At 41.2% G+C, this 72,089-nt stretch overlaps 2 protein-coding genes across 2 annotated transcripts; both read right to left on the reverse strand.

Annotated features, from left to right (window-relative positions):
* Positions 1–2,317: 2,317 nt before the first annotated feature.
* BAALC (BAALC binder of MAP3K1 and KLF4) lies at positions 2,318–31,638 on the reverse strand. Its single transcript, XM_037378638.1, has 3 exons — positions 31,402–31,638; positions 9,953–10,122; positions 2,318–6,407 (listed from the first exon to the last, which is right to left on the reverse strand). The coding sequence occupies exons 1-3, from the start codon at positions 31,565–31,567 to the stop codon at positions 6,303–6,305; spliced, it is 441 nt and encodes a 146-aa protein (XP_037234535.1). The 5' UTR covers positions 31,568–31,638; the 3' UTR covers positions 2,318–6,302.
* An 18,574-nt stretch (positions 31,639–50,212) lies between these two features.
* Positions 50,213–68,151, reverse strand: ATP6V1C1 (ATPase H+ transporting V1 subunit C1). The gene is given in 13 exon segments (XM_037379978.1): positions 50,213–50,827; positions 52,041–52,167; positions 53,370–53,467; positions 53,969–54,062; positions 54,151–54,243; positions 55,625–55,693; positions 57,202–57,300; positions 58,372–58,463; positions 63,149–63,243; positions 64,221–64,306; positions 65,479–65,546; positions 67,971–68,066; positions 68,068–68,151. Coding segments are annotated over 13 exon segments (1,149 nt in total). The 5' UTR covers positions 68,104–68,151; the 3' UTR covers positions 50,213–50,731.
* Positions 68,152–72,089: the final 3,938 nt, after the last annotated feature.

The following is a 72,089-nucleotide window of genomic DNA, read 5'->3' on the forward strand; positions in this document are numbered from 1 at the left end:
GTTTTATTAGCTGTGTATTTTAGTTGCCTCATACATTTACAACACCTGCACTGGGTAAACAGGGAGAATAAACCATGTCCCTTTTACTCGCCCTCCCTCACTGATTCTCCTGCTGGATGTGAACCAGGCTGCCAGCTGCTAATCCATTGCTCCTGGAGTCCAGGAGACCATGGAGCTTTTCAATAGGCACTTAACAGCTTTGCTAGCACGGGCCATGCCATTTCTCTAGCAGCAGGTCTGTGCCTTTTTCTTCAGCACGGTACTTGGCTGCCGTAAAGAAAAAAAAACCCTAATTTTTGCACAGGTACTGACTAGAATTTGTCATTATTCATAATTTTTTTTTCAGTGTCACAGGAAACTCTAAACACCATAGATAATATTGCCTCTAACAGGGACCCAAACACACAGCCTTCACTAAAGTCATGTCTATATTGAAATGCCACTGGGGTACAAATAAAAAAGAGCTTTTTGTACCTGCTGTGTATAGTGGTGAGGCCCTCAAGCAGGAGTTGCTTCTTGCTGTCTTTTGTGGTACTTTTTAATCCTCCTCTCATATTTGGCTACCTTTGTTAGCAGTGACTCATTGCCCACTCATTTTATCACATTACAGGAGGGTCTCAAACACATCAGCAATTATCAGTATCTTGTGCAAGAAGATGAGGATATGTCCATACCAAACATATCAGAAATGCCTAATATTCTCTGCAGGAAGAAGGGGATATAGCTATATCCTGAAGCACTCTAACTGACTCTATACATTGTCCCACTTGGGTTTTGGCAGTAGCATTTTTGATAATGCCTTTCTGATGAATATAGCATGTTCTGTAGCCATTCCTCTAGATGTTACGTGAGTACTGAACATTTTCTCATGATTCAGAACTAAATATTGTCTTTTTTCCATGTTTGAATATATACCTTCTTCATCTATTGCCGTGCCATACAGATTTTCTCCAAAACTTCAAATCATTCCTCACCAGCAGATTACTCCTACATGGCTAACATTGTCCTTCTCCTTAGCCAGCTTTTTTTTTTATTTTGCTGTTGTTCATACTCAGTTCCTTGGGACAAGGACCACCTCATCCTGTATTCTTACACAGTAATTTCAGTAATTAATCTTCTGGTGCAACTGGGAAAAATGACAAGAAAGGAAGGACAAATAACTGTCATTACCACCCAAGAGGGAGTGGGGCTTTCATTACATAGGCATGTTGTGCCTGCGATGAGCATGTCATTCCTTTTCCCACAGTCATATTTGGATGAGCCCTGAGCAGCCGAAGTCTAATACTGTATGTGAAATGCCTTTTTTATTCACAGGTTATCTCAGGGAAGACCTCTCTGGAGAACAAGAGGTTCTAGGAAATTGAGTAGAACTGTGGCTTCGGTGGGTTTTGATAGGACAACACATGAAGTGAAGAGTCAATTGTCCCTGCACCACATAACAGGTATCAGTCTACTGTGATCTTAATAAACTTTCCTAGACAATCTGTCAAATACTTACTGATCCTCATTTTTTTTTAATTTTCTAGCATTAATGCTTTCAACTTCCCCTTAAGTCCATTTCTTCTTGTCTTCATCCCAGTCAATGTAAAGGAAGACCAGTAGCATGCTTCCGTCAGTGCTGTCCCCCACAGAGCAGGGGGCTTCCTCAGGCTCTCCTGGGGGACACTGCCTCCGAGGCTGCCAATTGCTTTTGCTGATCTCTTCCTGACTTTCTTCAAGTGAGATGCCAGAAATAGCTGAGTGCTTCAGCTGGCACCTTCCTGAGGCTGCATAATGTGGAACGATTACCCCAGCATGAACGGAATTTGCTGTTTATAGAGACAACTCTGAAATGGCTTTGTAATTCTCAGTTCTTGGTCTCCTCTCCCCCTCCAGTAATGATATCTTACTAGAGAAAATGTCTCAGATTCCCAGTGTCTTCCACTTCAGCCATGGCAGCAACTACAAACTCTCCCATTTATAATTACAGAGCTACAATTCCTCTCATGTTGACCTCATAAGCTCTCTTTGACAAATGCAGCAATTTCTTATGGGCAAAATATGTATTTTAGCTTCTTTGATGTGACCACACAGTCCATGAGCCACAGCCTGAGGACATCAGATACAGAAATATTCTGATTCCTTGAAGAGAGGAGGTGGGAACCATGCATTATACCTTCACAGTTTTTGGTCTTAGCTTTTAGCTCTTAAAGATGAATCAAACACAAGCACAGGAATGTAAAATGCATGGAGTAACAGACACTTTAATTTTTTTTTTATTTTAATTTTAAAGTTCAAGGTCAATCTTCAATAATTTGCAGATAAAAACAGAGTACAAAAATGCTCCTGTTAATTAGTTTGAATTTAGATAGATGATTTATTATTTCCAAATAAAACTAACCCTGCTTTTTCAAACAACATTTCTGTGCACAAATTATTTAGCTCATTCTTCTCGTAAGGCATATAAAACAGATTTCAGTTCAAACATTGAAACATTTTACATTTGGGTGTCAGAATTAGAAACACAAGTAAAAGGTTTGCAGAAAAAACATGCCAGAACTGCAGAACAGAAGTACACACTAAAGCCATTACAATGTACACCATGCAGAGACATGCACATATGAATATATATGACTATGAACATACTAGGAAAATTAAAAATATCTGTTTTCTGTCTTGTATGCAAACTCAGTTATTGAGCTAACAAGAATGCATGTTTAACTCAGTAGTCATATATTGCTTACACAATAATTATACTTTCCTATTCTTTCAGTACAAGATTGTTTCTGTCACATGGTAAAATTGTGTGATTCCAGCCGATGTCCTATGGTAATGATGAAATGATGAAATACTTTAAGGAAGAGTAAGGGACAGCATGAAGAAATACTGAAAGGTAAAATTGCACTGGCTATTTAAGAAGATGAATTTGCCTAATGATGTCTACTGGTAACTGTAAATTCTCTCTCTTCTTTATCCAATGTCCACTTTCTTTTGAGTGATTCCATTTCTCACATAGTGGAAGAAAATGTATTTTACATGTATATACACATCAGAGGAAAATCCTATCTATACATTGTGTTGAAATTATGGAAACAGGACAAAGTAAGTTCGTTTCTGCTTAAAACCTGAACTCAGTTAAATCATAAAAACTCACCAGATGTTGGCAAATAATTCCAGCAGAAACGTGTTGTTTCAGTGCAGCTGCAGAAATCCTCATGTGCGGCCAAGGGACATCAAACAAATTAACTGGCATAATATCTTTTTTGGGAAAATTACATTTCAAAAATCCTGTCATGTAACAAGACAGAGATGTCCACACGTCCTTTGTCTAAAAGGCTATGTCTTCTAACATGGCTATTTTGTTTCCTGTATTTGAGCTGTTTATATTTGAAAGATGCTACTCGAAGAACAGACCCTGTAAATAAGACTCTTCACTCCTAGGAAGGCCACCTGGAGTGAAGATGTCCAGATGATGCTTTGAACTTGCTTCTTCTACTAAAACGAGCACAGAAATCTATTTTCAGGACTTTATACTTACTTAAGGAGTATAGACTAGATTCTGTCACTCTTAATTGTACAGAGTGGTATATTATGATATAAAAAAATTGGTTGTTTCTACTGGTAGTTATCTCTTATAGAAGGAAAGTAAAGAAAACACAACTATAACCTTATCTGTGTATAAAGGCACAATCCGTATTTCCACAACACACGCTTAGTTTTATTAAGGTAATTTGAAGCTTACACATCAAGAACTAAGACTTCACCTAAGACATAATGTAACTTCTTTTTAGTTACCACCTAACAAGAATAAGAACAGTAATGTGTTACATGTGAAGAATATATAAAGTTGCTTGTAACTAGACATGGTTTTTACCGCAGAAGTTGGATCCAGTATTTGAATGCCCTAAAGTTAAGTTTCAGGATATAAACAAGTTTATGGGATCTTGAAGTAGCTCAGTGAAGTTCTCACGAGCAGGCAGAGGGGTCACGCAGGGCAGCCAGCTTTCCCCACTCCACAGCTGCCACCCTGCTGGGGGATGTGGTCAACATAAACAAGGTCAATGGTATTGCCCAGATAATTATGTAGCAAGGCCGCCTGCTGCTAACCATCCTGTCACATCTCATGCTCTGAATACGAGACTCAAAACTTGCCTCCCTGCTGACTGCTGACACAAAGCGAGGACCGGTTCTCATACCAATGCACTATGCAGCACTGAAGGCGTGCTTCTGTTGTGTGACCCAAGCCATTGGATGCATCTGGTCAGTGCAGCATTAGAAAATAATTTCTTAGCTAGTAAATAATCTCACTGCCAGGTCTGCTTTCTTCTGGCATCTAGTCACCCTAATGCGGTATCCACCCAAGGCAACTGTCTGTGGAACAGCTACTTAAACACAATGAACCTTCTCCTTCACCTTCCTTCAAAATCCCCTCTACCTTTTCACACATCAGCATCGTTAATCACTCTCTGTAGCTTCCCTGTATCATATGGGTTTATACTGCACTCTCTTTGCCAGTAAATCCACTGAAACAGAAGCACGTTACAAGCCTTGGCACAGATCTTAAATGGTTCATCTTCTGCTCTACAGAAATAATGCAGAATCCTGAACATGTGCTTTCAATTAGCTGGGTACACAGCCACCAGCAATGGCTAGCCGCTTCTAAATTAATATTGCTGAGCTGCTACAGCCACTGTTTATTGTTAGAGTGAGGCAAGTCCCTTCCTGTCCTATGATGTTGCCAGTAAGTTGGCAGAAAGCCACAAGTTGGAAGGACATGTGCAGACTGCCATTGTCTTACCCATACGATGCTATCTGCAATCATTTCTCATTCTTCTATGTAAATGTGCAGCACAAGATCACTTACCACGTAACACACTGACCTGCACAAAGCTTAGCACAAGTTCTTTGCCCCTTTTTGGGGCATCTAAAAATAAATAATTCTTATACATATGCTATTGTATGCAAAAATATCACACTGACTCTGGATTTCAGTTTGCCTTTCTGTCTGAATAATTAATAAACAATTCCCTATTGCATAGACTTGTACTCCAAGGAAAGTATTAAGTACTCACACACCTAGCAGCAAGTTATTAAAATGATCCTAATATGGAATAAATTAGGATTCAGTCCTACAATTCTATTTATACTTATTCACTTACCTGTAAAAAGGACTTCTTACAGTTCATACACGGATTTTCTCCCCAACGCCACCTGTTTGTTATGAACTACTCTTGAATAGTTATTTTAGTGGCCTTCTAAGGATACTCATCCATGTCTGATGGGGGAGGCAAATAAATTTACCTCTTTTATCTTCATAAATGTACAAAGTTCCAGTGAATATATATTATTACTCCTATATTAAGAAGTAATACACTGAATTAATTCCTGGACTTTACTACATTGAACATTTATATTCCTTTTAGCTGTATATGTATGAAAAATGTGGAGTACTATGATACAGGATGCTTTCATTGCAATCAAATAAGTTCTGCACAGGAAATCAACTATATCTGATCAAATAATGTTAATTTTTGGAGCTGACATTGGAATATGGTTTTAAGAATTTGAGTTATTTTCATGTAATATTAATGATCGCTTTTTTCCAAATCAGTCTGGGCCTCAACATAATTAAAGGGGCACGTATAAAATAACCAAGCAGCCAGAACCCTACCTCCCAGCTAAGACTAGGAATTTCAAGTAAGGCTGATCAATATGCATCTTACTGGTTTTAAGAGCTAAATTCTGTCCAATACACAAAATAAATTCAAACTAAGTAATTAAAAGATTAGTATATAGAAAGGTTACTATATGACTTAACTATATATAACCAATATATATAGTTTAAAAGAGATCTAGTGGAAGCCACCTGTGAGATCTCTGGGTTTGAGTTTTATGAATGCAAGTACTTTAAATGAGCTCCATGGGTTTGGGTATACACACTCGAAACCCCTTATGACTAAAAATGCAGATTCATGTGTTCATTTCCTGTTTTAAACCACGATGAACTGTACCTCTCATCATCCAGCCTCATCCCAACAGCAATGCAGAACAGGACATACACAAGGAGATAACACAGGACTTAGTGATAAACCAACTGGCGTGAATTTTGGCGTACGTCTGTGCAGTGCCTCTCCTTTAAACGAATGAACATCTTACAGTGTCTGCAGCCGGTTTCTACAAGACATGTTTCTGAAGGCACTCGGCAGCAGCTGCCTGCCGTATTCAACATGGAACATCTGGAGATCATCACGTTTCCAGCGACTGATGACAATTAAAGTGCAGCGAAGCATTGTTAGGTCCATCCTCACCCGCAATTTCCTTCGTTAATTGAGACAATTCTTTGTTTTCCTTCTGTCACTTTGTCTGATGCTTTTTGTAACATTAATGCTGACTTCTTTTGTGGACATTTTCTGTGTGTCCCATTTACTCTGTGAAAGTTTTAAACAGTACAGTGAGTTCTACACTGGCAGGATAAAGAGTCATTGACAATTACCTCCCAATTTATGAAAACAGTTCTACTTAATAAAGAGAATGCCTCTAGCATTCCTCACGCAGTACTGTGATGCGGAGCAACTTTCATATTCAGCATGGACATAAGCTTTTATAACTGCTATAAAGTCTGTGGATGTCAGTAGACTTTGGATCAACCCTCACGGCTACAATTATCGTATCTGCACTTGTGTATTCTAGAAGCGAAGCAAATAAATCTGGTTTCAGTCCAGAAGTGGAAACGAGAGGTTCCTTTTGATGTCACTGGGAGTTGAGTATGACTCACCTGAGACAGAATTTTCTCTTATGTTTCTTAAGTGGAAATACAGTTTCAAATAACACTTAGTTCTGCCTGCATATAAGACCCAAGTACAGTATATACTTTTCAGAGTTTCTTCAGATTATTTCCAAATATTATAAAAAGTCAGTCTGTGTGAGGCATGCAAGTGCAATCCTAATTTAAAATTATCCTTCTCCATCTCCTAGTCTGTCTGCTTATTGCCATAAGCAATGCACTATACTGTGCAGTAAACTGGATAGGTCTAGCAAAGGACACTCAGAACTGGGCTGACAGAGACACAGAACTGAGCGAGCTGGGTTTCATTATTGCATTTCTAGTGTTTCATGAGACAATTTGTAACTGTAAAGAATGCCAAGGAAATTAGGCATCATTCACATGGTAACAACGCCAGGTGGAATAATGTCTGGTGAACTTCCGCTGACATGAGTGGAAAGTACATATTTATTTGAGAGCAAAACCTGGTATTTATTTGCTGCTGTGTTTTACTACAGCCCGAATACACTTTCTCCTTTGCTATCTACTCCCTTAGTGGTCCTGTTCACTCGAGGACTCTCCAAAGACTACACATATCGTGAAAATCAAACAAGGTTATTGTCAGCCAGTGACATTATCTGGGTACACCTTTACTTTTGGGGTGCCTGACCATTCTATTGCCTTCACTGGTATTAGGACTCCTTTCATCATCAGCATCTTTTATTTCTGAGTTGTTTTGACATTACCCTCATGAGACAATGCTAATTTTTCCCAGATCCAGCCTGTGTCAAACCTTTTCACTTTCGACACCACACATTGTACCCTGTCACAAAACTGATGGTCGGGGTAAGGAAGTCAGATACTTTAGAGCTTGATATCTGAGAAACTGAGAAACAGAGAGGTAAAGCAATTTACCCCTTACTACCCCACAGGCTGATGGCAGAACCCACATCTCCTGAGAGTACCGTGTGCTGCATCACGTTGCATTTGACAGCATAAAAGAAAAACTGTACTCAATGTGAATATTCAGATAAATAAAATGGGCACATTTTGAGCTGAGGTGGAAAGTCACATTCTCAACTCTAGGCACCTAAACTTTAGGTGTCTAAATTGGAAACCTGCTCATCTTACACTCCCCTCAACAGTCAATGAAGAAACAGAGACTGAGAATGTCAAACCAGAGCTGGAGCCTAACTTACACTTTCACTGTAGGAAAATTAATTGCTTTTTTGACTATACAAAGTTTAGACACCTACAGAACCACAGAAGTGTCAGGTTTGAAGGGACCTCTGGAGATCATCTAGTCCAAACCCTGCTAAACAAGCATCACCTACAGCAGGTTGCACAGAGTTGCATCCAGGTGGGTTTTGAATGTCTCCAGAGAAGGAGACCCCACACCCTCTCTGGGCAGCCTGTCCCAGTGCTGTCACCCTCAGAGCAAAGAGGTTTTTCCTCCTGTTCAGGTGGAACCTCCTGTGTTGCAGTTTGTGCCCGTTGCCCCTTATCCTGTCACTGGGCACCACTGAAAAGAGCCGGGCCATCCTCCTGAAACTCGTCCTTCAGGTATTTGTATGCATTGATAAGATCCCCTCTCAGTCTTCTCCAGGCTAAACAGGCCCAGCTCTCTCAGCCTTTCATTATCAGGGAGATGCTCCAGTCCCCAAACCATCTTTGTAGCCCCCTGCTTTACCTTCCTTTCTTATAAACCTGCATTAGATGTGTAGAATAATATAAATGCCCCTACTTACTATGAGAAGTTTTCTTTGCACTGATTGCAAGGGTACAGACATATATTACTGAATGTATCTTGGCTAGAAAAAGGCAGGAGGATACATTCTAAGCCATAGGGCTCCAGGTCAGGAACCCATACTTCACTGAGTAGTCCCATTACAGTCAACACTCACATTACTAATATGCTGTGGCAATTTGCCCATCTAGTAAGCCTAACAGAGAAGCAATTTTTCAAATGCTTACAAAATCTGACAATTTTCTCCAACAATATGCCAGGTACACACTATTTCTCAAATGTGGCCAAGTCTTTTTCAAATTGGATTAATAATTATGTTAGTTCTGTTCAATGACATCCAGCCTGAGCAATTAATTTTTCTCTGTGGGCTAGTGGCTATGGCAGGCATTTAGGTATTTCATTTACAGCCGACCTGTGGCTCTAGATGTCATGCTGCTCAGATGGAATGTGCCCTTATACAGCTGGAGCTGCAGTATCTCGTGGAAAGGTACAGCAGGATCCATGTCACCAGGGAATACTTCTGTAGTAGAGCAGCACAGAAGATAATACAGTGAAGGTATAAAATAAACACATGTACCAATGTGTTGTTTGTTAGCAAATGCAGGGTGAAGTGCAATCCAAATTCCTTTTTTCATTTGCTCAGTCCCCCTGGGTTTAAATTTGTGTCTCTCAAGGATGTGATTGCCAAGAGGGGACAGCTTCTTATGGGGGGGTTAGCAGTTCCACCACACACTGTGCTGAGACGTCTTCCTATCTGAGAAACCAAAGAAGTAGTAAAACTAGCTGTAGTTTTTTGATCACTTTAGTCTGCAGCAGCTCAGCAGCTGCTACACAAACAGGGCAGCAGGTGGAAACCTGTGAGAGACAGGCAGGTAGGCAGCTAGGACAGGAGAAGTGTGGGCTTTGCCCTAGCCCCAGAGCCTTGGGTGTTCGTACATTATTGTTGCACTGGATGATCCTTCTACAACGTATACAACATGTAGGTGAGAGGGAGAAGTGGGGAGGATCTAACCCAAAGCCTACTGAGGTTACTGAAGACTCCCATGGGCTTTTTCAGGCTTTGCATCCAGCTTTGAATGAACCAGGGTTCATGTAGCCCACATAATTTCAGCAAAACACCAATTAAGGAAAAACCCATTCCCTTTCAGATAATTAAACTGTTTGCACAATACATGACCCAGCTGGACTGAGCTGGAAAAAAATAACTGTGGGGATTTTTTTGCTGTAACAAGTGTGTGTGTGTTACTCAGGTTGTCAAATAAAACATCAGTTTTGCAGCTGTTCGGGCATGAGGCATTGGCAGAGGTTCTGGTCTCCACCATGCCATGGCTGTGCTGCAGGCATTTTCTCTTATCCCAAGGCATTAAATACAGTTTGGCTTTAGCGAGGCAGATGGTCACAAAAACAAGTTTGACCTGGTTGAAGCTAGTGCTGAGTGTCAAGGAACACAATTATACTCTTACCTCTGCTGTCCTGAAGCCGTTCTGTCTCTGCATTGTAGCTCCGGTGTCGTGGACCATGGGGTTCGCACACTGAGACCCACAGGTGTTCCTCTTCTCGGTGTTCAGCGTTCCAGCTGTTGCTGATGCTGTAGTTACACCTGTCTGAGCTGATTTCCCGTCCTCCAGAATACCTAGTAGGGACAGGTGAAATTGTGCAATTAATACTGAGGATCAATTTATAACTGGTTCTGACTTCCCCCTAGTGCACCACGTCTTTGTGACAGCACAAGTCACGGAAGCCATGTTACAGTACTACGGTGAGAGCAGTCTGCCTCCTTTTGTCATCTCTATCTTCACACTTTTCATTATTTGGCCTTTCTCCTATAGGCCACTGCCTCGTGAAACACCAGCTCAGAAAACATGGAAAACCAATAAATGAGTGGAGCATGTCAGTAGCCCTTTGGTCACCTGCAGACCCCCAGTGGCTTCTCCACACACACAGCTGCTTGCATGATCAAGGGTTTAACTAAGGACCCAGAGAGGCTCCCCTTAAAGCTGTTTCAGTTCTGGGAAACGAGGGGGTTAGATGTGAGCGTGATAGATGAGACCAATATGGATGGACAGATTGCTGTATTCGTGGCATTGAACATTTTTTTTTTTTTTGATCAGAAGTTGAGGGAAGAAATTCAGGAGAAATGTATTTCATACTGTTTCAACTATCAGTAATCAACAAATGAGTAACTGGCTTTCTGCTCTAGCTGTGTGGATAAGGCCTGCGTTGTGCAACATGATATTAGCCAGCCTAAAAGAATTTTCTCATCTTATTGCATTAGCAAAAATCAGAGCACTAAACATCTGGTTGCAACACTGGGCCTGAAATCCAAATACAAACAGCAAGCGGGCTGCATGACTGTAGCTCTCTGTTATTTTTGGCAAAGCTCATTTGCAACAAGCTTCGTGTTCAGAAAGAAAAAAAACAGATTTACTGACTGGCAATGTAGGTATCAAAACTGGAAGAGTAAGCAAGGAGTCACAGATGCTAAGTGAAAAGTAAGTATGAGGAAAATCGGTGACAATTCATTGCTGTTTGAAGTGTGCATTGTGTCACCAAAACCTGCCGTGAATCAGGCGGGAAATCAAGCACAGTATTAAGGCTATTAAAAAGGAAGAAAAGTCCTGAATTCTTTCCCAGAAACCTGTAAGAAAAGCTCCTTTGTTAGTAGAAAACAGTATCAGTAGCAGCTAGCAAAAGCAATGACTGAAATCAATAAAGCTTCAACCAAATATTCAAAGTCTTGATTCTGAAAATATCTAAAGTTGTGTAACATTTAAGGAGTCCAAATACAAAGCAGTCACTGCATTTCCCTGAGCAGTCAGAAGATGGTGTTAGAGCTTTTCAAAGCCAGTTTAACTTGTGGTGGTAAGTAGCAATGCTAAACGGTCTACTTTTTGGTAGAAAAAATTCTCAGTGGAAATTTGAAAATATTACATTATAGTTTATTTCAAAACAAAAAAACAAAAAACACGCCAAGAACAAAACCTTCAGTCTTTGGAAACGGCCTTTTTCTGCTAGATGTAAAAACTAATGTTGTTCTCCCATCTAAAAATCTACAGGCAACTTCCCGTGAGAGAAGAGTAAACCTCACCTCTCTGCATCTCCCCGAAGTCCACACCTGCTCGTGTTTTAGGCCTTATCTCTTCCTACCACTTCACAGTGCCAGCGGAGCGGCAGAAAACTGACTTGGTGCAGAACAGGCAGTGGCATAGACTGATATCATAGACAAAATCAGCTGTCAGGCAGGGAGATGGAGGGGCAAACAGCCACGGGCGAGTCAGAGCTCCAAAGCCAGGAGTCATGCCGAAGTCTACTGCTTCACCTTTGCACTGGAGCTGTGAAAACAAGCTTGAGCACAGCTTTGAACAGGCAAAATGCTCTAGGCATTACATACTAATTCCATTAATTGAATCTTGGGTATTTCAAACATATATGAATTACGAGGTTTTCCTTCTGCGGAGTCATCCTGCTGAATTGCTTTTCACCATCTGGTCTCTAACCAAATTATCTGCTGAAACAGCTGTCAGCTGAAAAGCCACTTTATTATTGAGCACGATTGTTCATTTATCAGATTGTGTTGCATCTTTTTGTCTTGCACAGAACAGTTTTTCTTACATCAGTCCATTTCTGGATGCTGATGGAAAATATCAAAACTGAAAATAATATATCTGGTTCATTCTTTGTCCTCTGTTAGTTTGCAGTCCAAGCATCCTTGTTGCATTCTGCATTGCAGGGATGAGGCTTTTGTTGCAATGCTTGTCAGAAATGAACCAGTTATCAGTATCTGAGCCTTCCACTATCTATTATATTTTTGTATGGGTGAACTAGTGGTCACCAATACTAGTGCAAAAAGCTTTTTTATTTTATTCTGAATATGTTTGCTATTCTGAAGTTAAGAAACTATTTTAGATTTCTTTTTCATTAGCAAATAGATGATTTAGAGAGTGGGCAACAGTTTAAAGACTTCAGCGACTTGCTCTTTATGTATGAGCAGAAATTACAGTGCAAATGCGTGAGTAATGAGAGTAAGAGCACGAGATTTGTTGGCAATTCATAAAGTGACACCTATGTTATAGACTACATATATTACACAAAATGCTGATTCCAAAACAGAGATGATGTTAAAAAGATTAGGAACACATGGTTGCTTTTAAAATAGCCAATATTTTTGCATTGGTATTTAGGGTTTGCCACAGTACACAAAAATATAAGAGTTAAATTTCTTCTGTACAATCTGGAATTTGCAAGCTAGCAGGATGGCAGTACTCAGGTTCTTGCCTCGGTGTCATTTAAACCAAGCTGACTGTCGAGATACACCGACCTCGCAGCATGGGTTCAGTAAATAACCTCCTCGGTCTTTCACTGTAGAGCTTCAGTAGAACTTTGAACAAATGGGTTCAGTAATGTTGTTTTCATTCTCATGTTCTCTGCCAGGACAACCCCTGCCAAAAGACTGTGGGCCTCCTGAGGTCAGGAAAAACAGCAGATCCCAGAACAATGCTCTGTCAAATACACGTATTCTATTTGCAAATGAACTGGCAAGCCTGGAATATTCTTATGGTTCCACTTCCAAAACCTGAGTTTCTGGGTGATTATCAAACACCCACCAACAGGATGGTGACATTTCCCTCCAGAATGGTTAGGTGGTGTTTGGGGGACTGCCCAAGACAAGAGGCAGGTATTTCATTGCAACTAATCAGGTTTAGTTACAAGGATCATGCACAAATTCTCTTTCAATGGACACACGGAGAATACCCAAGCAGCAGCCCCATTGCTCACAAATCCAAGTCTATCTTTCCAGTATGTAATGTGCTTAAAATAATTTGTCCTCCCTTGGCAATGCCTACTGTCACCTTCCTTTTCACTGGCTTGCTAGGCTGCACAGGCAAGCTAACTCTTGCCTTTCTTACCAAGCCAATAGAAATCCTTTAGGCTGCAGTTTGACGAATGCTTTTATAGCAGCATCAGGAACAAAAAGGGTTATTTTAAACTGAAATCAAGCCCTAGACTTTATTCATTGCCCAATGACGCAAGCAGTTGGACTGGCACAACTTGGGAGGTAGCACAATTGAAACAAGCAGCAGAAAGCAGCTTAGGTTGGTGCGCTATCCAATGAAACAAAATCCAACCAGACCCCGCTCATCCAGCTACACTCGTTCTCCTCACCGAGTTGCCCTGCTGAGCTGTGTAAATCCTTTGGAGGATTTCTTCACATTGCTTCCAGCTACCCCTACATCAGGGGACATACATTTAGCCCCGATTCACCAAAGATTCCCTTCGTGTTACAGCAAAAACAGTGTCCCAGAGCTGCTGATCCAGGGTAAGATGTGTTATGACTGACTGATACAAAGGAGCTTTTTTTCTAAAATCTCTTTCACTAAAAAGTTTGATGATTTATACCAAATGATGGCTGTTTGAGTAATTTTTTAGTTTGTATATTTTCACATGCACAATTTGAATAGGTTTTGAAAAACCAAATTTGCCCAAGTTTTTCTGTTTCCCCACCAAAATGCTGGCATTAAAATACTGCCTTTTGTACAAAATTCCTAAAAAATTGAAAGTTTGGGGAAATTTGGATATGGACAAAAACCAACTCCAGTTATTGAATTTTACAAATCAAAACTAAAAATCGTCCCTAGCATATCTGGATATGTTTTAACTGTTCCACAATTTAAAAGAAGGGCATTTAAGAACAGTTTTATGATTCTATCAATATGTAATGAACAGAAAACTACCTAAAATCAGATGCATCTTGATATAAGTGTGAAGACTAGCAAGACAGGACAAATCTGTCTGAAATATGTGTCCTGTGTGGAGAACAACAGGCATATTAAACATAATACAAACTCCTAGAAGAGGACAAAGAGAATAGAACATGACAATTGTCACTGCTAATACAAAAACCAAGGCACTGGTACTTTTATGCAGCTCATATAAACAGTATAAATAAAATTAACCCTCCAAGAACTGCTGCTACTCATAAGTACAAGATTCTAATGTTGAATATTCAGACTACTAGTAAGAAATCAAGTTTTTCCAGCCTTTCTGGGATAACATCCTACTCTCTCTGTTGTAAATGTAATGAAAAATTCAGTGTGCCCAAGCAAACACAAAGAACAGTTTTTAGAAGGAAGACTCAGAACACGTCAATGCTTGTTACCTTAATTCTCTAAAATTGTCTCTATTAATTAACCATAGTTGTTATCATCATGATTCTTTGTGTTTCAGACTAGTAAGTCAAGTATTAATCCCAGGTAGGACATGACCATTTTGTAAAGAACAGAAGGTTCCTTCAAAACAGAATTGTAGGCAGTAAACTGTTCTGTACTGTTTAGAGGCATCTTTCAGTTTCAAAATACCATGGAAATCTGATTAAAATAGTGCATTCAGAGAAATACTGTCTGTGATGCCCTTTTTTCTCTGCTGGCTGTAGCATACTTATGCCCTAACTTCTCTTTCTCAACATCTCCCTCCCTGCCTCACTTATCTTCCTGGCAGGCTGCACCTCACTTCTCTAGGAGCAAGTCACCAGGTCCCATCTCCTACCATGTTTGATGAGACCTCTTAGTATGTTCTAGCATGTGTTCTTGTGTCTGCCATTCTAGTAATTTCTAAATTTTGAAAAAGTTTTCAGAAATTCCCAGACAGCAGCATCCCTCAGGTATTTAGTAATTTAGAAGATACATACCTAAAATAGCAGCCTGAAATTTGCTCATGGATTTGCAAGCTTATGTCCGTTAAAAATAAAGCATGATTAAGTCATATTTTATAACCTTTAAAAAAAAGCAGGGAGGCAGCAGTCTAAGGAAGTTTTAAAAAGAATCATTTTAGTAAATAGGATGTTCATCACAGAGAAGTCAAAGGAAATTTAAAATGCAGAATGGAAATTTTAGACATTAAACTTGTATTTCTGATTTCTTCTATTATAATGACAACACTAGGGATAACAAAACCAAGGATAAACAATGCATAGACGCTGCTGTAGTTCTTCATACAGACTGGTTACACCTGAGAATTCAAATGACCCTTTATGAGAGCATCTTATAAAGAGGGGAGGAAATTTTTATTCTTCGTATTTAACTCTTTCTAACTATATTTTAGTAAGGAAATAAGGATGATAAGAAGAGGGGGGAAATGACATAATTAATTCAGATTGTGAAAGTAAAACTGGAGTGAAAAACAAAATAGCATCATGGACTGACAGCTGGCACAGACAGACAGGAAAAAAAGAACCAGGAGGGGCAGGTTTGTTCATGGCAAAAGATAAAGGTATGACTTCCTCAAGGCTTTTTGCTAGACCTTATCTATGTATTACAAAGCTAATATATATTTCCTAATGTTCAAGAATCAGAGAAAGGAACCAGATTGTGACATTTAGAGGTAGCCCTTAGTTATCAGGACTATGGAAAATTCTCAAACCACTGATAGCATAAAGGTAGGTCTGCCTGGATCTCTGCATAGACCTCATCCAAAGAGCAATATCTTAGTAAGATTCAAGATGAACTGAAATGTTCTGTGACTAGCAAAACCCAGCAATATGCAACAACTAATGCTGTCAAGAAACTTGGGAGGGCTACAAAGCCTTGCAGTCCAGAGGCAAAGTTAATTTTAGCCAAAAGGATCAGACCTTTGTGGAGAAAATTATTCCCCATGTGCTTGCCACAGTATTCTCCTACCTGATTTTAAAGGAGCAGCTAATGACCAAAATTGGACATGAATTCTGACCCAAATACAGACCTGAGGCAGTATTGTGGGCCCGGTGCTGTGCCATGCTCTGCTATTGAATAACAAGCACGTATTTGTTTAAAGTGGGTAGCTGCCAATTAGCATGCTAAATTCCTATATTTGGAACAAACCAGTAAGGTTCAATTTTCTGGTTCAGCAACACCCTTTTTTATTTATCATCGTGGCTGTTGTCTCATGAATAATGCATAGGATGTTGTTTTAGAAAATGCCTGCATGATAAGAAACTGCACTGTAACAATGACTCTGAGAAAACTCACAGTAAAGATGACTGAGCAACGTTACCACAACAGGCAGTTGCTTCCAGAGGAAGTATGTATTTGTTACTGTCCTGGTTTTGGCTGGGATAGAGTTAATTTTCTTCCTAGTAGCTGGTGCAGTGCTGTGTTTTGGATTTAGTATGAGAACAATGTTGATAACACCCTGGTGTTTCAGTTGTTGCTGAGTAGTGCTTGCTCTGCGTCAAGGACTTTTCCGTTCCCCATGCTCTGCCAGTGAGCGGGTGCACCAGAAGCCAGGAGGGAGCAGAGCCAGGACAGCTGACCCAAACTAGCCACAGGGATGTTCCATACCATAGAACTCATGCTCAGTATATGAACTGGGGGGACTTGGCCGGGGGCTGCCGATCGCTGCTGGGGGACTGGCTGGGCGTCGGTCAGTGGGTGGTGAGCAACTATATTGGGCATCACTTGGGTTTTTTTTCCCCCATTGGGTTTTTATTCCTCTTTCCTTCTCTCTCTTTTTCATTACAACTGCTATTGTCATCATTAATATTTATTTTATTTCAATTAATAAATTATTATCTCAACTGGTGAGTTTTACCTTTTTTCTGATTCTCCTCGCCATGCCACTGGGGCAGGGTGGAGTGAGAAGTGGCTGTATAGTACTTAGTTGCCAGCTGGGGTTAAACTACAGCAGTTACTGAGTTTCTTGCTTTTAATGCTACAGAGTGATAATAAGTATAAAGAGTACTGAAATAGCTGTTTTCTATACCTGTTTTCCAATTTGAAACTATTTGCGTTTGGGAAATCTACACAGCTGTGGGCCTGAGTGCTGGTACATAACGCTACTGCAGAAGTAACACCTAGTATGAATCCTATCAAAAATTAATGGAGTAGAGTCTGTGGCACAAGTCAGGTTTTAGTCATTTTCTCCAAAGCAGTAGTCTCAGGGATAAGGCCAGATGTTCAGGAAATCTGCAATAGCTTTTTTGCCTAACAAGAAAGAATTTAGAAACTTTCAGACATAGCAGAGCAGGTTTGTAAGCCAGGATGAAGGATCCAGAAGTTCTGCAGAGGGAGGACCTGCTGCAGCAGGAAAATGCCATCAGAAACAATGTTTTGTATTTATTGAATCAGCCAATACAATAGATTTGCTGCCTAGACATTCAGAGAATCCAGAATGATCTATCTGTACTCCAATGCAATATGAATTTTAGACAGCGAAGCAAAACAAAACAAACGTATTTGCATCTTCTACGGATTCTCTATTGGCCATCAAAATTCTGTGGATTCTCTCTTTCCAGGTGCCACAGAAATGGTTCCCCCACAGGCTGGGGAAAAGGCAGAGGGAGGAGATCTGTCCTCCTTACATGAAGCCCCCGACATATGGCTGGAGTGTCGTCACTGCCGCCAGGCAGGGCTGAGCCATGCCCCAGCGCGCAGCCCACCCTGGGGAGCGGGGAGCTGGGTGCCTGCCACCCGACTTCCATGGGATGCTTACTTGAACCCCGCTCACCCTACAGCATGAACAGCCTCTTCGTTCTCTGTTTAGAAGGTATCTGCTTTACTTTCAGCACTGAGAGAAGTAGGTGATAAATAAGAGGAAATTCTCTATTATGCAAGATGGCCAGACTCAGACAATAGCTAATAGCAGAATGCGAATCAGACACTGAGATCCTGATCTGGCCATGGTTTTGCCACATTTGGGAGCCTTATGGAATTATGTTCTTCTGTAGGATTATGGTATTAAATGTCTAATCCAGTACTAAAACGACTGGCTCACAATGAATACATTTAATGCTTTTAAATGACTATATGCACATTGGAGTCCCAGCAAAACTGGGAAACCAAGCGCTACATCTTGTGACAGTTTTGGCTGTCAGGTTTGCTTGTTTTCCTATTTCCTACCACTTCATTTCTGAGCATTTACCATTGCTGTTTTGAAATGAGGCAAGAGGCTCCTTTTTGTTAGATAACAGGAATTTCTAAAAGATTTAAAAACTGGCATTTAACATGTGCATGCATAAGTAAGCATAAATAGCTCTGAAAGTCTGATCATATTTATGAAAATAATATGAAGATTTCCGCTACAGAGTATTCAAATATTCTAGCAGACAAGTAGAACAGAAAAAAGGGCAGCATGAAAGCTGCAAACCTTGATATTCCTTACATGGCCTAATTTCCCAGGTACAGGCAGATGCTAAATCCTTGCATATCGGTATATTTTGATTTCATATCATGATACAGAATCATGGTAGTGCTGTCTTGTAAACAGACTTTAAAACGTTGCAACCACATCTATGAAATGAAAGGTGAATATGTAACTTATTCCAAATAGGAAAAGCACACTGCAACGCTCTTTAACAATGTGTGATCATTTCAAGACTCAAGACAGACGATGCTACACGGAAAATAGTCTCCAGAAGCAGAATAAGGGGGAGTTGGTGTCACCAGCAAGGAAAGGTAAACTTGAAAGAATTGTAATCAGGGTGCTAGGGAAAGACTTAATGGCAGAAAGACAACAGAGCTTGATGGAAAATTTTAGTAACTGGAAAGAAAAAACCTGAATTTTCACTATATTGTGAAATAAGAATTGGCAACATTTTTGAAAATGTTGAAGGCTGAGTACATTTTATGTCTGGGGAAAAAAACGAGACAGAATGGGTTACTTACCAGTGCCACATGATGTGCCAGAAACAGATCACTCATTCCTCCAAAGGGAAAAACTAACATAACAAATAGCAAACCTCCAAAGTGCTTTTTGGGATCATGCAAAGATGCAGGCTGTTTCAGTACTGCCCATGAAAAATTCACCTTAAATATGTACCCTCCCATGCACAGTACCTTACATCATGGATGTCCAAACTAAGTCGAGTCAGCCTGTTTTCCAAAGGCGCTTGCTTTTGGCTCCATTCCTGTCTGACCCTTTCCTCATGATACAAAGAAAGAAGTTCCCATTACAGGAAAGCACTGTGCGAGATGGAAGACAAGCAGCAGAGTGCTGGTCCTCTCTCAGCCATCCTTCCCACAACTGCACCTACCCTGCTTGAAGACAGGTTCTGAACAGTGGCTCAGATCTGTAGACGTTCACATGATCTTTCCTTCTCCTTCGGGTTGTAGTAATGAAACATCACTCATTATGTTTTAGACTAATTTCCAACACAGAAATGGAAAGTATTATTATCATTCTCATTACCTAGCTAACCACAAAAGGAATTTTAAGATGAGTAGATAGTATCATTTCTTACGGAGGAGCAGCAAAAATATTTAGGCAGACTAAACAGAAATCCTTATGAAAAGCATCTACATGTACATGAAACGAGGTGAAATGACTCTTCAGTTTCTCTTACCAAGGTTCAGCAGCTGGAAATTGAAACCAAAGGTTCCAGGTAAGACATTGGACATGTATTTTAACAATGAGTGATTAGCTACTGGCCTAACTCACAAGGGCTTAGGCAAAATGTCAGCCACTGGAAAGCTGTAAATCAAGTTTGAATGTCCCAAAGGTATGCTCCATATGGGAATTAATTCAGGAAAGACCAGTGGGCTGTATGGCCAGGTGACATTTCCAGCCTTACAGTCTATGAATATATGAAAGGATACTGATGACTTAACTGCCTCACAGTATAACTGTGGCCATAAAATGCTTTGGCTTGAGATACCTGTATGCAGGTGAAAAAGTTATCACTCAAATTTAGTGTTCATCCTAAAATGCGAACAGTAGCTGTGTTAAAACCTACTGCCATCAGCTGTTAACAATCTGCTAGATAAATCCATGAATCTTGTTTCATCTTTTCCACAGATAGCATAAACACTCAGAAGGCACTCCGGCACCAGCTTTATGCAAGTGATAGAAATTCATACTTCTAGCACTGCAAGTGCTTGAAACAATTCTGATGGCCCACCTGGGAAATACTAGCAGATTACAAGAATGACAGTTGCAGTGTGAAGACAATATTCAGATGAAATGTACAAAGACAGAAACGCAACTATATGTATTGCTAGGAAACTGGTAAAAAAAAAAAAAAAGAAAATTAAAAATATTTCAGTCAATTCATGGAGGATTGGCTGATTATTTTGCTCTTCAGTAGCTAGCATCCATCTGAACAGGCTAGCCTGAATCCATGTTCTTCCAGGAGGAATGATAGGCTCAACATTACTTCTTTTTCATCAGCTGCTTAAAATTTAAGGCTTAGTCAAGCAAACAGCAATGCAGAAACAATCTGGAGGGGCTCGGCGGATTCAGAAAAACCTTAGAATGGAAAATCCTCCCTTAGAGTCTACAGCTGCCCATGCTAAGCGGTAAAATGTCCCTCCCCCATCTACCTGTATGTTTTACTTTGAATCTGTATTTTTCCTAAACAGAAAAGGCAGTGTGACAGTCTAGGGAAGTAATTATGCATGTACTCATCAGATAATAACATTGGGATAGGCATGCATTATTTATTTGCATATAGTAAAGGACCAAGCCACTTTTTTCATGCAAGGCCATGGCTGAGAAATTCACACAATCACACAGCCTTCAAAATATTACCTCCATAGTCTAGAAAAGACTGCTACTTAATGCGAGTCAGACAAAAAGCCTTACAATAAACTCCTGGCTTCAATCATTCCATTTCTAAGTTTTAACTATTACCGTATTTCAATTTAAGATAAAATCCAACTTTGATTCTCAGATTTTTTAACTGCAATCAATTTATTTCATTTTTGAACTGCAAAAATACCTGAGGTAAAAAAGTGGGATTAGCAATATCAGTTCTGTTTCTATTAAGAAATGTATTTCTATACTCGACTACAGATACAGAAAAGACAGATTTCTGTCACTTAAATAAATATTGGATTACTGCAATACATACTGCAGTTCTGGAAATTTTGATGAATAGGCAGTGAGGTAAACTGCACTCTGAACTGTTTCCTGTATGAAATACATTGCACCTCTACTTCACGACTGGAAGGAGGCTTTACTTAACACTAATTCCATTTTCAAGTGTTAGTTTTGAACTATACATTCCTAAAATAGAAAATACAGGATTAGGACTGGCCAGAAAGTATGAATTTAATCCTGAGGCAGAGAAAAAAGAATTTTTAAATGGCTTGAATAAGAATATAAAGAGGAAAAGAAACAACAAAAAACCAACAACCACAACAACAACAAAAAAAAGAGAAAGCTTTTCTCCAAGAAGAGTAATTTTGCAGAGCAATTTCCTTCCAAGCATCCTGCGGGCAGGACCTGTCACTGACACAAACCACCACTCAGTTTCCTGCTCAAATCTTTTCAGACACTCTCCCTCTCACCGTCTGTCCCCTCACTGCCCGCGGCTGAGGCAAAGGGCAATAGCTCTTCCTGCAGTCAATGACAGCCCTTTGGCTCTCAGCAACTAAGAAAATTTTTCTTAGGAAAGATTTCAATGCTGCAACAAGAGCTTTTTCCACTGGAAAATCATCTGAACAGAAAGGTCCAAATCATCTCTCCTGCAAATCATGTCCACTGATGCTCAATAACCTTTCTCCTTTCAGTATTGTCACAGTCAGGAAAGCCTTTCATGTAATTCAAGTGTTCATGCACATGGTATTTTTAGTCAATTTTTTTTATCGGTGGGTGAATGATTATACTGGCATAAACTGTGGGTGATCAATCCTAGTAGGTCTGCTTTAGACTGCAGGAAGGGTTTAGCAAGAATGTTGGCCATTAGCTAAATGGGAATTAATCAGAGACTTAGAGGCCTTGAGGTAGTTACCATAATGTATTTAAAAATATTATATATAGATTTTTTTAACCTTTTCAGAAAGTCCTAGAGGTAGAAAGTGCAACAAAGAGGCTGCTGAGGAAGGAGTGGCAGCCAGAGAGCCCTGCCCAGCCCTTGCCCTCCCCTCCTGCTGCAGGGGCATGGGGCGGCTGCTCCCCCCCGAGACACCACCACCACCTTTGAGGAGGCATTTTTCAGTGATATTTTTTAATGGAATCAACAAATCAAACACCCACAAAGCATATAATTACACAGAATGGCCATAGTGCAAACCAGCAGTAACAGTCCCATCCAAATTACTTACACTCCTTATATGTTATCTCAAATAAAATTTGCATTTTTAACAATCCTACTCTCATAATTTAGCAAAAAGCTTAAGCACAGGTGGTCTCAATATCAACAGGGCCTTTTTCATACTTAAAAATAAGGAGATGTTCAGTTTTGGGGGGTGGGATGGGGTGGGGTAGGATGACTAAGAGACATAAAATGAAGATGCCAAAGCTCTCTGACAATATGTTGAAATATTTTGTTGCTTCCAATCTATATTTCAGCCTTTGTTCTAAAATGGCACCTTTACCTATGTGAAATTAAGACAGTATTAAACTATCAAATGGCAGCAAAGATGAAAATGTATGGATTGGAAGAATTAACGGCTATGTTTCAGCTGGAAAATATGATTACCAAAAGCTGGATTTATCAGCTGAGCCAAATTTTTCCAATAATTTCACTGCTGTCTTGTGGTGGAGTAAACACTGGTTTAGGCCAATACCATTATTTTCGACTGGGTTCTAAGCTGAGCAAACCCTAAGGATATGTGTGGAATAAGGAATGGCAATGTTGAGTAGTTTCAGGTCAGCGGGTTGACACTGATCATTTATTACAGAAATCATCAATTTAATTCTATTATTTTCCTCTGTTGCTGTCTAGGTTCCTTAGAATTCCCTGATCCATAAGCTGATGCAGAAATGTCATTTTTGTAATGGCAAAAATAATTATTTTTCCATTTCTGGGGGAGGCATACAGCTGGGTGATGCATCAGTATTACTGCCTTTCCATCCTGCAACACTTCCCACCCCTCTCCCACAGACGTGATGTGAAAAGTTTGACTAGAAGTCCCTAAAGCATATCGGAATGATTACCTCCTCTGAAGCATGGGGGGCTCTGGGCTTTTCCATTGCTTTGGTTTACTTCCACGTTTCGTACTGAGTTTGTACTTCCAGTACCGACAGCAAGGTTTGCTACTTAGGTGGTCTTCAGAGGTGCAGTGAGGTACAGAGGTGCAGAGGTACAAAATGAGGTGCCACTTGGAAAGAAACCCTTTGAAGAACAGCCCTACCAAGTCATGCTTTTAAGAAATTGATTTTCAGAGGGCTTTGAACCGTATCTTCTTCTTGTGCAGATGGAAGCACCTACGCAAACCCACTCTACAGAGGCACTTTCCGTGTTTAAGGAGTCTATTACTCATCCACGTAAATGCTAATAGACAAAAAGTTGGTGCGCAAAGTGGAGGAGACACATAAGAAGGCTGGTTTCTGAAAGCCAGATGATAAAAATTAGACGCAAAAGCTTTTTCTCCCTATTCTATGAAACATCCCACACGCTGGTTTTTTATTTTCTTCTCTTTTGGGGTGGTTTAGAAAGGTGTTCTCAGTACCGCCCTCCATACAGAGGCTAATGGCAACTGAAATGGCAGAGATCTTATAATTAAAACCCAGAAACAATATTAAAATGGGATCCTTTAGCAAATTCTATATCATTTGTGGTGGGTTGACCCTGGCTGGATGCCAGGTGCCCACCAAACTGCTCTGTCACTCCCCTCCTCTGCTGGACAGGGGAGGGAAAATACATTGAAAAGCTCGTGGGTCAAGGTAAGGGCAGGGAGATCGCTCAGCAATTACCGTCATGGGCAAAGCAGACTCATCTTGGGGAAATTAATTTAATTTATAACCAATCAAATCAGAGTAGGATAATAAGAAAATAAAACCCCTAAATCTTAAAACACTTCCACACCACACTCCTCCCTTCTTCCCAGGCTAAACTTCACTCCTGATTTTCTCTACCTTCCCCCCCGACTCAGCAGCAGAGAGGGACGGGGAATGGGGCTGTGGGAATGGGCTGTGGGAATGGGGCTGCCTCTGCTGCTCCTTCCTCCTCAGGGGGAGGCTCCTCACACCCTGCCCTGCTCCCGCCTGGGTCCCTCCCACGGGACACAGCTCTCCATGGCCTTCCCCAATGCGAGTCCTTCCCTTGGGCCGCAGTTCTTCACGAACTGCCCCAGCTGGGTCCCCCCACGGGCGCAGCCCCTCAGGCACAGCCGGCTCCAGCGTGGGTCCCCGCGGGGTCACAGCCCGGCCAGCAGCCCTGCCCCAGCCCGGGCTCCTCGCCATGGGGCCACAGGTCCTGCCAGGAGCTGCTCCAGCGTGGGCTGCCCATGGGCTCACAGCCGCCTTCGGGCACCCACCTGCTCCGGCGTGGGGTCCTGCACGGGCTGCACGTGGGGATCTGCTCCAGCATGGACCTCCCTGTGTCACCAGCCTGCCGCACCGGGGGCTGCACCACGGGCTGGGGGAGAATCTCTGCTCCGGCGCCTGGAGCCCCCCTGCCCCTCCTGCACTGGCCTGGGGGGCTGCGGGGCTGATGCTCTCAGTATTCTCACTCCTCCCTCCAACTAAAACGGCTGTTGCACAGTTTTCCCTCCTTCTTAAACACATTACCCCAGAGGTGCTACCACTGTCACTGATGGACTTGGCTTTGGTCAGTAGCGGGTCCGTCTCGGAGCCGGCTGGCGTGGGCTCTGTCAGACACAGGGGAAGCTTCTGGCAGCCTCTCACAGAAGCTACCCCTGCAGCTCCACACACATCCCGCCATCCCACCCCACCCCGCCCCGCTACCAAAACCTTGCCACGCAAAGCTGGTATCCAAGGTCTGGACTATGGTGGAATAGGGAATTACCGTAATACGTCTACAATCCAGGAAGAGTCTGTATTTATTCAATTTTACTGTAATTCTAAACCGTTATAATGTTATCTCCTGAAAATATCAGGTCAAAATCACTGCTATAACTGTTTCTTAAACATACCCGATTTTGAACCAACCCATTAATAAAAGAATGGTACTAAATGGGCATAAGAGCACAAAAGAGTTCCTGATACACTCATATTACTCACTAGCAAAAGTGATCCGTCTTTGGCTCTTAACCTAAAATAGATTTTTTATTAAATACTTCTCTGCAGTCTTATTAACAAGAAACCATCTGCTGCACCAAGTTCTTCATCTACAACCTGATGCTTGCTTATTCATTTCTGTTAAGCTCTTAACTTCACGTATACCTGGTAAATGAAAAGAGCAGATGACTGCAGCTGTGGTCCAAGCCAGCACCAGTCCCTGTTGTTATGGCAACTGGTGCTCACACAGCCCTGCTCTGTGCCTGCGGCTGTGGCCAGTCCTCCTACTGTAAAGGATGGAAAAGCAATTTACAAAAACTTCTCTATGAAAGGTTACCTCTGCAGCCCTGTGTTCTGCATACTGAGTCTTGACCAGAGCCTAACTGCAGAGGTGAACCTGGTCTATAAAACTTCCCCAGTTGTCAGCCATCAGAAAATAGTAAAGCAGCAGCATAAGCCACTCATTTAACCCGAGAAAAAAAGAGCAAGAATTATTCATAAATGCACAGCTATATTAAAGGCAACTATGCAAGATAAACTGTTAGCCAGGCAGATTGCTAGATAGCAATACAGTTTCTCCTGTATTCCTTTGATTTTCTTCATCTATTTTACAACGGTCTCCATTCTACTCCCATCTCATAGCTATTTTGCAAATGCCTTCACTAGGGAACAAACTGATCCTAAATTGCAGATTTCATTCCTGGCAGACCACAGACAGCAGGTACATTTGTTGATGCCACGAGCAAGTTTTTTTTCTCCCAAGCACATCAGGTGAGCCTGTGTGAAACTTGGATAATGTTTTTCTTTAATATGATTCAGGAAAACAGACTTTACTATAGAGGCAGTGCAAAGTACAAAGAATAAAACCCAATCGTCTTTGTTTTTAAAGCCTTAGCTGATACTGTGAGTGAGGTAACGATAAAAAATAAACAAATGTTTTATTAGTTGCAAACTGAACAAGTGAGTACTGAGGCAATCAATATGCAGCTTTTCAGTTCTGATACAAGAAAATTATTTTTCATTTGGTCATGACTTCATTTAAAAATTAATTATTTTTATTTGCATTTCAGTAACATTCTCCAATCAAGACTAGGGTCTTACCGTGCTGGTTGCTGTTGGAAAACAGCAAGAAGAGATACTCTCATAAGGCATTTGCAGCCCATGCAGTAAATCATGATTGTAAGGTCTCTGACCACTAAGCAACATGCTGCTTTATCCACTCCGAGGCATTTTCAAGTAAAATAAAAAAAATATAATTTAATGCAACAGCTTAGTCATTGAAAAATGGAAAGACATAAAAATAAGATGACTTAAAGCCTATTTTAAAACAAAAAAAATATTTTTTTGTTGTAGTTGATAATAAACAGGTTTATAAAGCAGTTTTACTGGTACTGGTTTCTGGAAGAAATTGTGCATATTAAGGTACTAGCCCTTACATATATATCTGTCTATCTCAGCAAGTTATGCCAATGTAACCCAGTAGGCTATGCAAATGTTGTCCAAAATACTTGACAGTTTTTGTGCAGTTTTTGTTAATTCAATCTTTTCCCCACAGTTTGCTTGTAACCCATGGTGACTTCCCTAGGGACTTATCAGTTCCTGCAGATTCATACTTATGCAGAAAGTCATTACCTGTCCTAATGCTTCCACTTAGTTGAACCAGACCCTCTAAAGAGAAAGCAATTTGTGCAAAGGATTGCAAGGATCAAGGAACGGTCACTAAGCAGAAACCTAGTCTGCTATTTTCTCTAGCTATAGCCTACGCAGTAGTTGAATCCTGTGAAAAGTTTTTTGCTCACATAGCAATGGATGGTTTTAAGCAAAATGGCTCTATTGTATAGGCTTACTGCGTTTCCTTTTTCCTGACTTGTGGAAGCCACTTGCCCTATGAACGGGATGTATGCTTATCTTCTAGCAGATGGCTTTCAATTTCACCACCTGCAGTGCTTCATGAAGTTGTTACTTTTCTACTCTTCATCCACATCAATTTACCCTGTTGATCATTGTCAAAGCCTCAGCAGTGTACTGCAACAAGCTGCTACCACTTATAGACCAGAGGTTAGCCAATGTGATGCTCATCTACGAGAAGGGTAAGAAGGAGGATCCAGGGGACTACAGGCCTGTCAGCCTGACCTCGGTGCCAGGGAAGGTTGTGGAGCAGGTCATCCTGAGCACTGTCACGCAGCATGTGCAGGACAACCAGGGGATCAGGCCCAGCCAGCATGGGGTTATGAAAGGCAGGTCCTGCTGGACTGACCTGATCTCCTTCTGTGACAAGGTGAGATGCCTAGTGGAAGAGGGGCAGGCTGTGGATGTTGTCTACCTGGACCTTAGTAAGGCCTTTATTACTGTCCCCCACAGCATTCTTCTGGAGGAAAGGGCTGCTCGTGGCTGGGACAGGTGCGCTCTTCACTGGGTTACAAGCTGGCTGGCTGAGCCCATAGAGTGGTGGTGGAATGGCGTTACATCCAGCCAGTGGCTGGTCACAAGTGCCCTTCCCCAGGGCTCAGTGCTGGGGCCAGTCCTGTTTAATATCCTTATTGATGATCTGGACGAGGGGATCGAGGGCACCCTCAGTAAGTCTGTAGGTGACACCAAGCTGGGGGGAGTGTTGATCTGCTGGAGGGCAGGAGGCTCTGCAGAGGGATCTGGACAGGCTGGAGTGATGGGCCAAGGCCAGTTGTAGGAGGTTCAACCAGGCTCAGTGCCGGGCCCTGCCCTTGGGTCACAGCAGCCCCAGGCAGCGCTGCAGGCTGGGGCAGAGCGGCTGGGAAGCTGCCTGGGGGAAAAGGCCCTGGGGGTGCTGGCTGACAGCCGGCTGGGCATGAGCCAGCAGTGGCCAAGAAGCTGGCCTGTATCAGAAACACTGTGGCCAGCAGGACTAGGGCAGTGATCGTCCCCCTGTACTCAGCACTGGTGAGGCCACACCTTGAGCCCTGCGTTGTTTTGTGCCCCTCACTTCAGGAGGGACGTTGAGGTGCTGGAGCGTGTCCAGAGAAGGGCAACGGGGCTGGTGAAGGGTCTGGAGCACAGGTCTTGTGAGGAGCAGCTGAGGGACCTGGGGTGGTTTAGTCTGGAGAGAAGGCTCAGGGGGGACCTCATTGCTCTCTGCAGCTGCCTGAGTGGTGGGGGTCGGTCTCTTCTCCCAGGTAATGAGTGACAGGACAAGAGGAAATAGCCCCAAGTTGTGCCAGGGGAGGCACAACAAACAGATTAGATATTAGGAACCATTTCTTCACTGAGAGGGTGGTCAAGCACTGGAACAGGCTGCCCAGGGAGATGGTGGAATCACCATGCCTGGGGCTGTTTGCAAAGCACGTAGATGTGGCGCTTCGGGACATTGTTTAGTGGTGGATTTGGCAGTGTGAGGTTAACAGTTGGACCTGATGATCTTAAAGGTCTTTCCCAACCTAAGTAATTCTGTATTTGTGGCTGTTAGCGACTTGTCGTGAACCTAGGGAAAGTTATCTGTCTTAATTTAGCTATATTATAACAACTGCATATTTTCTGATATATGTCTTCCTGGAAAAAGTAGGGAGAGGGGGACTGCAATACACTTTATTAAAATGGATTTTAAAATAAAGTAGGAAGTGAACAAATATTCTAAGAAATAACCAGTTGAAATAGGAAGAAAGGAAAAGTGAAGGGGAAAAAAACCCCACCTCGTTACTTCCTTTTTAATTTAATAATATTTTAGCTTTCAAAATGCTTTAGTAAAGATACAAACATTTGGCTACAAATACATACAGTTCCAGTAAGAGCAGACTCAGAAAGCTAAATATGCTGGCTGACAAAAAGACAAGGATATAATGAAATTTTAGGGTGGGACGAGATTACCAAGATTAAAATATTGTAATTACTAACCCTTTCCTCATTGATATGTTTGCTGATCCTGTATACCATACATTATCTCACCCCTGAGTGATTTACCCCTCTTTCCAATTTGATGTCCAGTGCCTGATGGTGTTTTTTCCACCTAACTGAAACACGTTGACAATCACAGCCACCTTTTAGTGCTTTTGTTTTTTTCCTGAAATCTTTCCTTTACGCTGCCTCCACGTCTCTCTCTTCACAGAATTTCACCAATTTATTCCAATAGAACAATGACAAAGAACAACTTCATCCTCTTCTCCCCAGCCGCCTTTGGCTGGTCCCTCCCTTCCGCAGCTGCCTCTTCCCCTTCTGTGTCCCAGTTACAGAAGTTTCCTACCTCCATTTACACCACTGCCACATCCCATCTCCTCATCTCCCCCATCCTGCTCTTATCCCCTCCTTTGCTCTTCCCTTTTGTCTCTCACTTCTAGGTGGTTTTCGGTTCTCACAATAAAGGCATGTTTTCTGCTTCAAGTCTTAAGCTCATACTTGACCTCATTTGCCCCTCCAACTGCTGCTTCCTCTCCCTTTCATCTGTAAATTCACTGAACCTGCTTCTTCTAGTCCCTGGAGTACCTCTCCTTATCCCTTTCCTTTCCTACCTCAAGCCTTACCCTCCAACAACTCTCAGTGAAGTACTTCATAACTTTCAGGGCACTAATCAGGACCAGCATGCATTCAGCAGGTTCCTTAAGCTGCTGCCACCAAGGCTGCATTGAAGGGTGAATCTCACCCTTCCTGCAGTGGTGCTCATCCTTCCTTTGCTCCTGCTAGCCTGCCCCCTCCTCGCTCTCTTCCTCTCCAATCTCTTCTGCAAGGTTTCCTTGTAAAGAGCTTCTCTTCCCCTCATCAGTCTCTACTGGACTTGAGTGTTGTCCTCGTCTCCTCACCTCTGCTGTTCTCATCTGTCTCCCGATGTCTCTCTTTATCACCTCCTATTCAGTATCAAGTCTTGGACTATCTGGCTTCTGTTTAGGCACCAACTCAAAGTAATGTGGCTAAGGTAACGCTAAGCCTGGGTACAGAAGTAACACTCAGTGTGTTTAGCCTTCACTGGTGGAGACAAGACTGTCACCTGTCACTCAGGCTTACCGGCCAGTGTAATTTTGAACCTCTTAGAATTCCTTATAGAAACTTCTTTAATACAGCATTTCATACACCAGCTCACCTTCACATTCTCATAATTTCACATGTGTTTACTACAAACTCTATCTTTAGCCTTCAGGAGTACAACATGGACCCTTTATGACTTCTCTGCTCCCTCCCTGTCACGTTTCGGTCAGCACAGTCATTGTCTCCCTATTCCAGTCAGCCTGCGATGCCCACCTTTGTGAATTTTCACTCCTGCGCTTTCATGAGTCCTTCCTGGTGCTTCGCAACTCACTATAAAAGTCTGCAAAGCTGCTCCTTTCCCTCTGAAGCTGCCTATAAGCATTTACTGCTTTATATGCAAACTAGTATCACCTGGGGCAGCGACCATTTTCAGGTTTTGTTTGTACAACATCTAGCACAATAAATTTCTGGACCTAGACTGAGATTTTGAGATACCACTGCAACACATCATAATTCTGAAAGCATTTTATACCCCACACCAGCTCAGAGCTCCTCATCGCCTTTCCCACCTCTGTCCCCACTGTAACACCTCGGGCGCGCAGTTGAGAACGTGCCACACTGACAGCAACCGGGAAATCTGTACTTGCAAGCCAGCTCCCACACAGCCCACCCCCTGAACAGGTTTCCTCTCCAGCATCCTCATTTCAGGTAGCGTGGAAGAAGGCTGGCATATCCCTACCCCTTCCCCATTTAAAACCTGTTTGCTAGATGACTTTGTTTTGCAAAAAAGACCCGTGTATTGCAGAGCAAGACCCTCAGAGGCCAGGTTCTCCCCCCCTTCTGGTGGTGTTATGACAGAGTTTATGGCATCTATGTGCTCTCCCGTGCCCAGGCACCGCCGTGAGAAGGTCTCCGGCGGCCGGCCGGGCTCTGCTGGAGACAAGCCCGCAGCTGCCCGGCCTGCGCCCGCGTTTCTCGGCGGGGTGGAAACAGGCGTTGTCCGGCCGGCAGGTAAAGCGGGTCGGTAAGTGGATATACACACCCACGGGCACTGGATATACATCTGTGTATCACAGCCCCACACACCCCCCGGCGGCGGCGGGACCCCACTTACCGGGCCGCGGGGCGCCCGGCTCCCGGGCGGCGGGCTCGGCGCTGCCGCCCTCCTGCGGCGGGCTCTCCGAGTCCGTGTTGGTCAGCCAGGTGGACTCGGTCTCCCGCGTCCAGCTCTCGTAGTAGCGGGGCTCGATAGCGTCGGCGCGGCTGCCCCCGCAGCCCATGGCGGCGGCCCGCTCACTGCCACTGCCACTGCCACTGCCACTGCCGCTGCCGCCGCCTGGGCAGCAGCGCGGCGCCGGGCCCCGCTCCCCCGCCGGCCCCGCTCCCCCGCCGGCCCCGCTCCCCCCTGCTCCGCTCTCTTCTCCCGCTCCTCCCCGGCTTTATGAGCTCCTCTGGCACCCCCTCCCTCCTGGCTGTCCCCTCCCCTTCTCCTCCCGTTACCCCCTTCCCTCCCCTCCAGCGCTTCTCCTCTCTCCCTCCCCACCGCCCCCCAGCCCGGCACCCACCGCCCCCCATCCCCGGCTCTGCGCTGCGGGGACCCTGCGGCGCCCGCGGGAGCAGCCCCCGCCCGGGGCTGGAGCCTTCCCCCCCCCCCCCCCGCCCAGGGGCTGGTGCAGGCAGGGCTGGGCGGTGGGCTGGCATCCCGCGGCAGCCCTCCCGGCCGGGGCTGGCACCCGTGCATGCACCCTGACGAGGTCTTGCGCCCCGTTCCATAAAGCCACCTGCTCCTTCCTCGGTGCGTCCGGGAAAGCCTTGCTTCCACCTCCGCCGTTAGCTGGTTTGCTGCTGCGGAACTGGGAACCGAAGATGCGACACTGAGCGCTCGACTCCAGAGAAACTTCCACTCTTTCCTCTTGTATATGCACTAACCGAGAACATGAGATTCCTGCAAAACGGGCTATAGTTTATGCTAGTGAGGGTAATCTAAATGGCAGACGCAGAGATCTGGCACTGCTTTGAGTCGTATTGATGGTGCTTGCAGTTCGTATTGCAATAGCCACTTCTCAAGGCCCCTGTCAGGGCTGGAGCAAGCCCCATGAACATTAAGCACTGTGGAATCATATCACAAGAGGGAGACTTGATGCCAAAGAAATTTTTCTCTCCTGTAATCATTTAGTAGTAGAGCAGCAGGTGTGACTCTTTCCCCTGAGACAACCTATAGAGTGGCACAGAAGCCACGCGTACTGCACTTCACGCCATTACACGCAGCTGTTGGCTGAGCAGGGTACAGACAGTGAAACCTGGAGAAAGGTTGTCCTGTGTTATTAGAGTTGCAAGTAGAAGCATGAACTCTCTAAATCTAAAAGGTCTTGTTCCTCAAGGCTGGTACAAGACCTTTAAGAGGATCCAACAGGCCCTAACTTTGCATCCCAGCCGGTAGGTCCCATGCTCTGCTTCTGAAGTGATTCAGGCTGGAGACTGCTGCCCCAGTTGCTGAATCACCCATTACACTTCCCGAAGCAAATGACTATTGAGATGATTCTAAGCAGCCTTCCCAGCCAAATACTGACTCAACGGCAATCTTACTTTCCCACTGGGATCTACCGAGATCCCTCACAACATATGAGGGATGCTGAGGTTTGTTGCCCACATACTTGTTCTAGCAAGGTCCCAGGGTCAGCGGGACAGTGATTGGAGAGGAAGCAGCTACTTTTTCATCACTGCAGTCATATTCTTGTGAATTACTAAGACCTTTTTTATATAAAAAGAAGGTTCCGATAGAGATTTTATTTCAATCAGACTGCCCTACCAGCAGATAGTCCCCAGGGCAATGGAATATAGTGGTGGTTGAAGCCAACAAAGAGGTCTAACACACATCCCATGTCCCAGGAATTGTGTGTGCCCTAGGTGGGCGTAGGGCATGGCCTGGGAAAAACTGCCAGACATGCTCGAGTGTCCAAATAAAACCCCAAGTGACACAGTCAGTGTCTCACACTGTAACGTTGTGAAGCAACTTTCTAGACCAAGAGCGCTAAGCAACATATGCGCTGGAACAGAAACTCCGGGGAGTCTTTCTATTTTGTTTCATTTTAACTTAAAGGTTGGAAGGCCCTGGCAGGATGCTGCCTGCTGGCACGTGTGCTTTCACATCGCTTCAATGTCAGTTCTAGCTGTACTTACAGGAACTTCATCTCCCGACACATTTTCTTCCTAGCACTTTTCTAACCCTTGAAAAGCCACTGGCAAGAGAACAACGCAAGGCTTCTCTTTCCAGTCTGTCGCTAGTACCACCACCAGAGAGGAATTAGACTGTAAAAGTAGGGTCTTAAAGCATTATATTGAACTACCCTCATCTCCCTTGAGCCCTACAGAGGTGACTGCGCCACAGCTGTACTTTTCATCAGCTTTCAAATTTCTGCTTTTGGTGGAACACGGAGCAAATTACTGCAGAAAAGTAATAATATAACCATTACTGCTTTCATATTTAAGCAGCTGGTGTAATTTTTCAAAGGTTTATTAAACCAGCTGGACAACAGTAAGACCTGATAATTTTCTCTCTCAAATATTAAGGTTCGACAAGGTTCAAATGAGTTTAAAAAATCCTTCAAAATAAATGTTTGCATGACTAATACAAACAAAATACATTTGTTAGGTCTAGTAAGTAAATACTTTAATTTTATTCACATGAATTCCTAGTGGAACTGAGAACTGCTTTTTGAAACTGGAACTTTTCCCACAGCTAAAAGAACTTTTATTCTTTGATGTGTTTTAAATTAATTTAAGAGACTAGGAGAAAAACAGAGTTTTGCATTGTTTTGTTAAAAGAGTCAAATGGAATCAATCATAGGTACCTTTGTATCAAAATCCATTCTGATTAATTAAGAAAATTACTTCTCACCAGCAAGTGTGTAGGGCACAGTGTTTGTGTATTTGCGCCCTTCTGATTCACTCCTGAGCTAGAGAGCAACCCCCGAGGTACACAGCAGTTGCATGAGTGGGCCTGTGCTGCAGCTATGAAGCACCACAACCTACAGAAATGAAATGCATATTGACTGACACGAAACTGATGGCAGCGGTTTTAATACAGTGAGGTAACGATAACAGAATTTTAATTAGAAATTATTAATTTTGCACTGAGTCATATCAGGGAAGAAAGTGGACAGAAAAGGAAATCTACCTTCAGAAACACAGAAAATACCCAGAATCAGATGAATCCTTGACTGGAGTCCATCTCCTCCAGTGGTGTAATTGGACATGAACTAATCTGCTGTGAAGCTGGGTGGAAAGCAACAGGTGTAGAGCAGGAAAAGGTTGACGGCAATGTGTGAGTGAAGAACTGAAATCTGCAGAAATCTTGGGAGGAGAATCTTTAGAACTTGTTTTAATTCCTTTACTTCAGCACCTGAGGTGGCGTAGCCTAGCAGGAGTGTGATTAAGAATGCAATTTTTGGGTCTCATTTAATTTGTCATGCTGTTACCTTCATGCCAGGAGATGATTAAGGCAGAAAAAATGTGACCTCTCTCTGTAAACATTAATAAAAGGATGATCTCCCACAGATCCTATTAGAGAGCTTGGACTGTATTTTAGCTGCTCCCGTGTTGTGCTGCCTGATGCACACTGTGCAGCGACGCTTTTCCCCCTCACACTCAGTAGGGTCTGCTCTGCGTATGCTTCAAAATGTGCTACTTCAGAAACAGGAGTAGGAAGCAAAGGGACAGGATGGGCAGGGGATGAGCAAGGGAAGGGACTCTCAGGGTTTTTACATTTATAATTTTTTCTAAAATAATTAAAATACACTCTTCCTCATAAAATCCATATGGAATTGTGGTAGGACCCATTATTAATTTTCCCCTCAAAATTACTGGGTCAAATTAATTCTTTTGTATCCCAGTGATTGTCACTACCTGTATGTTAGCTTTTTTATTTGCTTTCAGTGTTAAGTGTAGCAGAAATGATAGGAGATTTGGGAAAAACATGTCTTGCCTGTCTTAAGCTTTTTGGGTGCTATCTCCTCTTGTTCCGTTAGGTGGTGTTTAGCAAGTACACCAATTAAATCTGGTTCTAGGAACCAGCTTTTTTCATAAACCTGTTCACTTCACATCAGAAAGCAGATAGGAGGCCAGTTTACTCACTCCCCTAGGGACTCCTGTGGTTCAAGGGCATAATTAGAGGGGAGAGAAGAGCTTTTATTTAAAACTTGTTCTTCCTATTCAGGTGTTTTGTCTATCTGAGGAGAAATGACATTAATTAGCTGTGTTATATCCATTTGACACCATCACTCCAAGCTTGCAATATGCCTGGAAACAAGACTGCCTCCAAAGCTGTGTATTTGAGTCAGCTTTCCTCCTGACAGCAGGTATTTGCTTCAAGTAAATGATAAAACATTCATCTTTACTGTTATGAGTTCTTGGAAAATATAATTGTCTGGGCTTGATTGCTCAAATATTTCTCTCAAACATTTTTCAAGTGTACAACATATAATTTCCATATTATTGTGCATTAATTATGCCTTTTTTTCAACAAGGAAAGGATAGCATGCTTTTATCTCATATGGTCATTAAACCCAAGAAAGTTATCAATTTAGTATTCACAGCTTCTTGAACATATATAGGTGATATTCAATATTAGCTACAGCTGAACGTTCCATAAGAAGTCTCCAAACAGCTCATAAATAGGAAGAAGTTAATTAACTCACTCCTCCACTGCATCTTTTTCATGTTTAAAGATGACTCTGAAACAGAACCTCAAATCCCAAAATCCATATATTCAGAGAGCAAGGCTTTGAATTCCCCCATCTGAGGCTGAGAATTTAGTTTGAAATTTGATTTAAACCCCCCAAGGAATAATTTCTCGGATTCCTAATGGTAAATAACTGTGCCCCGGCAGCACGGAGATTTCCCGTGATGATGTACTATCATGAAAATTTCACAGTCATTTCAGCTTTCCAGCTTTCTCAGCCTTTGGCCCACAGCTGAACTTTAATGCTAAGCTGTCTCCTTCCCCTGCAAACAGCAAATGTTTCCTAGTGAACCAACTGTAAGTTTTGCATAAGCAGGAGGTTTAGGATCTGTACAAGCATGTTCACTTTCCCAGCAAGTAGTGAAAACCTTATGTAGCAGACATCAAAGTGTCCTCACTGCGTGGCATCTTACTGATGCTCTATGACTGAAAATTGGGCCAGATGTGCATGTTTGCGCAGCATCCATCATGTTTTTTCGGTGTGCTGTGTGCAAAGAAATCTCCAAAATCAGTATGTGGAAAGACAGAATCTTAGGTTTGCCTCCATCTAACCTCTAAAATATTGCATGTTCAAATATTTTAAAGTTACACCAGAATATCTTGCTTCATTTGTGAAGTGAGGGTCGGCGCCCTTTGCTGCACTCGGGATACAGTGTTACCCATTTGCAGTCAGGGATGGCAAGTGGATCGCAACCACTGAACAGAGGCAGAGATGTGGCCTTGGGTGATGGTGGATGCTGGGTTTTCAGGGAAGTGGGATGCTACAGGGACAGCATGCTTGCTAATGGCTAGGTGTATTTGCCCTTGGCGAAAATGTCTGCTGAAATGCTTTCCTGTGAATTCAAATAGTTTGAAGAGATTGAGAGAGGAGGACGTGTGAAAATGGGTGCGATAAAGAAGGTTTGGCCATATTGCTTTGTAACATCAAGAGCTGCTGGGTGTTCTAAATAGCCATTCCCTTCACTGGAGTGTTTGAAGGGCTCAATAACCACCCGTGGAAACACATCCCACAAAGTATTGTCAGGCTGTGACAGCCATCTCGTCCTTCTTAAAGAAGGCAGAAGGTCTTCCTCCAGTCCCTTTCGTGGCTCAGACCTGTCCAAATAAACTGGCAGCTTGACAAATAAAATTATTTTCTGGGGGGAAAAATTGTTGGCTGTGTGCCAGGCTTTATTTGAGAGTGTTTAAGTATCTGTTGGCTGAGGAGCCTGAGTAGAGCAGATCAAGTTTAATATCCAGCAAGGATATTAAGCCTTAAGTGCAGCAAGGATAATACAGAGAGAGGCTCAAAATTGTTCACACAGGGAATTTGTGGGTGGCACTCACCGGAGGAAAGAGCTATTGAATTCATCACTAAAAGGGTGCACATCAACCGCTGCAGAAGCTGGCATTGGCACCGACCATAAAGGCACTGGAAACCTCAGACTGGAAATTGGGCAGCAGCACAGCATGGTGAGGGATTTATCCTCATGTACCCGACTCTCTGCAGAGCTCCTTCACATAAAATCTGTTTACCTTGTACTCTGTTCTAAAACTACACTTTGTCCCTAATTAAGAAAGTAAATCATAAAACCTAGTTATGAAGTCAGTATTTCACGTAACCAAGTATCATACCGGGTAAACATTTATCACTCAAGGTGCTCCTGGCAGAGTCAGTCTGAAATTTTATGGCCCTAATAGCTAAACCTTAATTAAAATAGCTTTGACTTTTTACTTGAGATGCATTCTTCTCTCTGTGGGCATTACAAGATTAAGCAGGTACTGCTGCACTTTAGTTGTTTATAAGTAATTAATTTGTTTTGTTAAGACTAGATGCTCTAACAGTCTAAAGCAATAGCACGGGGAAACCCAAATGCAATTAAAAAAGTAGGCAAACACTGCAATAGTTGTGTACTGTATTAGAAAAGCTCTGTAAGTTGAGGAACTGCTAATTCTATACATACAGGGTCCTGTATGTACAGGTCAACTATAAACCTGACAAAATACAATCTTTTGCTCTCTTCTTTTCTTTGTTTCCATTCCCTGCAGTGCCAAGAAGCTGGAAAATAAGGAGAGGGACAGGCTTTGATTATGTTTGTGTTACCAGCGTGTTAGGTAAGAGTTCAATTAGGAACAATCATACTGATTTTTTAAATCATGTTTTGTTAGGTAATAATTAAAGTATTTTAAAATAAGAAATAAAGATCACCTCCATTCAATAAGCACTTTTGAATATTTCTAAGCTTCAGCACAAGCCTTTGTATGCACAAGTCTTCCTTTGAACTCCAATGCTTCTGCTGAATTTTTAAAAAAATGAAATTGAAAACTTACCTTGGTACAATTACTCTGAATTCAACCTCATTCTTTATAAATGTTAATTCTAAAAGAGCCTGTCCTCCTGTTCATGTCCTCTTTTATTCTGTCTAAACACTGTGGAGTCTAAGGCAGCTTCTTCCTAAGATTCCTCCAAAGTTTTGACCCCTCGGTGTGATGTGGTCAGTCCCAGGGGAAACCGAAACAGTGGTACCACACCAGTGCCCTCTCCCAATGCCTTTTTACACCAAATTGTGAAATGCAACTGTAAATATTTTGAAGTTTCAGCCCTTTTAGGTTGGCACACAGCATCTGACTCACTGGCTGCTGCACAGTGCCTGTGTTTGCTGTCGTATGTCAGTGCAAGAGGGGAAAGCAGATGATACCGTTATTATGCAAAATCACTTCCACCCACCCAGTGACTCACCAGCACGTCACCAAACAGGATTTACATCAGTTTCAAAATATATCTCTGTTATCCGTTCCAGTCTCAGCAGATCATTTATTTCTTCCTTCTACTCCTTCTCTGAATGACGACAACATGGGTACACGTTTCCCTCTCAGAAGCGGAGCAGGGCTGGTGGCAGCTCCCGGCCGGTTCAGCTCGGTTTGCCAGAAGCAATAGTCTCTCACTTAAGGATGGAACAGAAATGCTGTGTTGCAAAGGCTGCGTCTTCCCTCTCCCTTGAATGATCAACCCCTTTTCCTATGATGGAGGTTTTTCCTCTTCAGCTAAGATTCTTTGCCTCTGTTAAGAGCAGGTCCGTTCATTTGTGTCTTAAAGAGTTGACTCATCTGTGAATGAGCGTAAGGTGGTGCTGATCTCCATCTGCCATGACGTGCCAGGCTGTAAACGGTGACGTGTCAAGGGGTGCTTGACTTAATACAGACTCATTTGCCTCAGCTTAATTTGCTACTGCTTTCAGCGCCTTAGCCAAACACACTGCAGTGGGAAGTCAGTCCATTTGGGAGAGGAAAATGAAGATGATCTCTTTTAGAATAGCTAGCTATTCTCCAGTGGTAACATGCTGCCTTAGTATTGTGGAAGCACTATAACTGATTTTGATCTGTTTATGACCTAAAATAATTAATTGCATTCTTATTTATTTGAGCAATTCTATTAAATTATTAATTTTATCGTTCTCTGCTTTGCCATACTTTGTGTCTAAATGTGAGTAGATGATGTTTAAGTGTATGAATATTTGGGCTTAAATTAAATTGAGAACGGATGGATTTACAAGTCTAAACGTGTCTGGAAATTTGGAAGTTTAGCTCTGTGCCTCATTTCTCAAACCTGCAAAAAGGGAATATTCCAGCCTTTGGGTTGCTGCCAAAGTAAACATACACACATCGTATGGGATGCCACACTGGTACACAAACTAGGACATAGAATATAAAAGCGAAAAGTCTATCAGGAGGAAGATCTATCCTGTGAAGGAGCCCGGCTGCTCTTGAGGAGGCATGGGCACGTGGAGCTGAGGGAGCGTCGCCCTCCTCAGCGGCTGCTGAGCCGGAGCCATCTGTCCCCTCCAGGGACTCCCAGGCTCCTTGGCTGTGTTTAAACTTGCCTTCATTGGTTTTCCTCATCACGGATGGAGCTGTCAGGTCTGGCAGCAGTCCGACGGCCCAAACCTGAAGAAAAACCCTCTGGAAGAAGCTTTACTCACCTGCCCTATAACCCAGGCCACGCATACTGAAATGTGATAGCTGATAAATATCACAGAATGGTCAGGTTGGAAGGGACCTCTGGAGATTGTTTAGTCCAACCCCCACGTATCTGAGCCCCGTACCTGGCTCTCTCAACATTTTCCATAATTCTTCATCAGACAATCTCCACACATCCCTTTTCTTCACACGTACCTAAGTTCATGCCAGTTTTTAACTGTCAAAAAGTTTTTCTTTATCTTCTTCAGTAACTGCTCAGACCTTCAGTTCCACATAAAACACTACATCTTTTCAAAAATCTCGAGGATTTGCCTTACCATGGGAATTGTTTGCAGGTGAAAGATAGGTGTCCCTACTCTGACACCATGCCCTGCTTTATTTCCCCTTTAAACAGCTGTTTGTGATTACAACTAACCAAAAAACCAGAACTATATAGGAGCTTCTCAGCAGCCAGAAGGTTGTGTCCCAGCCCCAGATGAATTCCTGTCAACTGAACATTTTCTTTGTGACTAGTCAGCACAGACATTTTGAACAAAGATCTGGGTGCAAATAATAATGTTTCAATGTTGTTGTTCTTATTTCAAAAGCTTCTTCATTAGGTATTGGTTAGGTTATGAAAACCCATTTCAATGTAACTAACTTGATTTATAACTTTCTTGCTGTGGTGTAGTAGAATGATGAGCTGAAGTTTCTGCTTTTTTACTCATAGGTCCAAAATTTCAATGTAAACAGTTACTAGATTTCACTTTACACTGATATTTTAATCAGTGCTGCTTCGAGTACTGTGATACTGCCGTTCTCCTTCAACAGCACAAAGCAGAGGAGCTATACGCTGAATAAAAAATCTGTTATTTTTAAAACCACTATGGCTTTCCTGTTAGGTTTTTCTTATAATCTACTTTTTGGCTTTTTAACCTGGCAAATCCCATCTGATATCCACATGGGAAGACGTTGGTTCACTAGGATACAGCTGATCTCAAACGGCTGAAAACTCATGCGAACACAGAAGAGCCAAAAGTGAGACAAACTTTAATTTTCATTTTTAAACAGAGAGGGTGGCTCTGCAATCATTTAAATATAACTGTGGCTTGCTGAAGTGTTAATCTATTTGGCTGTTTAAGACTACGTGTTTTACCAGCAAATAAGCACTAGGTCAGTGAGCCATTTCCAGCCACCTGCAGAAGTTACTTGCTGAAATTCTGTGAGTTTTGCTACACATAGCTGTCCTGTTGGCCTTAAACACGTTCACTCGCCAGTCTTCATCAAAAGAAAGCTACGGTCACGACTGAATATGACACATATGTTACATAAAAGCTTGGCAGCTTTGAAAATCACTTTCTCCTAAGAATTATCCCTATCTTCTGTCGCTGCTTGGTTTTAAATGGGCGACAGTTTGTGTTACCTATGTACAAAACCATCAGAGAGCTGTCTGGGAAGAAACTGTCCCACCATGACGGGAATGTTTTGTTAGCTGTCTTCCACTTTGGCTCTCCTGCTAGTCATCTCTCGTGGTTCAGGAGATGAACTCACCGCACCAGAGCTCTTCCCTTGAGAGGACATCAAGGAGTAAATTAAGGTAAAATAATTATGATCATCTTTCTGATCTCCTTTCATGCTAGCCAGTGCATGAGAAGAAACGTTGGGGAGTTGTAGAGTCTTATCAGACTCAGACCTCAAGGCAAGGGAGAAGGGAAATTAACCTCTGATGATTTTGGGCTGTGAAGATCCTCATGCAAAAACATGAGGAATCCTGCTCGCCATAAATCAATACAGCTGTGAGAGGAGGCTGGTGAACTCCATTCTGTCCCTCCTAAAGCAACATTTTTCTGTTCCCATCTTTCAGGAAGAGAAGCGCCAGAGGTTTGTGCAAGATTGCACGCTGATACCACTGTGTGCAAGTAGCATTTGCCTGTGAGGAATGATCCGGGAAAGGGAGGAGGGATTCGTGCATGACCGCAGCTTTAGTCACTGTTGTAAAGGCTTCGAAGCCTGTTTTTAAATACAGTGGTATGAGCACTTTGTGCTGGTCGGCCATATCGCCTTCTGTAACTGCAGCCTGGCTACAAGCCTGTTATCGCTAGTGCCATTACCAATCAGAAAATGGGAGAAGCCTATTTTCAGATGAAATCAGCATGCTGCTTCATCTGCCTTGAGGGAAGGGGAAAGACTGGAGTAAAGAAGAGAGGCCAGAGGAGAAGGGCTATCAGCCCAGGGTACTTAGAGAAATTGCATCTCAGCCAGAATCAGGTTACTCTGGGTGCAGCGAGGAGACAGAGGTTAAACAGTTATTTTAGCTGAAAGCCAGCCTTCTCCAGATGTCACCTAACGCGGGCAGTCTGCTCGTTCACACCGAGAACGTTCCCTGAGCTTGGGATTTACTCAGTTGCAGTTTCCAGAAGGAACTCTACTACAGACCAAAACGCTGCCAGGGGGCATTGCCTCGTGTGGCCATTAAGTCTATCCACAACACGGCCTCAACGCATGGATTAGTTACTCACAGTTTCCTCCACAGATGGAGCCCTACATCTGTGCGGGCAGGGCAGCCTGAGCCTGCCGGCTGCGGTGGGCGGCAGGGGTGACAGCTGGGGGGGCACCGGCTGCTCCTGGCTCTTGGCATCCCTAATGACCGAGAGCCTGAATCTCTGCTGTCACTGACCACACCTGTATCACGATACGGTACGGGTGCGTGCAGCGTGCAGCTGGCTTCACATGCCACAGGACACAGCACCTTTGTTTGGCGCTCTGGGTGCAAGTCATTGTAAGGAGAGAGAGTGAAATGACAAATTTAGATTGACAAATTATACCGTCTACAAACTTTCACATGGGTGAATTTATTGTTTAGCTATAGGAGATAAAGACAAGGATGCATCTGAATTTAGGGCAACCAAGTGGGGATTGCAGATACTGCATACTTCTAAGAAATCCAGGCTGCAGAGAAGAGAGGAAGAATATTGCTTAGCAACATGAAAATGCTCAGACCAGCAGCCTCTGGTAGACTGGCAGTTTAGAAATGCAAGAGGAGAACGGGAAGGGTGCGGTGGAAGAGAGCAAGGGGGAGACAGGAAAGCTGGAGTAGCAGAAGGACAAAGAACTAAGGGATTCAGTAAGGAGCATGCAATTACCATGCAATGACCAAGTGACAGACACACGGTGATATGACACATCAGAACAAGACTGGGGAGCAAAGGGGGCTGAGCCATTGCCCTTGGCTGCTCCGGTGTGGAAAACGGGTCCTTACTGGGTGAGATTGTTCCGTGTATCCCAGATCCATGTTTGTTCTTACAGTTGCTTTCTCCATCATGTTCACAGGCAAAGTTAAGTTGAAAACAGTTTTTCTGTTTTCTGTTATCCGAAGCAGGTAATCGGTACCGTTGGAGAAGAAGTGGGTTTCAGCTGCACCAGTGGGCTGGTCTGCCTCGGGCTGACACTGTTACCGACACAAGGCAGAGAACAGCAAAACGGATGTGCGCAAGAATAAAGTCACCATATAATAATGTCCACAGCACTTCTGTCCCCACAGGCCATGAATTTCTCCTGAAGAGTCTGGAAAAGGCAAGCCTTTGCCAGGCTTTATTAGAAGTTATTAAAACCCTAATTTTTGAATATTTAACTTAAAATCCAAGTTTGTCATGGAATGAAAACTTCATAGCTCAGGAACTACAGAAATATTTTCACACATCAAAATAATCAGAAATCTATTTAAAAAAAGCAAAAAAAGATTAAAAAGCCTGCAACAATGATTTGCAGCCTTCAGCTGCAGGATCACCCTGTCTTTTGCTTTTCTTGCTGTGATTGTGAAGCAGGGTCATATATTGCAAAAAGAATTGGTACAGCAGGTTGAAAGTTGAAAACTTTTGCTTTGATAGAAAAAGCACGAGATCCCTAGGTTAGGGTCCCCTCATGTAATATTTGGTAAAAACCAACAGAAATAGGAAACAGTGTAGTCAAAGAATCCTATTCTAAAATATTGATTCCCATAATATACCTGACACTAGACATACAATTTTAAGTAGCAATCCTGAGTCCACCAGAATTCTGTTGCACTGTCAGGACACGCCAATCTCTTCAGTGAGAGACTAAGTATGCGCGTGGCACCGTATGGATCTCTAGGGAGTATGGGGAAGCAGAGCATAATAATTATGGACAATATTAAAATTTTCCTTGGTATTGTGCGACCACGAAATGAAATCACTAAAACGTCAAACACTTCCGTTCAAACCCAAACCCTCCAGCAAAGGGCGAGTTTCAGCCCCGCAGCTTTCTGAAAGTAGGTCGAGATCGCTCTCTGGAGGTGAAAAATGAAGATTTCATGTCTGAAGACTCCAACCAGACATACCGTAAGACAGGAGAGATTCTTATTGAGTTTACCTACATAGGGCGAAAGCTAAAACCACCACATTTTTTAGGAGAGCAATACTGGGGCCAATAAATAGCGAACAGCCCTACGACACTGCACATGCTCATGCTTCTTTTGTAACTCTCTAACGTTAAAAGTGCAGCTGTCTATCCAAAGCTGGCTCTCCAGCACCTACTTTTGCTTAACTTCACTTCCCCCGTAGTTTTCCCATTGGCTCTGTCGGGTGCAGGGCTCTCCAAGAGTGTCTGCACAGCCATGGCTTCACAGGTCCCACCGGCACCACCACCCAGCCCCAAAGCCTCAGGGAAATATAACATTGCAATGACCTGTTTAGGGACTCAAATCACCTCAGGAAAAACACATCCAATTCAACGAAGCTGCAGGAATTCAAATATTACACTTGTATTTCCCCTAACCCTACAAAATGTAAGCTTCTTGGTGATACACACAGCCCAGACCTTTGCAAGATGCAGTATTCCTGTCTGGCTCTATCCGCAGTTCTTCCAGTTAATGCCGTAGTACAGAAAGTGCCAGAGTTAATTTGTTTATAAAGCAACTCTAAAAGATCCCAGGCAGGGATCCCATCCCCACAGAGTGAAGGGTGATGCCATTTGCTTATGACTCATCTCACACACTGTGCTCTGAAAGATATTTAGGTCAGTATAAGATAAACTACACGCTGTCCACCTGGAGACAAATACTGAAGCTGCTGATAAATGTTAGTCTTTCACTCTAAGAATCCAGTCCCAGTTGAGCAGAAGATAAACACTGCATTTGTTAACATAATTCAAACACCCCTTCTGCTGTGGGAATTCTGCCAAAAAAACCAAATTCACATATGCAGGTATCTGGGGAGAAGTTACCTTCTAAACACTTCTGCTCAGGAATCGGTCACTGCACAAAATGTTTTTCTACATCTAATAGCTCAGCAGAACATAGATGCATTTATCTTCCAGAAAGCTTTCAAGATCATCATCATCAATTTATAAAAATTAAACTAATGCAGATGTTTAAAACCTAAGCATTTCAAAACGCTATTATATGAAAAAAAGAACACCAAACAACAAAAAAAACAAAACCAAAGATCTCCTATCTGCTGGTCGCTGCGGATTTGCCATGTTCAAGAACTATGTTCCTTAAAGTAAAATCAGCCCCAGAAGCAAGTGCTTGAATACTGCAGGAGCACTCACCACCCTCTGCCCAAGAAAATAAAGATGTCTCAGGAGCATCTTATCAATGTTTATGAATAACTGATGGGAGGGTATAAAGACGACAGAGCCTGACTCTCCTCAGTGGCGCCCGATGAGCACAAAATGAGACACAACACATTCTGTGTAAACAAAAAGCAGTTTTATTGCATGGGTGTTTGAACACCGGAGATTACCCAGAGAGGTTGTGGAGTCTCCAGTCTTGTAGATTTTCAGCACCTTACTGAACACGGCACTGCGCAATCTGTTCTAGCTGACCTTGCCTGAGCAGGGCAGGGGTGGACTAGATCTTCAGTGGTGCTTGCCAACCTCACCTACTGTAATTCTGTGATGTGGTCTTATCAGTTCTGAATTGAGAGGACTAATCACCTTCCTTGACCCCTTGGCAATGCTTTTCCTAAGGCATGCTGTTGGCCTTCTCCGCTGCAAGGACACATTGCTGCCTCATGCTCAACTTTTCCAAAAGGACCCCCAAGGTCCTTTTACTGCAAGATTGCTTCCCAGCCAGTTGGCCACCAATCTGTACTCTACATGTGGTTATTCTTCCTCAGATGCAGGACTCCACATATGCCTTGGTTGAACTTCATGACGTTCCCGGCTGCCCATTTCTGCAGTGTATCGAGAGCCCTCTGAGTGGGGACCATATGGTGTATGAGCCACTCAGTTTTCTATCACGAGCAAACCTGGTGAGGGCGTGCTCTGTCCCATCACCCAAGTCATTAATAAAAATGCTAAGCAATATTGGTCCCAGTATCAACCCCTGGGGTACGCCACTACTAACTGGCCCGTGGGTGGACTTCATGCCACTGGTATCAGGCCTTTGAGCCCAATCAAGTTCACTTGGTTTTCAGTCCACCTGACTGTCCACTTACCTCATCTGTACTTCATCAGTTTGTCAATGAGGATGCTGTAGGAGACAGCATCAAGGGCCTTGCTGCAAGTCAAGGTACACAACATCCACTGCTCTCCTTTCATCCACTGAGCCAGTCATCTCATTGTAGAAGGCTGTCAGGTTGGTGAGGCACCACAAATCCAGTGACTACCCTTAGTCACCTTCTTGTCCTTAATACAGTTTGCTCCATCATCTTCCAGGGCGTCAAGGTCAGGCTGACTAGACTAGCTCCCCGAATCCTCTTCTTGCCCTTCTTTAAGGCAATGATGTTTGTTTTCTTCCAACATGTTCGCTTGTTGTTCATTTTCCTTAAGTTCACTGAAATTCCCTCCCGCTTTGTCCTTGGGGGGACACTCACCCACACCCCCTCCTGCTCGTTAATGAGAGTTACTAGCTCTTTCCTGCATCTGCTTAACTGCCCCTTTTATAAGCTCTTAGCTACCACATCTCCTCTGCTTCTGCCTAGCTCTCCGCTCCTTCTTCTCCCCAGTCCTCATGATCCTGGAACTCACCACAGGCATTGCTTTCTCACACAATTTCATTACTAAGTTTTATTTGTCCATTTTCAAATGGTATCCATCAGCATTTCAAGATCTATGTTAAACTCACTAAAGTATTAGCACATTGCCATTTTAGATACTGCTGCCGTGCAGCCGCTGTCTCCCCATCTCAGATTTTTGACTACAGACATGTAAATTTTGACAATCCGATTATGTCTGCTTTTCCTATTAGGACACAAATGATCTGTTGTTATTATAATAAAAATAAAATTCCCATACTCCTCATCCTAGAGTAGACTACATTGTTTCTTCCATAAATTACTTTCTACCTTAATCACCTGGCACGCTTCTCAGAAACAGAAGGAAAATTTTCCATTTCTACACAGTTCAAGCTGTTCCATTTGCCAGAAATTTTTAAGAACCATAGAAATATAATAAACTGTAAAAACAGAAGGGTTTGGTTCTAGCCTTTCTCTATCAATCAACCCTAACAGACTAACTCCCACCCCCTGTATCCAAAGTATCTCTCTTCACCACTAGCCAATGGTATCAGACATCAGCTATTCCATGGCTGGTCACTAACATTTAATATTCTATAATCTTCCCTTCCTTATAAACAGCAATTCTGCCTGTTCAGCCACAGGTAACTCCAGCCTGGATGTACCACTGAAAGGAAATGCATTACAGCCGTTTCCCTCAAGCCCACAGAGTGGGCCACAGTGGAGCAGCAGTTGCCCTGCCTATGGAAGTCCACACCAGAGCAGATGCCCACGCTGTAGCCTCTGGAGAACCCAAATCAGACCAGGTGGATGTGCCCTGAAAGGCATGTGGCCCATAGAGGACCCATGCTAGACTAGGTTGATCCTGAAGGACTGCAGCCAGTGGAAGGAGCCGTGCTGGAGCAGGGGAAAAATTTGAGCAGGAAGGTGAAGCCAAGAGGACCTGTTGTGAGCTTACCATAACCGCCCACTCCCTAGTGCCACTGGGCAGAAGGAAGGAAGCTGGGAATAAAGGAGCGAAGCTAAGCCTCAGAAAAAAAGAAGGGGAATAACTTGTTTTATTTTTTGTCTGGTTCTCACCATCCAAATCTATTTTAGTTGGCAATAAACGAAATCTTTTAAGTCAAGTCTGTTTTGCCTGTGGCAGTAATTGGTAAGCAATCTCCTCATCTTTATCTCACCCCATGAGATTTTTCACCTTGTTTTCTCCTGTCCCATTGAATAGGGGTAGCAAGACTGCAGCTGCGTGCATATCGGGCAGTAAGCCAAGGCCAACCCACCACAGCCTCTAGTGAGAATATCCCATATTCAAACTTGTGTCCTCCACTTATCATATTACCACGTACCTCACAGGTGCTCAGGCACATCCGAAGGCTCCATCTTCTCTGTATCCTCCGCTCAAGCAGTTGTAAATACCTGTACCACCTGCCCCTTGCTTTCTCTTTTGTCTCTTCCCCAGTATGAAGAGACACAATTCTCCTAGAGTATGTCAGTGTCCCACGCTTCAGCCCCCTGAGAAGCCTAGGTAGCCTCCACTGGACTTCCTCCACTGTGGTACTCCAGGGAGCCCAGACACAACCTCGTAAGTGCCAAATATTGGGGAAGGAGGGCTACCTGCTTGCTAACAACATCCCAGGAGATGGTTGGCCTTTGCCACAGGTACAACTTGTTTTCCACAAGCAGTCTCAGGTCTTTTCTGCAGAGCTGCTTCCTGGCTAGTGAGCCCCCAGCCTGTACTGGTGCATAATGGTTATTCCTCCCCAAACGCTGGCCTTGGCAGCTGTCTTTGCTCAAGTTCACGCAGTGCCTGTGAGCCCGTTTCTCTCCCTATATCCACATCCCTCTGAGCAGCAAACCTGTCTTTCAGCTCACTGACTGCTGCCCTCACCTTGGGGGGTGGTGTCATTCTGTTGTCCAGCTGCGTCTTGTTTCCATTCGAGAAGAATCTAGTGCTGATGTGCAGGCACTAGGTACCTTGAACAGGGCAAAAAAACCAGCACAGCAGCTTGTACAGTACTTACTGGAGTCCTAAGCTTTTATACTGGACTTGTTTGTAGGAAGGCTTTGAAAACAAAATCGCTAGAGAACAAAGATGAAGAACACAGACAACAGTTTAGCCTGATTCCTTCTGTGATGAGGAAAGCAGGATTAAATGCTTCCATTGAACAAAAAACCCCCACCCCTCTTTACCAAGTAGTTTATCTCAGGTACAGTGGAAGGGATGGAGTTGGGTGATAAACAGGAAAACCCCTTCCACTTCCTCACAAATTTTAACAACCTGGTCAATAAAGCAAGCGGCTGTTATCTTCTGTAAGGAAGTGACAGCATGGGAGTGTGAGCACAACTGACCACTTGATATCACTCTTTCCCCTCTTACCCATAAAAAATAGTAAGAAGAGAAAACAAATTTTACACAGTAGTACTTTTTTTTTTTTTATAGACTTCAGACCCCATGTCGTTATCAGTAGCTAGATACAACTCCTGCACTCAAAAGCTAGTCTTCTAATGATTAGATCTTAATGTTGACTTATCAAAGACAACAAATTCCTCAAAAGTGCTTCTGGTCCATGATTAGAGATTCTGTAATTGAAAACTCTATACTGCTTAGATTCACAGTACTGGTATTTTCAGTTCGGGACCAAATCAGAAAAAAATCCAGTGGTTACAGTACTCCAAATGCTAATTTTGACAAACCAGTGCTCCTCCAGTCTCAGTCTTACTTCAAGTCGGTTTTAAAAGGTACTGCAGTTTTTACCAAGTACTTAGCAACTGGAGTATGTAAAATACTTGTAATAGCTGTGATAACTGCTACCAAAATAAACAACCCCTCTCTATGTACATATGTTATATTCCCTGTATGGCAGAAAGGATGCAGTCAAAATTAAAAAGCGAGCACCTAATAGTGCTGTATTCAAAGCCATAAAGTAGCCTCAAGCTTCAACTGACTGAAAAAAAAATTTCAAAAAATCCTAGGTTAGCCTAGCTTGTTAGCATTCTAGGTTACTCCCATCTTGCCAATAACTGTCTTTTGTTTTCTTTAGAGTCAAAGATACAAACATGAAAAACATCTATACACAGGTTTGGTGGCCAAACAACATACTCGAGCATTTCTGCACAAAGCAAAAGAAATACCTGCAACTCTTAAAAGTATTTGTGCTGAAGTCAACTGTATTTCTGTACCACTGCATGCAGGATGCAGCATCGGCTTTACGACTTAATACATCGCCTCAGTTTAAACACAAGTATTTACAGTTATACGTGCTACAAGAAAGTGACACATTTGCACAGGTATGTTTATTTTTTTCCTGTGTTTACAGTGCTTCAACTGTAATTTTAAACCATTCAGAAAGCACAATTTCATACCAATTTTACATACTTTACATCACAGTTCAACAACGTTAACACAATTGTATCTACTAAATCAAATAAACAAAATGGCCATGAACATTTACACTATTCTTCTGTAAACAAGTTTTTTTAATAAACAATGGTAAATGTAATTAACACAGACCACCATACGAAAGAGGAATGAGCTTTTCCTTAAATAAATCACTCTGTTTATAAATATTTCAGTTCTCTCAATATACATTTACAGACATAATTGGTTAAAAGCAGATTACCTACACTGTTCTTTTTAAAGAAAACGTCTAGAGATGGACCACTGTGTGTTAAATTCACCTAACATAAGAAGCAAGCATAGGATTAGTAGAGTGTTAGAAGTATTACTGTACTTCAGCCTCAATTCTGTTTGTTTACACCAACACTGAAAAGATTGTCACGTTAGGGAACTTTTACTTGAATTCCAGCAAGTTACAATCAATCTTGTAGTACACATACGGGTAGTACTCCTGCTGACTGAGGTTTAAGCCTGGAATATCCATAGTTGCCTGTAAATAAAGTTTTGAAACCAGTTACGCCCTTACAATTCAGACTCCTGTTCAGAAGTAGATGAAACATTCATATGTTTTAGAAGCAAACAGTCTAGGCAAGACTTCAGGGCTTAAATTTTCATGTTCAAGTAACCGTTCAAGCAACACACAAAGATAGAACTTTGACAAATTAATAGCAGTAGTTTTCAAAATGAAATACAAGTGCTTTTTCAAAATCCAAGTAGTTTTGTATCAGTAAATCCTCATCTGTTGCTGTAGTAAACACACTGCCACTAAATGGAAGGCTAAGTACTGCAATTATGGTTTACTACTTCTAAACAGACAGTTTATGAAAAGAATGTTACAGGGTGCTGAATGATCCAGGAAGTTACATGAAGTTCAGCATGTTTAATTTTCACCTTAATTGCCTCACATCCCCCTTCCCCAAAAAAGGCCTGGAAATACTTCGGAAAAACATCACATTGAATACAACATTAAGAAAGATTATTTTTAGCCTTTTTAAATTCAGATAAACTCACTGTATGGTCTATCTTTAGTTAATCTTTAACCAGGAAAAGCACTACTTTTCAATACAAAACAAATTAGTAAAATAAGCCTCCCAGCAAACCAGTTTTAAACATGAAAATAACGACTTCTACAGATGGAAAGGGTGACTCCATCTTGACATCAATTCAGCCTCCTTCAGCAGAGAAGGACAACTATGTTAACTTAAAAACAATGATAGCAATGCAACCAAAAAAAAAAAAGTTGTTTCAGTATTAAGGCCACTGTTACTGCAGACTGTGGACAACTTGTGTATTCCTTCCAGACTCAGAAAAAGACACATGGTCAAGTTCCTTAAGTCTAATTTCAGATCAAAGTTGACTTTGTTTGAATTCTTTGAGGATATGAGTTATGTATGCAGTCTATAAGATATCCTCCCATCAGTAGCAAGAAAGAATGCAGTAAGAAGAAATTACATGAGACACTTATACCAGACAGCTCACCAAATGCATTGGTTGCAACTTCAAAAACCATCTACTTTGCAAAAATGTAAAATACAATTTTTATAAAAATAGGCATTTTTATAAGGAGACAATTTTCTGTACTGTAAGAGAACTATGGACAATATGGAGAAGTGTAGCTTTTTAATAATGCCAATAGACTGCTTTTTTGTTTAAACAAACTGAACCTAATATTGAAGGGGAGTAGCAGTTACAAAAATACTTACATCAATGATAGCTGCTGCACTGCTGTCAAGGTGTTTGTATAAGTCATACAAAACCTCCCTCAATTTCTTCATTGTTTTCTTATTAGGCTGAAGCAGCATTGCCTGGAAGTTAACTGGCAAACCATACCTGAGGAAGTCAAGCAGAAAACTATGAAAATGCTGAAATAAGATTTCTTTTATTATTCAGAATTTTATTTTGAGAAAGAATCCTATTGCTGAAGAGGGAGTTCTGCTCATTTTTATTTTGGCAAGACCATTCTGTTTTGTAAAGATTGTAATTCATAAGGTATCAAATAAAGGACAACTTGTTTCTTCAGGTTTTAAATAACAAAACATAAGTGTAAATGCTTTTAAAATTATTTTAAATCCTTGAGTACTTAGCACAATTCTCAAAGTTACCTGAAGTCTTGGACTGTTTCGAACATTACAATTATTTTACTTGCAAGACTTTGCTTTTGCCACTAGGCGGATAATCTAGTCTCTACTCAATCCTCCTTTCTAGGTGTGCGGAAACAGTTGCTAATATTCAAATCAAGTTCAGCTTTCTTCCTTACTCAATTTTTTCATCAAAATAATCCCACAGCAGCTAAGAAACAGGCTAGATTACAAGTTAATGTGGTTGGGTTTTTTTTTCTTTTTCACCTCTGGTTGTCTCCTTTATAAACAATATTTGATATTAGTTATCAAAAAGACTAAAAAAAACCCCTTTCCATTTTCTAAGACAGAAGTCCTTCCAACTCTAAAAAAATCCAGGTCCTTCCTTCTGCAGAACAACTACAGCTGTTCTTAAGTCAACTTAAAAACTACACTTCCGGATACATATGAAGAAAAGAGCAGCAAAGTTTTACAGTTAGAATATTCAATGGTTTAATACTGAAAAGTTTAGATGGCAAAATTCTTAGAAAGCCACATTTTAAAGAAAATGCATATATTTTAAGATGTCAAGCTATACTACTCAAAGCCTGAATACTTTTTATTCTGAACTATTCATATTTCCCACTTAAATAGAAGATACAGTAAGGTCTTCTTACAAGCACCTCAAAGCAAGCTAAGAATCAGCAGAAATGCCTTGCTGCAACTTACAGAGTACCCATAATTCCTAAAGCACTGGTGGAAAGACTATTCAAGGAGAAAGATACACAGTTATCTATCTCAAATATTCCACAGCTGGCAACAAGAGTTACTGCCATCAGCTATTCTTACTGCCTACTTCCTTGTTTCCCCCTTCCTAGAGAAGTGGCATCCACACACCTCGGTTCAGTAAACCCAAGGTAGACAAATTCTTACAAAGTCTAAGAAGAAAAGCACAATTCAGGTCTACCTCATTACCTTAAAACAGATTCAACAAAAACTCGTAGTGCTTTCACATGAATCCATGCAATGAAAGCTTCACTGAAATTAACTTTCAGCCACCGAACCAGAGGGCCCTGTGAAAGGGAAGAGGGGAAAAAAATTATGTTATTCAAACTTCAGAAAAAGATCAGCACATTAAGCATGTTTGAGCAGATATTCAGATATTCAATATCTGATATACAGATATTCAATATCTGTACTATAATACAGACGACTTAGAAGGCAGAGTTCACTATGGACATAATGGCTCAAGGGTGTTTCAATACTAAGTAAAGAGAAATTTAATGAGAATTCCGTTGTCTCTTCAGTATGATTATTTCATTCAAATGCTTGTCTATTTTCAAACTTTAATATATTATCAGCTGCAACGTTAGCACTTGGTTCAACACAGTAGGAAGCATTTGCGCTACCAGGAACTCAATTATCTCTGAGCAGATTAGCTGCATAGCAGGCTGACTACCTCACGTCATCCTTGCAATGCTTTCTCAGAATCACAAGTTCATGAAATGGTAAAGTAGCAATAACAAGTCTTAGATGTCTCATGTTTCTATAATGACTAGTTTATACCAACTTACAAACTGTTTCTTCTTGTCAGTTGACAGTCTATTCATTTCTTCTTTATCTGCTTTCATCTCTTCTTCATTATACTGGAAATCACGGACCATAAATCTGCAGGTGAAATTGAATAAAATCAAAAGTGGCTATCTAGAGATCCTTCAAAGCATGAGAGACAGAACACACACAAAACAAGCCTTACTTATATTCTCTGGCTTTATGCTTGAAATCATCCACCGCCTTCCTGAACAAGGTGACATTACAAAGGTAACTGTCTTGATCCTCAAAGAGTACACTACACAGAAAAAAAACAGCAGGTGTCAGAATTAATAAGGTTCAAGTCACCACAGATCTGATGTACAGTAGCTTAAGCTGTACTTTATCATTACTAGGCAAGAACAAAAACGTAGATAATCGGATGTGATTAGTTCCCAAACTAAACGCCTCGTACAGAAAGTAATTGGAACTTCAGCAACTGCTCTTAATTACTCCCTTTGTAAAGGCTGGCAGTTTCCATTTCATATTGAGAGACCTCACCACTCAGAAACACTTCATACATGTCTGTGTATTTGTTCAAGTTATAATTATTTTACAGAAAAAGGAACTAAAGCTGGTTTAATACTGAAAAGTTTGGACTACAGAATTCTTAGAAATGTGTGTTTTAAAGAAAAAGGAAAGGGATTTAAAAGAGAAAAGGACACAAATTAAAGACATAGGCTGGTAAGAAAGAGTTTCTTATGCTGTAAAGTCAACGCCTAGATTTACTATTTTATAGTTTAAGACAATACTGCTTATTTTGAGACTTCCCCTTAGGAAAAAAGTATGAAGAGATTTAGACTGTTCCTCAGTGTCAGACTGTCTTCAATACAAGCATTATCCAACAGTTTAACAAGATGCCTCTTAAGGTACCCCTAGGTCATGGTTTCCCCATAATTAAGAACTATTAGCAGATCTCCCACTAGGCTTAAGTTGATGCAACTCAAATGTGAAGTTAACCAGAAGAAGTTCAGATTTTTTAACTGGCATAAAGCTGGTAATTTTGATCTACCTGATCAAAACCCTCAGTTAAAATTAATAATACATCAATTCTCTGTGCTACACATTGACTTTACTTTCAACGCGGTTACAAAACGGCTGAAGTGGCTTAACAGTACTATCAAATCCAGGCCTCAGTCTTGCCCATCACAGACACGAAGCACCAGCTTGGTACCAAGGGGCTTTGTTAGCCCGGAAGAGGCAAGTTACTTTTCTTTGCACACAAGAAAGCCATCTACACTTTCAGGTCTTCATTTTTGAACAGCCCCAAAAAAGTATATGTAACTTGCTTCAAGTCTTCTGAAGACAGGCATAAAGCTTACAGGCTAGCAGCTAGTATTTGTTGCTGAGCGCTACCATGCACTAGCTTGAAGCTGAGTGTGCCTGGCCTGAACTAGATTAACTTTCCAATTTTTTTACTTTCCCCACCTAAGTTAGTTTGATAATTCTGTTAACCCTAGAGTATAAGTTCCTTTGAATCCTTCCTCAACCACAACAAAATTATTTGATCAGATAAAACCATAAAGCTAGACATTCTGACAAGTGTTTGACCAATCACTAAAATTCAAAGTCACTACAGATAAAGAACACTTCCAAAATACAGCACATACAAATATGAGATGTAGCATTTAACAACTTACTTGCTGGAACGTGGTACAACCATCTCTGCTAGAGTTTCATATTGCTTAACCCAGTCGTTATAATTTAACCTACAGAACACACGGGTTATGGTTAGACTTTCAGTACTGCAGTAAGAAATCTTAAATTAATGGATCAAGTTTTTCCAATAACACTGAATGACTAAAAACATTTAATCACCACCTACACCAAACAGGTGTAGGTTGTCAGAATTACACAAGACATCAGGGACAGTCCTCGTGCTGGTTTTATAGTCTATTTAGCAATAATCTTAATGATAGCAAAAGTAACATACTTTATCTTCAGTCTTCATATAAGTTTACAAGCATGAAATTTTTGAACTCGAAGAACTGTGAAATTATATTAGTCATCATTAAGTGCAGGGGACCAAGTGGACTTAACTGTCTAGGTTTATCAGAAACTCCTTGTATAACTCTGCTCTTCTGAGTTACTAACAGGAAAACTTTTCCCACAATTAAAGATGGGTTCCCCAAAGTCCTGCATTTGTCTGAAGGACTGAGAATGTTGAAAGCCCTGACTTTCTGTAGTTGGTGGCGAAGAGGTTCCACCCTTTCAACACCAAAACAAAGTCAAAGGTAAAATAACAGTTGAGATACACTAACCACCTGTTTTCTGCTAAACCAAGGTTCCTCAAACTTTTTAACCAGGGGGCCAGCGCGCAGATGAAGTGGCAGGCAGTCATCTACGGCTGCTTGGTTTCCCCCCCAACCCCCGGCGGGGGGGGGGGGGGGTGTCTGTAAATACCGGGGCTGGATTGAGGACCCTGGGGGGCCGTATGCAGCCCGCAGGCTGTAGTTTGAGGACTCCTGTGCTAAAGCCACTGCAAAACTGTTTTGCCTTCATGTGACAAACAGCCTACCGGCCATCTTCACAAGTTAGAAGCTTTCTTTGTTCACAGCTCCAAAAAGACAGTCTAGTGCCATTTTCTCATTTTACAATAGTCTTCAGGACATCTGCATCACCATTTTCCTTGGCCAGGGGAAAAGGTGGGGTTTTTTTGTTTAAACATTTCAGACAGGAACAACCTGTACCCCAAAAAACCTCTGACATGACATAAGCAGTGTTCCACTGGTAGAGACTTACCTAAGTAAAAAACCCAGTGTTCTAGTAATCTGAAAAAGCACAGAGCAAAGCAGTAAAGAGTTCACTTTGCTCACTAAGGGCTGAAAACCAGCATAGTCCTAACAAGGATAATTAAATCATTAAGCCTTCTAATGTAAAACAAGTCATGTTTTTGCTCAGTACTTACTATTTTTGTAAGTAACTTCTGCAACATGACTAGTCACCAACTAATATTAGAGATATAAATCTAATCTCCAGTTACTTAAAGAAATTCACGAGCACTCAGCATTTCTTATGATGAGTTCCCATGAACAATGGAACACAGGCACCCAGGCTCATTTGCCTCTACTAACCATTCAAACGTTTGTGTTTGTTCATCCAAGAAAACTCCAAATAAATTTTGATGCCCTTTCTTAAATTTTACAAGGTTGTGGGATCTCTCATTTGATTCAAATTTCTGGTTTTATTCTGCTCTTAGGACAGACAATAAACTTACTTCGGAACAATCACTAATAACGTGACCAAATATTCTGAATCGAGTACAAAGTCCTCTTTCTTTACAATATCAGCAAGACTTCTGGTTAGCAAGCTTCCCCTGCAGAAAAACAAAGATAACCAGAGTAAATACATATTTAAGAACTGAATTAATCTGGACAACATTTTCTAAAATGTATTTTACCTAAGCATTTGCTATTAGCAGAGCAAACAAAACATCCTCATACATATTTCAAATCTTACTGTCTAAAGTCACTGAAAGTTTTTATCAGTAGCTCCACTGCTGTGCGCCATTTCCATATTCCCAATACCTCACTCATTTAAGAAGCCTTTTAAACTCTCTTAAAAAGCGCTTTAAAAACACAACAACCATTAAAATCATTAATTGTGAAGACTAGTATATGGAACCCAACTTACAACTAACCTACTACAGACCTACATACAGAACCTCAATAAAAATCCAAAGCAGCTTGTTACCTCATATTCACAAAAGACTAAGAAAATACACAGATTTAATAGGGCTTAGCTGACAAATTACCATGGCTTAACACGTAACTTATGGCTCACTCATAAAACGGCTATCATCAGTATGACCCATGGCTCTGAATCGGCCAGCAGGCTCGTACCATTAATCGTAATGGTAGGGTTGGGTCAAATTAATCAACCATATTTGCGCAAGCTACTGTACGTCCACTGGATTTCAGATAATCATCACAGGTACGTGACAAGACAGCATGCAGTCCTTGTTTAATTTATTATCTGCATGTATGCAACAGCTGTCTCTGCTGGTTAATTCTGAGGGAAGAAATCCAGTAATATTGACATGCTTGAAACATAAATTGCAGAAAAGGGAAAGATTACCTTGTTTAGACAGACACTGAAGTCAGTAGTGTTACGCACGATTTTAACAGCAAGCTTCTCTCAAAAGCTCCAGCAATTTGTACTATTTGTACATGCTTTTGTGTATTTCATATTTGCTTATCAATCACAAGTGAGCTATTACCAACAAGACAGCTGGTAATAAACGTGCTTTTATGACAGCTGCTATTCAAGATTGATAAACACCTTAAAAATACATCAAGCTTAGAGCTTGTCCCTCTTCACGCATTACTAAGTTTTCATGGGTAGATAACTTTCCTATGCTACATTAGCAAAAACCAACATGACTTACGCATTCTTTCTTTCCAGATTCTGAAGGTTCCCTTTCAGATTATTGTATGCTGAGGCTCTTGCTTTTAGATCATTGTCAATCTGGTTTACTCCCTTGAAGACAGAAAAGTAACAGTATCTCAAGAACTAGAATAGTTTTAAAATGATTTCTTAATTTCAAAGCTTAGATCTGCCAAGAAGAACTTAATAAAAAATACACAAGTTAAAATGCTTATTTCTCTAGTGTTTGACAAACTTCACTCAAAACTCAGAAAACTCTAATATGTAGAATTCCTTTAAGGGAAAATCAGCCAGCAATAGAAATTACACAACCTCTTCTGGCATCAGCTGGACACACTACTGCACCCAGCTGTACACTTGTGAACACTGGGTACCATTTCCTCCAGCTGTTACCTCACTTCTCATTATACTTTTCCTCTCAGAGTTTCAGTGACAAGAATGATGGTACAGTTTTGAGCAGCAAATCAAGAATTAAGTAACCCAAGCATTATTGCTTTGCATCATCTACAACAGGGGTCCTCAAACTTTTTAACCAGGGGGCCGGCGCGCGGATGAAGTGGCAGGCTGCTTGGTTTCCCCCCCGCAACCCCCGGCGGGGGGTGGGGGTGGGGGGGGTGGGCAGGGGGGTCTGTAAATACCAGGGGCCGAATTGAGGACCCTGGGGAGCTGTATCTGGCCTGCGGGCCATAGTTTGAGGACCCCTGATCTACAACTTCAAAAGAAACCGTTGCACTGTCTTTGCCTGTTGCAGTTTGCACCTTTTCTTGAGATGAACAGCCTTGGTCAAAGACAGATTATCAACTAAATGCATCATCTCTTCATTCCAAGTGGCTGTTACTATTTACAGTTCTAAATATTACCACAATTATGTCTTTTTTTTTTTTTCCCCAGAGCTACTTCCCATTTCATATGTTTGCAAAGGAAAATACAATAAATTATATCACCATCTCCCTTCACAAAGTCATCTTTTATGCTGCTGTTTTACATTGGCAGCGGCTCACAACTATAAAGGAAAAATCTGTTTTATAGAGACTTTCTTCATTTAGTAAAAATTTATGTATTTTGGAATGTGTGAAGTTCCATTGGGCCAGTTCCAGGGTAGACAGATAAACAACATTTCAGACTTGAATACAATTTCAAACAATAAAAACATCTGTCTAATCAAGTAGAGGCAGCATTCTACATTTACTGTCACAGCAGCCTTCAATCATCTTTCAAACTTTCATATCAAAGTCCCAACTACTTTACTGTTTAGACTCAGATTCTGACATTCAGCTTGCCATTGCTGTTTAAGTAAGCCATTCCCTCCCAAATTCATCATCGCCCTGGATTAATTAGCATGATTATCACAAATGATTCATTCCCAGCTAGGTAAACTTGGAAGCAAGTGTAAGAACAAAAAACCAAATAAAGCAACTAACAGGTCTTAAACATCCGATCATACTGTTTTTAAGGTGCACCTCATACAAGGAAGCATTTTGAAAATCAATACATTCAGTAACAGTTGGATAACTAAAAGAATGTGCTACAGCATTGGTCTGGCATCGTAATCCTGCTACTCCCTCCCTCACTGCCTCCTCACTATGGTATGTAGGCACAAGCATATAAAAATTCCCTGGGACAAGTATACGAACACAATCAAGGGACTCACCCTTTATTTGGGCATAGGCCATTGACAAAACAATTTGTTTGCATAGAACACTTCAACTGGGGATCCAGATATGATTTTATTTCAACAAATTAAGTCTCTCAAAAGCAATATCACTTAGTTATATAGTGAACTTGTTTATAGTAACACAAAAGTTTACTTGTCTGTAGTAAGAAATTCTGAGTCTTTAAAAGCCTGAACATGAAGTTTCATTTGGCAACACGTTAATGGCTTGCACCCTTTACAGATACAGCAATGTTTTAGACAAAATGCCCTGAAAATAAGACAATTTATTTTTAAACAGATGAGTATTTAAGGTTGTTTAATAACTTTGACTGATATAACCTTTAGCAAAGCATGTGGCACTTCAGCAGGCATCACAAAGCACACACTCATTAAAATTTTTGTACACTACGAGAAGTGGCACTTTTTTTTTTGTTTTTACAGCTCAAAGCATTAAGGGAAAAATTAATCAGAAGCTATTAAGACAGTAACTTTTTGCATTTGGACTTTTTCCCAGACCAACAACTCTCCCTTCTGCCTTTTCCAAGGATCCAAACTTTCAACAACAGCCTAACTATGCATTGCTTAATGACAAAAAGCAAAATCCACTGATACCAAACACTGCTTTTACAAACTAGTTCCATTCATCATTTCCTAATTGTCAATACTCTAATTGCTCTCATTTGTAAAGTCAGTAGCCTTTTAAAAGACAACTGCTTAGACAAAAGCCAGTTCCTGCTGCACTGACTGGAGTCTACCATAAACAAGAATGAGCTTTGCGTCCTATTAAAATGTTAGAGAACGCAGAGCTGCAAACCCCAGTGTCACAGCAGGGCTCTTGGAAATACTGCCAAATGAAGCGGCAATACAAACTTCCTTTTAGTAGCAGAATTGGTGGATAACTCATAAACATCACTGCAAAATGAGGCAGACTCATGACATTGCTAAAGAAAGTATCACTCTAACTTAATGGGCCTATTTCCACACATCCCAAAACGCAGAAATTTAAACGACTTACAGAGTCATCAGCAATATACAAGCATCTTCTTGTAACTATACAACTGAGCTGTTGCACTTTAGCAGACAGCTGGGTTCCTGGAAATGTTGGACTAGGCCATTAAGGGTATTGAGGTTGTCTCCTTGCGTAACAGTCTTACGACTATAATTTCAAACACAAAGAATGACTAGATTAAGTGACAGCTCTCACATGGCACAGACACCATTTTCGAGGTCTTCAGTATTGACACTGGGTTTCACAACACTTCTGAAAGTTAAAAGCTAAAACCACTTGATGGATAGTTTCAGTAGATTTCCTTTTATATTAAGTGTTTCCAACACTGCTATAATTTTCCTTAACTGACAGACTTCCCTATTGCAGTTGCCATTACTCTCATTTTGGCAGACATCAGAATCTGCTGCTGTAGTGAGTGAGGAGAATGTAAAACCATACAGGAAAAGTAGTATCTTGTGATATGACAAGCTTTTCAAGTTATTTTAACATCAATGTTTCAAGAAGCTTCACGGATTTTAATTAATGTGGCTTATAAATTTTCCTGTATCTTCATGTTTAACCACATGCCAAAGTGCAGATGTTAACTATGTCAGGACTCTGCTTTGAGACAAAACTCGTTCAAGTCCTGCGACATTATCTCTTAGGGGTCACTCTTACAAGCGTATAAGGCAATTTCAGTCATCTCCCTTCTCTTCTCCACTTTATGGACACACATCTGTGGCTCATAATTGAAAACATTTTTCAAACTATCTGAAATTAGATTAATTACATAGGTATCCCTGAAGCTGTCTGTATAGAAGACAGGTACAGCTAAACATGCAGAGAAATGGAAACCCTCAAACAAGATGATTCAGGCACACCTGTTCCTCTGCATTTAGTATCCAGTCTAATAACACAAAAAGGTCCCTAAAGCAGATGAAGAATGTAAGCCAATTATTTAACTTAAAATTCTGGTTCTGGAGTACAACTTTGCTGTGAGCAGACGGTTTATGCAGCAAACTCCAGAACACAAGATAGCATGCATTGAATCCTTGACAGTATTTCAATAAAGGACATATTCCTTCATGTTGTTTGTTGCTTTTTTCAACAAACTTAATTGCTACAAAACCAAGTTCTATACTATGGCAACAGGTAAGCTCCAAAAATGAGGCAAAACACAGCTGAAGATGTTCCCCCCACCACCCCCCTTTTAATTCAGTCATGTATTAAGATTTTGTAATCTCTGCAAAAAAATTAAACTAATAGTTTCAGGAAAGAAACTAATATCTAGAGAATCTACAGTTACAGCAAAGCATGAGTCTGCCAGCACTTACCCCCATTCCCACCCTGATTATAGTTCCCACATACCCAGCACCAAAAACTATCTCTATAGGTACCCGAAGCAGCTGGTTTTTTTTCCTGGGTTTTGTATTTTATTGACACAGATAATTCCAAAAGCCAGTTTGCAGATTACAGAAAAGAAAAAAAACCACCCAAACAACTGAAAAAGTTTGGAAGACGTTAAAGCAAGGGTAGCTTACAGAGAACTCTTTCACTGTTTGAATACAGCAAGTCACTGCTGAGGACCCTATCTATGCTCACAGCAAGTACAAAACAAATTAAACCCCTGAAGTGAAAAAAACTTTACCAAGGTAAAGACAAGGGGAAAATCCATGACAACACTCAAATGAGCCTTCCTTCACCTAACACTGAAGGCTTATTTTTCCCCCCTCACAACTGAGCACCATAGCTTTCAGACGGTAGGTTTGTTCCCTGGTTCACTGCTAGTAGCCCACAAAGTTTGAAAACATCAGACAAATGGCATGTCAGTACAGCAAGACTTAAATGTAAGTGACATTATCTGGTAGTTATGTATTTGTTAACTCAGCGATCTCAGGAAACAAAAATGGGCAAAGACAGCATGATGGCCTTCAGGGAACACTCTCCAAATCCTATCCCCATCCTAATACACCCTTTGGTTACTAAAACACAGACACTGCCACCAGGTTCACTACTATTGTTACCAAAGCCACATGAACTTAACAAAAAATAGACAAATAGCTTTGAGTACCAAGTTTTGTGCATAAATATCTCAAGTTCAAGCATAAAAGTTTTACAAAAACCAAACTACCTTACCTTTGCAATAATTTCTGAAATATTCTTCAAGGATTGCTTGATTGGGTATTTGGCCATATCCCACTGGAACCTTGTTATATAGGTGACCAAGTCAACTAAAATTTTAAAGAACAATTTTGTTAAGATAGACTATAGACTGATGTATTATTTTCCATGTAGGATTGCTGTAACAGAAGAGAACTGTAACAGATTGTGGACCTTCACATGTATGGACCCTGTTGCTTAAGAAATTTGAAAATTAACAATCAAGTTATCTGTGACCTCTGCCTTCAGATATTGGTTTCTCCATGTCTGTAAACCCTAAACGATATTTACTATTATGTCAATGATGGCTGGGTAAGTACAGACAAGACCAACTATTTTTTGCTGTGTTTGAAAAAAGGGTGGGAGAAGGAAGTGTTACAACAGGGGAAAAAAGGCTGCAAAGATTATGTGGGTCATCTGAAGCAACAGTTTTGTAAAGCCGTCTATGAGAAAGACTACTCCAAGCTCCTCTTTAAGAATAACCGTGTTAATTAGGACCACTGCACTTGTTTTCATGTTAATCCACTCATTTAAGCCCCTCTTGCACCAACACAAGTTGTGTTAAATTTTATGAAATGACTTTGAAAACAAAATATTGATTTAGAGACCAGTGCAACTCTACTATAACAAATGAACAAGTATTTCCATGAAACAACTAGTTTTATGAAGACATTTTATCACAATTTGAGAACTGAGTATTCCAACAAAGCTTACATAAAATCATACCTATTCAGATGACAGACAAATACAAAGAATGCTTACAGTGATCAGTAACAGTAATTTTTATGTTCCAACAGAGGCCAGTGATGACAAAATACAGCCCGAAAGTATCAAAATGTTTCTGTGAGTATTTAACATGTAGATCTAATTTCCTGCCATTCTGAATTCTACAATTTTTCATGAGTCACTTGCCCTGAAACAAAAAGTACTTCCATGTCTAAACTAGGCTTTCAGAACATCATACAGAGAAGCAGCACTCAGTATATTTCAGGATCACTGCCTTTCCTCCTGCACTTTTGGGATACACATATCATGGTTAACACTTTACCTCCATTAGCCAGAAGATTCTCCTGCACTTTATCTTTACTGTCTTCTAGAACATCAGCCATATACTGGGCCACTTTCTTTACAACACTGAAAAATGAAAGATAGAAGATATGAAAAAAAGAAATGGAAAAAACCCTGCCATTTTGAGAAATACCATTTATGAAACTGATCTGAAATTGCCTGAGATTGGATCAAAAAAGGAAGAGTTGATTGCATTACATGCAAGCTTTCCAAGAGCACAAACCTGGCTCAGTATCTGACGGAGAGCAACTTCTCAAACACATGCCAGAACTTTATTTAAATCCTTCTCTAGTGTTGCTACTCATCAGTTCTCAACAAGGTGAGGCTACTTCCCTTGCCTCCAGGTAACAGTGGTTGACCCCAGGTGTAATCTCACTATATTGCAACCCTTTTTTGAAGTCTGCAGTACTTTCAAAATCTTAACTCCTTTCCAAAAAATAGATAGCAAGGTAGAAATCACCAAGAATCCAGATTAAACACAAAGCAACCATGACAATGAAACACCAGAGATAACGGAAGAGCTACGGAGAAACCCTAGCCTTAAGCCCTCTTAAGGAGAGATCTAAGATCTGACACTCAAGACCTGCCTTCCTCACTAGAAAAGATATGTTTAATACTACTCACATGTGCCATGCCAAATAGTCTCCTTTTCTATCTAAACCCAGCTACTTAACACTTCTCTCCTTGAAACAGAAGATGGCTCCACAAGTTCTGGTTATGTGAAATTTTTTTAAACTTGCTCAAAATCACTTTCAAAGGACCATCAGTTTCTTCATAATTAATAGGTTTTGCCTTTCAATATAAATACTGTTTAATCATCTCTGTAGATTAGGAAACAATGTGGTTACCTTCTCAAAGTCTGTAAATAGCACTACAACTTGCTAAAAGAACAGTTTTTACTCCATTTCATCATCAATTCCTGCAGCTGTCAGGCCCAATTCGTAACAGCTCTCCAAGACCCAGCAGCACAGAGCACTACTACAGGGAGAACCACCCTTCATCAATGCATAATGTTCCACTATTCCACATGAAATTCAGATTTGATTTTTTTTCAAGTACAGATATAGGAAAAAGAGCTGCTTAGCTTTCTGAAATCTTAGCTTGCTGACTGTCTGCAGAGGATCACTACAAAACACAAAAAAGCTGGAAGCTGGAAATACCCTGTGTATTATTAGGACTCAGCAAACCATCACATCATTATTTTAATATTTTGTATGCTAGTGAAAATAAATTATTACCCTTCCACAAAAGCATCCAATTTAGCCAGCTCATCTGACAAACCAACCAAAACATCCAGTGTGCCAACCTAGAAGGAAAGAAAAATGCATCGGAAATCGCATATAAACCTAGAAAGATTAACCAAATGACAATAAAAGCTAACTCTTTTGAACAGGTAGCTTTGCAGAACTACATAAAATGTTGTACTCTAAGATTTCAGACTTGATGATTTAACAAAGTCAGACTGTTTCGTTTGCTAAAGATACCCCTAAAGCAGCACTGTATCAGATCTAACTCACTCCGGTGCAGTTTCAGTCCTGCATTCCAGCCATCCAAAACATGTTAAAACAACTTTTACATTCCGAATTGGCTGCACTTCCCAGAAGTCACTTGCTTCAGCACTTCAGCATTTGATTTACTACTTTAGATCAAATCTGTAGTTTCTGTAATCAGGTATCTTAGTGCTGGAGGCAACCAGAACATTAAAAACTTTGAAGATAAAAAGAGTACTGCAGCAGTCAGACTAACAAAAGTCTGGACTTTTTGCATCTGGAGTAATGGAGTATCTGGTGTGCCTACAAGCTTTCACTCTTTATTCCTTCCCCTCCAGAAAACATTTTCTTCCCTAATTTCATGTAATAATCTAGAGCAACACATATAACTTTCTGGGGCCAGGGATGACACTTACCATTTTAGACATTTTTAAATTACACAAATTCAAACATGAAAATTACAGCACAGTAAAATACTCTGTTTAGCTCTTTCATAAACAAGTCTCAAATAGGTCTAAGACATAAAAAAAAGCGAAAACAGTATAGCTATCCTCAAGTTAAACAGCCAAAGGGTGATTATTTTTAAGCAGGTCACATAGTAAGTGGTTTTGGTTCTCTCCAAGTACTTCAATGTTTTGTTCATTCTGTGCAATGGAAGTTGGAGATACCTCCAAAAGACAACTCTTCTTACCTTTAATATTTTAGCTACTAGTTTGTATTTCTTGCTGATCTATTATTAGGCATAAGTGAATCTTCTATCTAGACAAGATGCCATTAACATTATTTTTAGTGTAGCATTTTTGTTCTATGTATTTGACCACTCAACTTTACGTGATTCCTGTTCTCTAGCCTTGAAGCAGAAAGGAGCACATTAAGTATCGTCACAACCAAATCACCTTCCATGCCCCACCTTCTTCGGAGCTATACGCAGAACAAGGAAGCTAATGTTTTGACTAGTCACAAGCCACAGGGCAAGTAAGTCTTAAGCAATAAGGTTGCTGTTCAACAGAGACTAAATCACTGAGTTTCAATGAGTTTTAGCTAAAGGATCTCACTCCTTAAACCAGTTTTACCAGGTCCACAGAAGCCAGACTATTTTCCATCGTATTTAAAGTATACTCAGCTTCTGCCCGTCTTAGGAAGTAGAATAGAAACAAAACCAATCGTTTATAACCCTAACCAGCCGCATCAGTTTTCAGTGATAACTCTTCTAAATGCTGTAGGCACCCTACAGTTTGAAAGCCATCCTGACTCATGTTTAAGGATGTCCTGGGAGAAGACAGACATTTCTTGTGATCTTTCTTCTTGTCTCTTCTAGTACATCTCCTGAAATAAGTCAGGACAGCCTAAAAGTGAACGTAAGTTATGGCAGTTGGAAGACCCTCTTAAAAGACACACTGAAGCACTTTTTGCCCTGGGCTCGTTCCTTAGCAGAGACAGGAACAAGGCATCACGCCATGTGAACTTGATCCGTCCTGTAGACAGACTGGTAGCATTTTTTTCCTCTTCATTTTGATAAGCTTCGATGAGCTTTCACCCAGTTAAACTGAGCTCACAATTCTTGTTCAAGAACATTTCAATGAACAGGATAGACCTTTTCTTAATGAATACACTGACTCATAACTTTTCTATAACCTGATAATTGTATTAATCTGCTTTCAGATTTTATATGTTGTTTGCTTTCTCACAGTAACGTTCAAACCGTTTTCTTTCCATTTTCTGTAACACGTATTAGCAGGTCAAACCGGAACGCTCAGCTAGACACATCCACTATTCTAACAAAAGAATGTTACTCCTGGACAGGGAAAGGCAGCAGCTGTTTGATCAACCCCTGTATTTTAAATTGAGCTTTTTCACTGCGTCTCAGCCAGAAAAGGAGCAGACAATTCAGAAGTAAAACCAAACAAAACAAAAAAACAAAGGAAACCATATAATCTGAATACTGGGATCACAAGTCTCCATTTTGTTCTAATTTTCTTACTCAGCTAACTGCTATAATCCTTGGGAAAAAATCTGCTGTATTAGCTCACTGAACATTTAAAACTTACAGAGTGAATAATTTTTTAACACAGAATTTCAGAAAAAAGATAACTGTTGTCTAAATTATTTTTTTATCCATACAACCATCAAAAGAAATCAGCTGTTCTCTCTAAAACATCTGCAAGTATTCCCCATCTACAGTTTTCATCTAAAGAAACAAGTGAACACACTTCTTAGGACATGATATGGGGCCTATGTACCTTCAAGTCCGGAATATTGAACTTTGAATTAGTAGAAAGATTGTTATTTTTTGTAGTTGCTGCATGTAGTTTCTCCCATGTCTGTTGACAGGTTTTTTTCCCCAGGAGCAGAAATCAGCCAAAACTCAGTCATTTTTCTGTCTTATCTTGACGCTTTCTGCTTCTGAAGATAGAGGGAAGATGCTAGTAGAAGGAAGTAGCGGGGGGGGGGGGGGGGGGAAGAAAGAACATCTGCCATGTTCAGGATTCAAAGCTTTGCCTGAAGAAAAACATCTCATTCCATGTCATTAACGTGCCGTTCCAGCCACTGTAACAGATTTTACCAAGAATATCACATGGTTCCAAATTATTTTTTTTCCTGTCTTTCAAATCACATTTGCACAGTTGCAAAGTCTTTTTAAACCACCCATCCTGAAAGTCAAAGTGGGCTGAGTGTGCAGCACCAGCATCTTTCGACTGCAATTCCACAAAAAGATTATAAGCAAACAATCTAACTGCAAATAAATCCAATAAAACAGGCCCGAAACGTATTTCCACAGCTGTATATATATTTTCCAGCACCTATACAACAGACAATGTTTTCTGAACATCTAAGAGGAGAAAAAAAAATTCAACTCCGACATTGCAGCTTTTCCAATCATTTTTCAGATTAGGACAGTGTTTTAAGTAGTAGTAAGTGACTAAATGCCATTTAAATGTGATAAACTTTAGTTAATTCTTTCAAGCAAAGAAGATTCTCCTGGAAGCTAAACACTTCAACAAAAAGGAAGATACTTTCTAGTCTTGGTATCCCTGTTGACATTACAGACTTTCAATAACATCACACATACCGGCATTAGTCAAGACAGAGGTACTAAATACAAATTATGTTGAGCTGCTTTGCAAATGAGCTCAAGAAGTGTATATACATTCTGTCACTAAGAAACAGAACAATCTGGTGGAGAGTTACTGGATTTTTTTTAGTAAGGGAGCGAAGGACAAAACAAAAGCATAACTTGACAGAATGTAAATGTCGTATTTTGTATTTGCAGTATCGAAAGAGTGGAGACTAACCTAAATTTCACAATGAGCACAGAATACAGCACTTTTTTTTAGAGAGAGAATCAAATATTGTATCTGTAAGAATTAATACACAGTAGCAAAGTTTGCCCAAAACAACACACATAGGTCCTTAATTTCTGTAATCTTTCTAAGGTCAACAAGTTATCAAGGCTGTTGAAGTTAGAGATCAGCTAAAGAAAGGCTTGTTAGCCGATTCTTTTGTTCAGCTACTCAGAAAGCCTAAAGCTGAAGAAAGTTAACCAACCATTAAATTAATACCATGAAGCACATCTAGTCACTGGCATAACAGTCATCCTCCTTCAATTAAGGAGCCTTGTTTATAACAAGAGATGATGACATCCAGTTATCAAGGTTCTCGATACCATACACTCCATGATGTCTGGCAGTGAATTATCACACAGACAATGCCAAGGCAGGTACAGATAACAGAGATCAGAATATTTACAAGATCAGACACATGTCCCATTCCACAAAAGCTTCTCCAGCCTGACCCAGCATGGTTCTGGGCACTCTCCTGAGCTGTGGCCACACACCTGCACAGCTGATTCTATTCAACAGCAGAAAGTCAAGGTCTCGGAAGTTATCTGTGCTCTCCTCACTGGCACTACCCTCTCTTCTCCCCTAGCAGGTTGCCAAAACAGGCTGGAAGGAGAAGGGATAAGGAGTTCTTTGCTTCTGGAAATAGTATGGATGAGAAAAGAAATCCTATCTCTGAGAAGGATGGGTGAAAGGACTGCATATACTTCCTCCCTCATGCTGTGGCCTTGACTGTGGGGGAAAAGTTCACAACAGCAGGATCAGAGAGGGGGGTGAAACCCATGCAAACAGCCCCTCAGGTCCCTCATACTCCAAGTGCATACTGTAACAATCCTTAGTCATACTGTACTGATGATTTTGATATCAGAAGGTATCATGAAAAATAAAAGCAATATCAGTCATCACCATGTTACAAGGGTTCTTTGTTTAGTGCCAGCTGGATCATCTCACATAATGGCTCTCCATGGGAGGTCTACTAATTATCAACAGCTTGAAATTAGACTAAATTTCCTCTTATTCAGACTACTGTGATGCATTATCTTCCTTAATAGATGCCAAACTCAGTGAATCCACTGCACATTTCTTCCTACATTTCACTAAACTCTGGCCCTATAAAAGACATGTCCAAGTTTACAGTAAACTTCACCCACACAGGGAGACACCACTACAGCTGACACACACTCTTAAGTGTTTAAGCTTTAAATTGGTTTTTGTTTGGATTTTACTAGACTAGGACTAGAAAAGGCTTTGGAATTAATGTTGGATAAATAAACTGTTTTAGATGGTGCCAGCAGCAGCATGCAAATATGCAAGTGAAAGACAGAAGAGCTGTAACATAGAAATCCATAATCCTATTCAGTAAGACAGATGGTGCATAACGTTCACATGTTTTCCACTAAAACATAAATAGCCTCTACAAATACACCTAAAGTTTCCAGAGATTTTATCAGCTAAGGAAACAGTTACATGTTTACGATGACACAGTCTCATTCCCTGCATTACAGGTTGGGAAAAGCAGCTCACCATTGAAGTCTAAACATCTTTTCCAAGGAGGGAAAAAAAAAAAAAGAAAAAAATCTGTAATAGACTGATTGCAAAGAATAACTGCTTTCAATAAATACAGTTTTCCAACCTTTTAAAGTTAGTTTTTGAAGACCAACAGTTCAGACTTCACATGACAAGTCTACCATTAAACAAGCCTGAAGTTACAAACACCTGACAGACCTTTTTAACATGCTTAAAATCCAATGATCTAGAGCACTTCATGATTCCTTAATATCAGAGGCAAAAATGGATTGTTCAACTGAATAACGAGGGTCTTTTTCTACTGCTCAGAGTGAAGGGGCACAGGCGGAACAGTTGTAGCCCCCAGGAATCATTAAGCTAGTGGACTTCTCCCCCACCATTTTTGTCTGTGGTTGGTTTTCCTGAACTTCTAATAGCCATGGGAAGTAAGACAATTTCCCATTTCAGGTACCTACTCAGTGGAGGTAGTGTCAAATACATACAAGGAAAAAAGCTCAGTAGAAGAGTTTTAAATGTTTGTTTGTATGTTTGTTTTATCTGAGGGGGAGACAGAGTTTGAAATCAGAACTATGGGGAATAACAAATAAGAAGTAAAGACCGAAATGCTACAGAATGGTAAGAAAAACAGAAACAAATGCTAGCTAGCCAAAAAAATACATACTGACCTACTGTTAAATGAAAGCCATGAAGTTTAAAGACAAGGACCACAGAATAAAGCAAGAAATACCAAGTGTTCAAATAGAACCTAGAATAAGCAGTAAGAATGGACAAATGACCTGCTGTTTACACCATGTACCTCTATGACCAGCACCTTTTTGTAATGTATGGGTGAGTAGTTTGTCATAGTATGGTCTCACCTACCATTATCAGCTATTTTTGTTATTTCAATTGCTTCTGATATACACGCTTAAGAAATATTCGTAAGTATTTATTATATTTATGACGAGTATACATAAATGGAATTGTCTACAACACATAAATCTATCAATTTACAAACATTCAATACTACAGCACAAGTACAGTTAATCAAGCTAACGCTGTCAAGGTGGTGTTTTTTTCCTAAGCATTGTCCATTCAGGACACTCCCTACCAAACTAGGATAGTAAGTGAGTAGAAACTATGGCTCTAGTTCTGCTGAACGTGGGTAGAGCTCCTGTTAAGGATTAAAACGGCTTTTGAAGATGCCATTGTAAGCATTTTCTGGCCAACCACAGCAAAAAGTGTTTGCTATACAACTGGGGCGGGGGGGGGTGTGGTGTGTGTGGAGAAAGAAAAAAAAATAAGACAGCAAAATAAAAAATAAAAGTTTATACAAGAATCTCTCTATAGACCATGCTGAACCAAAGTTCAGGACTTCCAAGAACAGGTTCTGGAATTCCAACTTTATATACAGCACTGAGCTAGCTACCTTGCTACTTATGATTCCACGATTAATAACATTACTATTTTAATACCAAATGACCAAACCATCCATATCTCAAAAAAATAAGTATT

Source organism: Falco rusticolus, chromosome 3, assembly GCF_015220075.1.
Source record: "Falco rusticolus isolate bFalRus1 chromosome 3, bFalRus1.pri, whole genome shotgun sequence".
Classification (NCBI taxonomy): Eukaryota; Metazoa; Chordata; class Aves; order Falconiformes; family Falconidae; genus Falco; species Falco rusticolus.

Coding starts and splice junctions, on each gene's coding strand:
- BAALC (XM_037378638.1), bottom strand. CDS start 31,567: ATGGGCTGCGGGGGCAGCCGCGCCGACGCTATCGAGCCCCGCTACTAC. Junction 10,123..31,401: donor GCCGGGCGCCCCGCGGCCCG/GTAAGTGGGGTC, acceptor TGTCCCTACTAG/GTATTCTGGAGGACGGGAAA. Junction 6,408..9,952: donor ACGGCTTCAGGACAGCAGAG/GTAAGAGTATAA, acceptor AAACTTTCACAG/AGTAAATGGGACACACAGAA.